The sequence below is a fragment of the Cervus elaphus genome, chromosome 32 (genome assembly GCF_910594005.1).
Source record: "Cervus elaphus chromosome 32, mCerEla1.1, whole genome shotgun sequence".
NCBI lineage: Eukaryota > Metazoa > Chordata > Mammalia > Artiodactyla > Cervidae > Cervus > Cervus elaphus.
This window is the reverse complement of record NC_057846.1, coordinates 9,814,663-9,885,914: the sequence shown is the minus strand read 5'-3', so window position 1 is coordinate 9,885,914 and position 71,252 is coordinate 9,814,663. Positions and strand designations below refer to the sequence as shown.

The window sequence follows — 71,252 nt, the reverse complement described above, 5'->3', positions numbered from 1 at the left end:
TTAGCTCCCGGAAGCCCCCTGCTCATCCCCAGCCCTGGACCGCACATGGTGGAGGGCGGCCAGCTGAGGGTCCCCCAACCCCTCATCTGGCCCCGCGCCCACCTGAAGCCCAGGCACGGGGGACACTGCCCTGCCTCTCCATGCGTCCTGCACGGCCCACCGCAGACAAGGTCCTTCCAAAGGTGAGCCAAGTGCAGGGGGCACCCCACCCCATGGCTGGCTCAACGGCAGGCTCACGGGGTCTCACCTCTGCCTCTGGCTACACAGCTGGGCAGCGAGAGGGACAGTTCTGTCCATGCTGAGCGCACAAGTGTCACAAGAGAAGACTGAGAAGGGAGCCGTGCCAGTGACGTCCAAGGGGACGGTGCCCACGCTCAAGTCTTCGTCCACCTCCCTCTTCACCTCCTGTCACTCTTCCTCCCCCACAGCCTCCTCCTCCCCTCCCCCTCCCCATCCTCCCCTCCTCCTCCTCCCTTCCCCTCCACTTTCTCCCCTCCCCCTCCCCTTTCTCCCCTCCTCCCTTCCCCCTCCACTTCCTCCCCTCCCCCTCCTCCCCTCCTCCTCCTCCCTTCCCCCTCCACTTCCTCCCTTCCCCCTCCACTTCCTCCCCTCCCCCTCCCCTTTCTCCCCTCCTCCCCTCCCCCTCCACTTCCTCCTCCTTCTCCCCTCCCCCGCCTCACCTCCTCCTCCTCCCCCTCCCCATCCTCCACGGAGACATGAAACCCTCTATGCAAACACCAGGTTCCCGAGAGCCCCATACCACACATATGAAGGAACAACCTTCTCCTGGGCTACCAGAAGGCTATTTCTTAAAAAAAGGAAAAAAGTTATTAAACCCGAAAAAATATCAGACGAAGCAGGAATTTAACACTTAGTATAAGAATGAAGAAAGGGAAAGGAATTCCAGAAAAAGCCTTGTTTTTGAACCTTATGATTCATCTTTTTTTAATGTCTTCAGAAGGGCAAAGAGCGAGGAGCAGTAAGGAGCAGGAGGTGCGGGAGAGGAAGGGGAAGGGTGACCCTCCTCCTGGCTCATGAGGGCTGGGTCAGAAGCAGCACAGCGCCTGAGACGATCACGCCCCTGCGCAGCAGGCCAGCACACAAAGAACATGCACCTGCTCGGTGAGGACTCGTGGCTGGGGACACCTGTCTGCAGGTGGGACACAGGCAGAAATGTCCACCTTTCCGAGCCCAGCAGTCTGGGCCTGGGGACAGATGTTTTGGAATAGAGCTATTTTCGGTCTGGACATTTTTCAGACACTAAATTTAGCCAGCTTCAATTCTTTTAAAAAATGCTAGCCCCTTAAACCTTTGAAATAGGAAATCTACATTCATTATAAAGGTGGAGCACAGGGTTCTGTGGTCAGCAAGCCCAGGAGGAACTGGGCACCTGAGAACAAAACTGGAAGAGTGACGGACTCAAATCAGAGGATGCCTTCAAGCCCAAGGGTGAAAATGTGTGGTCGTTAGCATGTTTAAAATAACAACCCATTTGATAAGTTTTTTACAAGTGATGTTTTAACTTATCTTTTTGTTACCATTCATTACTGGTTCTCATTCTCAAATACTTATGGATCCCCTCATCAATTTCCAGTTTATTTCCCTGTCCATTTCTATGCGGGCATGAAAAACTCTACACATAGAGTATATTAGTCCATTTTTTCAGGCTGCAAAGGACAGTGCCCCAGGCTCAGCTCAGAGCTTACCAGGTGGGCACAGACTCCCACAAGCTCTGTTCGAACCTGCTGACCCTTCCTCTGCTGCTCACACAAAGCCTTTCCTGTGCCACACTCACGGCCACACTCACAGGCCTTCTCTGGTACTTGATGAGGGAGCAGTAAGGTGAGCATCGAGGTCAGTGCCAGTGGGAGGCTCTGGTCTAAAAAGCCGCCCACCAGCAATTTCAAAGTTCGTGGGATGTTGGTTCCCTTTGAACTTGGGTATCCCCACTGTTTAATGCAAAAGAAAAAGAAATGCAAAAAGGCAAAATGGCTGTCTGAGGAGGCCTTACAAATAGCTGTGAAAAGAAGAGAAGTGAAAAGCAAAGGAGAAAAGGAAAGATATACCCATTGGAATGCAGAATTCCAAAGAATAGCAAGGAGAGATAAGAAAGCCTTCCTCAGTAATCAGTGCAAAGAAATAGAGGAAAACAATAGAATGGGAAAGACTAGAGATCTCTTCAAGAAAATTGGAGATATCAAGGGAACTTTTCATGCAAAGATGGGCTCAATAAAGGACGGAAATGGTATGGCCCTAACAGAAGCAGAAGATACTAAGAAGAGGTGGCAAGAATACACAGAACTGTACAAAAAAGATCTTCACAACCCAGATAATCACGATGGTGTGATCACTCACCTAGAGCCAGACATCCTGGAATGTGAAGTCAAGTGGGCCTTAGAAAGCATCACTACAAACAAAGCTAGCGGAGGTGATAGAATTCCATTCGAGTTATTTCAAAGCCTAAAAGATGATGCTGTGAAAGTGCTGCACTCAATATGCCAGCAAATTTGGAAAACTCAGCAGTGGCCACAGGACTGCAAAAAGTCAGTTTTCATTCCAGTCCCAAAGAAAGGCAATGCCAAAGAATGCTCAAACTACCGCACAATTGCACTTCTCTCACACGCTAGTAAAGTAATGTTCAAAATTCTCCAAGCCAGGCTTCAGCAATACGTGAACTGTGAACTTCCAGATGTTCAAGCTGGTTTTAGAAAAGGCAGAGGAACCAGAGATCAAATTGCCAACATCCGCTGGATCATTGAAAAAGCCAGAGAGTTCCAGAAAGACATCTATTTCTGCTTTATTGACTATGCCAAAGCCTTTGACTGTGTGGATCTCAATAAACTGTGGAAAATTCTTCAAGAGATGGGAATACCAGATGACCTGACCTACCTCTTGAGAAACCTGTATGCAGGTCAGGAAGCAACAGTTAGAACTGGACATGGAACAACAGACTGGTTGCAAATAGGAAAAGGAGTACGTCAAGGCTGTATATTGTCACCCTGCTTATTTAACTTATACGCAGAGTACATCATGAGAAATGCTGGGCTGGATAAGGCAGAGGCTGGAATCAAGACTGACAGGAGAAATATCAATAACGTCAGATATGCAGATGATACCACCCTTATGGCAGAAAGTGAAGAAGAACTAAAGAGCCTTTTGATGGAAGTGAAAGAGGAGAGGGGAAAAGTTGGCTTAAAGCTCAACATTCAGAAATCTAAGATCATGGCATCTGGTCCCATCACTTCATGGCAAATAGATGGGGAAACAGTGTCACACTTTATTTTTCTGGGCTCCAAAATCACTGCAGATGGTGACTGCAGCCATGAAATTAAAAGACGCTTGGAAGGAAAGTTATGACCAACCTAGACAGCATATTAAAAAGCAGAGACATTACTTTGCCAACAAAGGTCCGTCTAGTCAAAGCTGTGGTTTTTCCAGTGGTCATGTATGGATGTGAGAGTTGGACTATAAAGAAAGCTGAGCACCGAAGAATTGGTGCTTTTGAACTGTGGCGTTGGAGAAGATTCTTGAGAGTCCCTTGGACTGCAAGGAGATCCAACCAGTCCATCCTAAAGGAGATCAGTCCTGGGTGTTCATTGAAAGGACTGATGCTGAAGCTGAAACTCCAATACTTTGGCCACCTGATGCGGAGAGCTGACTCACTGGAAAAGACCCTGATACTGGGAAAGATTGAGGGCAGGAAGAGAAGTGGATGACAGAGGATGAGATGGCTGGATGGCATCACCAACTCAACAGACATGAGTTTGGGTGAACCCTAGGAGTTGGTGATAGACAGGGAGGCCTGGTGTGTTGTGACTCACAGGGTCACAAAGAGTCGGACACGACTGAGCGACTTAACTGAACTGACCCTCACTGTATGTGAGTGTCCCCATGCATCCCTGAAATCTCTAAGTGTGACCTTATTTGGAAAAGAGGTCTTTACAGATGTGTTTAAATTAAGAGCATTGACAGGAGGAGGAAGTCCCGGATTATGAGTGGGTCCTAGATCCAATGACAAGTGTTCACCAAAGAGAGGTTTGAGGTAGAAGAAAGGGAGACACAGACAGAGAGGAGATGGGCCGTGGAGACAGGCAGAGGCGGCTGCAGCCTCAGGAGCTTCGTCAGGCACCAGAGGCTGGCAGAGGCAGGAAGGACCCTTTCCTGAACCCTCAAGAGGGAGCACAGCTCTGGGATCCTTGATTTGGAGCTTCTCTTGTTTTCTGTTGTTTTAAGCCCTGAGTTTGTGGTAACTTTTTACAGCAACCCTATTGCATGAGATATAGCCATTAGCCCAATAATTCTGTTTCTAGGAATTTACTAGAGAAAAATTATATAGACCTTCAGAAAACACTAAAAAAGATACTAATCACAGATGATCAGAAATCTCTGTAAGCAACTTAAACATTGAGCAATAGGGGGGTGGCTGAATAACACTGCATACCAGAATATTATATTAAAACTTCAATTGAAGTCAAATTGTCTAAGGGCTTCCCTGCTGATCCAATGGTTAAGAATCTACCCTGGTGGTTCAATGGTTAAGAATTCACTTTGCAATTCATCCCTGTCAAGGAGACATGAGTTCAATCTCTGGTCTGGGAAGGTCCCACATGCCTCGGAGCTACAAAGCCGGTGCACGGCAGCTACGGAAGCCTGCATGCCTTAGAGCCTGCGCTCTGCAACAAGAGAAGCCACCGCGTGAGAAGCCCAAGCACTGCACCTGGAAAGTAGCCCCTGCTCTCTGCAAGTAGAGAAAGCTCTAGCACAGCGACAAAGACTCAGCGCACCCAAAGATAAAATAAATAGATAAAAATTTAAGAAAAATCAAGCTGTCAAAGAATATTTTGGAAATTTGGACAAATTCTCAGAGAAGAATATAAAGTGAAAAAAAAAAAAGGCTAGTTCCCAATTTTGGTTTAAAAAATGCGATGGGGAAGAAGCAAGACACAAACTGTAATTATTTCTAAGTCATGGAGTTGTGACCTCCAAGTCATTAATTTGTACAAATCTGTAATTTCTAAATATTTAGCAGACTAGATGACCATTAAAAAAAAAGGAAATGTGTGAAAGCAGCCCAAGCAACCTGCAATTCACCACCAGCTATGAGAGAACAAAAAATATCACAGGAAAGATGAGTCTCCAAAAGTGGAATAAATATAACAAAGAGAGGATCTGTTAGCCAAGGAAATGTGTTATGAGTCTGACAACAATGTGCTGACCTCAGGTTTTGCCTATTCTTGCTTACCAGGAGAACCCTGAATACTTTCCAAAGCACATCCTAAGCCTAGAACAGAGAAAGCTGTGAAGGGTGCACCAGGAGCCCAGAGGCAGGGCCTACTCACGCTTTGTAACCGGAGTCATCTCTGGGGACCCTGCTGGACATCCAACAGTGCAAACCTTGGTTTCTCCCAATACCCCTACGTGGGTAAAAATAGAAGCATGCTGGAGGATGGCACGAGATACTCCATCTCTCGTCTGCACCTGCCCCACCCACCCTGCTAGACTCCAGTGCTCTGCTGGGAAAGGCCAGGTCGGGCCCCACCTTGGGCCACAGGTAGCATGGATATGTCCCATGGTCCACCAACACCCCCACCCGCACAGCTCAGCAGGAGCAGTCCCAGGACGCCAGGCCTCGCACAGCGAGTCACGGACAGAGCCCGCGGGTGCTGGAGAGGCTCCCTCAGCCTGCCACAGGGCTCATCTCTCCCCAGCGTCTTCACCATCGTCTGGGCCGAGAGCAAGTCCAGGTCCTGCCAGCAGGCTCTGCCATGCTGAAGTGAGCCACGCTTGTTTCTGGCGCTTGAGAAACTGACACTTGAATTGCATCAGATGATGCCGAGGTGGATGACTGATCAAAGGTGGACTAGGTCCAGAGTCCAGTAGGTCCCGTTCACTTTATAACAGTTCTGCAACTTTTCACTGCACAGATGCACCAAAATTCCTTTAAGACATTATTAAATTACAGTATTATGTGTCCCAGGCAGTTTAAAAATCAGACAAGCCCGGTGACAGACACTCCTGGTGATGCCCAGACAGCCATTCTCTCTGATTTTTGAGGATAATCAGCTGTTCCCCAGCTTTTCCCATGGTGCCCCCTTGTCTGCATGGCCTCGGGGACACCAGACACGGTCTGAGGAGCGGCTGAAGATGAACCTAAACCCAAACAAGGTCCATCCTTCTTGCTGGAACTGATCAGGGCTGATGGGATAGGAGGCAAAGATTCTGGAGAAGTTCCAGAAAAGAAACGAGGAACGTTTCACAGAAAGAGTCAGCTGACCGCAAAGCTTTTCCTCTTCTTTCCCACCTCCCTTGAGGTGCACGTGGCATGTGACAGAGGCCACAGGGTCAGGACCACACTGCGTGGTCCCCCAACATCTCCCCATCCTGGCTGGTGAGGATGACGGAGGCAGAGCCACCAGACAGAGCCTGGCTATGGAAGGACCATCTGGGGACCAAGAAAATCTGTTCCGGTTCAACACACCCAGAAGCCAGCTCGTACCACGAGTGCTTCCGAGGGCCTCTGATAAAGCAGAGGGACCCAGAAAGCGGACCCCAGCAGAGCGCACATCTTTGACAGACGCTGATGTGTGGATCACAATAAACTGTGGAAAATTCTTCAAGAGATGGGCATACCAGACCACCTGACCTGCCTCTTAAGAAACCTATATGCAGGTCAGGAAGCAACAGTTAGAACTGGACAAGGAACAACAGACTGGTTGCAAATAGGAAAAGGAGTACGTCAAGGCTGTATATTGTCACCCTGCTTATTTAACTTATATGCAGAGTACATCATGAGAAATGCTGGGCTGGAAGAAGCACAAGCTGGAATCAAGATTGCCTGGAGAAATATCAATAACCTCAGATATGCAGATGACACCACCCTTATGGCAGAAAGTGAAGAAGAATTAAAGAGCCTCTTGATGAAAGTGAAAGAGGAGAGGGAAAAAGTTGGCTTAAAGCTCAACATTCAGAAAACTAAGATCATGGCATCCAGTCCCATCACTTCATGGCAAATAGATGGGGAAACAGTGTCAGACTTTATTTTTCTGGGCTCCAAAATCACTGCAGATGGTGACTGCAGCCATGAAATTAAAAGATGCTTACTCCTTGAAAGGAAAGTTATGACCAACCTAGACAGCATATTAAAAAGCAGAGACATTACTTTGCCAACAAAGGTCCGTCTAGTCAAGGCTATGGTTTTTCCAGTGGTCATGTATGGATGTGAGAGTTGGACTATAAAGAAAGCTGAGCACTGAAGAATTGGTGCTTTTGAACTGTGGCGTTGGAGAAGACTCTTGAGAGTCCCTTGGACTGCAAGGAGATCCAACCAGTCCATCCTAAAGGAGATCAGTCCTGGGTGTTCATTGGAAGGACTGATGCTGAAGCTGAAACTCCAATACTTTGGCTACCTCATGCGAAGAACTGATTCATTGGAAAAGACCCAGATGCTGGGAAAGATTGAGGGCAGGAGGAGAAGGGGACGACAGAGGATGAGATGGTTGGATGGCATCATCGACTCGAAGGAGATGGGTTTGGGTGGACTCTGGGAGTTAGTGATAGACAGGGAGGACTGGCGTGCTGCGGTTCATGGGGTCTCAAAGAGTCGGACACGACTGAGCGACTGAACTGAACTGAGCACACACAAGGGCTGTGCAAAGGCCCCAACACCGACACTGGGCCTCCCAAGCCAACAGCTCAGAGAACAGCTTGGAGGGAGCAGCAAGGCTGAGCTGAGAGAGAGGACGCCGCCACATGGTGGCGCTGAGCGGTGCAGATGCCTCTGGCACGAGGTCTGCACCCCAAGCAAGGTGCCGATGCAACTGGGTGGCCCCCTCCCCAGCAGCTGCTGGGTCCTGCCAGACGCCCCACGGTGCTGCCTGCACGACAGCCGCAGGGAAGCAGAGGGACTAGGACAGCTCACGTGCTGTTTGGTCACCTGCGTCCTTCAGGTTACAGGAGGCGGACACCCTGCTGCGTCATTCAGTCATTCAGTCGTGTCCGACTCTTTGCGACCCTGTGGACTGCAGCACACCAGGCTTCCCTGTCCTTCACCATCTCCCAGAGTTTGCTCAAATTCAAATATTTAAGTTTCACCTTTTTAATGGATGTGTATTTTGTTACAATGTGCTGCATCATAATGAATTTATCTAACCTCAGGTTATTGCTAGTTTCCAATATTTTACTATAAAACAAACCTGAACTGAACCTCTGTTTAGCTAATTTCCTGTAAATTCATGATTATTTCCTTAGGACATAATCCTAAGTGTATTTCACTTCCCAGACGTGAAACTGTAGAGACTAGTTATATGCAAAAGATTTTTTTTTTAATTGAATGCCTGCCGTGACTTTTAATACAATAATACTAGAGAAACAAGCAAGTAGATGAATTGAGGACTAAGAAATACTATTCGGTTGCTTTAAAGAGCTGCAGAACCAACCTTTCACAACTTGTAGCCATACTTTATTATGTACTGCTTATAACCATGGCTTCCCTGATAGCTCAGCTGGTAAAAAATCCACGTGCAATGCAGGAGAACATGGTTTGATTCCTGATTGGAAAGATCCCCTGAAGAAGGGATAGGCTACCCATTCCAGTATTCTTGCCTGGAGAGTCCCATAGAGAGGAGCCTGGTGGACTACAGTCTGTGGAGTCCAGAGTCAGAGAGGACTGAGTGACGTTCACTTTCATTTTCACTTATAACCATAGTAATAATCTAGACAGTTATGCAGTAGACACAGGAATGTTCTACAACGGCCACAGCAGAAGCTTGAAGGACAACATTCACCTGTTTATGGAAACTTCTAAAGTATCTATAATACAGATCCTGTACTAAGTTTCTCATAGAATTGGAAAACAGATATTCAGAAATCTCTTTAGAAACTGTTAAAGTATTACAAAGAATGTCAGAAAATGGAAATTATTTGGGTTAGGTGCGAGGGCATGCCTCGTGGCTTACGAGATCTTAGCTTCCTGACTAGGGATTAAATGCGGGCCCTTGGTAGCGCAGAGTCCTAACCACTGTACCACCAGGGAATTCTCTCCCAGAAATTATTTTTAAAGAGCCAAAGATTTCATAAGACAGGCAAATCTGCTGCCGTGCTTGTAAGGTTTACCTGTCTCGGTGAGATTCGAAAAAGTCAGAGAAGCCCTAGGCAACTGAGGAACCTCTTTGGGGGCTGTGAAGGGGTCAGCCGGCGGTGCATTCTCGCGTCCAGCTGAAAGTTCACTGAGCGATGCAATCCATGGGGGGACCTGTGCATTCCCCGCTTCTCCTGACAGACGCGTCCTGACATTGAGGGTCTGGGGACAAGCAGCTCGAGGCGTGAGACGATAACCACGAGGAAAATCGGAGCTGGTGAGGGAGTGTTCCCACCAAGCCGGGGCCATGGTGACGGCAGAGGACGGCACCTCGGCACGGCGAGCAGAGTGCCCTCCGTCCTCTCACAGGCAGGCGTGGAGCTGGGCTGGCAGGCTGTCCTTCTACAAGGACAGGGGACCCCTCAAGGGGTGTGGGGCCCCCCCATCGCAGACACACGGGGAAGGCAGCGGGAGGGCCGCTGAAGCAGCTCCCTCGCCCCTGGGGGCTGGAGCTCCCCTCCCCGGGGCGGGCGAGTGGGCCTTGGGCCGGGCACACTGGGAGCAGGCAGCACGGAGGAAGAAGCGGCAAGGACGCCTCCGCCGGGAGGAGTCACACCCACGACCCGGGCTGCTACCTGAAAGCACTGTGCACATAAGACAAGGCCACCCAAGAAATCCACATCGTCCCTAAGACGCACAGCTTGAACTCAATATAAACGGTTCACAAAACAGACCAGGGGAAGGTCTGGGGCCCAGAGTACGACTCCCAAGCCCGCAGTTTCCCATCTGGTCATGGAGGGAATGTGGAAATACAAGGAAAAGGTCACTGACCCTCTTGTGGGTTGTCGGTGTGTGTTTTCTTTTGGTTTCCTTCAAATTCTGTTGTAATCGTGAAAAACACTTCTGTGTTGGTATAACTGATGTACATGCTATATCCCAACTCCTGTACACAAAGTCTTCCAAGAGAGCATCTTTTAAGATTCAGCACTCAAGAAAATATTTTCTTCACTGAAAACGAGTCTGCAGTGCCCACTCAATAAGGGAATGGAGTGAGGGCTGTGTCTTCTGCTTTTGTCAAGTTGGCTTCCAGGATGCCAAAGCTGAAGCACCAATACTTTGATCACCTGATGACTCATTAGAAAAGACCCTGATGCTGGGAAAGACTGAGGGCAGGAGGAGAAAGGGGGCAACAGAGGATGAGATGGTTGGATGGCATCACCAACTCAATGGGCAAACTCCAGGAGACAGTGAAGGACAGGGGAGCCTGGCGTGCTGCAGTCCATGGGGTTGCAAGGAGTTGAACACAACTTAGCAACTGAACAACATCCCAGGAACTCAGACTGAAAGGACCGTGTTAACCCTGTGGTTACCATACTTGTTGGCTCTGACTGTCTATTTCATTTCTTCAACCTCATCCTTTCGTTGGTGAGTCAAAACACTTTTTGGAAAGAGGTGGCAAAACAGATATATAAGAAAGTAAAAGAAGACTAGAAACAGTAATATCTAAGTTTTATGGGAAACTGGAGAGTGGCTTGATTACATCCAGTGCAGGATGGCTCAACCTGGGCCCCAGTCTCACTTCTTCACGATCAAAACAGTGGGCATGTATTGGGCATTTACTATGCACACTTTTAATTGCCTCACGCGCATCAATTCATTTAATCCTCCTGACAACACCACCACATTAATACTGTATCCTTCATGTAGTGATGAGAGATGAAAACATAATGAGGGCAAATAAGCTGCCAGTGCCACTCAGCCACCCAGGGTTCTGACTCCAGAACCCTCGTTCCTAGCTGCTACCTATAGCCAATATAAAAAGCTGTTGGTCGGCATTGTACAAAACTGGTAGGGCAAATTTCCGTTTTGCTCAAAGCCTAATTTTATGCTTCCTGGCTTAAAATGTGTACTCTATGGGCCCCGGGAGACCATGTCAGTGCTTTTTTCATTCATGCAGAGTATGGCCCATGTTTTAAAAAGATAACGGCACTTAGATTTACAAGTACCATTGGCTTCCCTGGTGACTCAGACAGTAAAGAATCTGCCTGCAATGAGGGGCACCAGGATTCCATCCCTGGGTTGGGAAGATCCCCCTGAGAAGGGAGTGGCAACCAACTCCAGTATTCTAACCTGGAGAATTCCATGGACAGAGGAGCCTGGTGAGCTACAGTCCATGGGGTCTCAAAGAGTTGGACACAACTATGAGACTAACACATACATATGTACATAGCTTTACAAAGGTTTATTTAGATTTCGTTCCTGGCGGCTCAGAGGTTAAAGTGTCTGCCTACAATGTGGGAGACCTGGGTTCGATCCCTGGGTCAGGAAGATCCCCTGGAGAAGGAAATGGCAACCCACTCCAGTGCTCTTGCCTGGGAAATCCCGTGGACGGGGGAGCAAAGAGTCGGACACAACTGAGCGACTTCACTTTCTTTCTTTCTTATTTACATAGATTTACTTTTTAACCAATGTTGATATGATTTTATGCATGTGTATAAGATTTTATGCAGGGCTGGTTGCAAACATTTATTCCTTTCTAGCAAAAATTACTTTTATTGTTTTTTTTTTCCCCTGAGTATACACACAAAAAGGGATACCAGAGAACGGTGTCAGTGGGTGAAGGACAAGGTGAGCGCATTGAAGAGAAAACTGGAAGGGAAACTCTACATCCCACTGGGTGGTCGGGACAGACATCCACTTCAAAAGGGGATTCTTGGTTGACAAAACTGAAAATGAAGCAGGAACGATGGTTTCAGGCCCTCCCTGACTCTGGACACCAGTGACGTCCTAGGACTAAGTGCATCCATCCACCGTGGCCCGGCCGTCCTGGGCTCTGACTTCCCTTCCAGACAGGCTACCTCCGCCCCCACCCCGTCACCCCAGGCTGCGTGGTGTTGGACCTACATCCTTTCAGATTTACCTCCCAAAGCTTTCCTCTCCTCAAACCGTTCTCAGCTGAGAAGAAATGCCATCCTCTTCCCAGAGACCGTCTGCCTGGGAGACGGGTGGAGGCCTGACTTCCTTATCAACTAGGAGCCTGCTCTGAGCAGAGGGCGGGCCCCACAGCCTAACCGTAAAAGCAGCGAGGCCGGCTCCGAGGAAGTCAGCGCGCAGTTATCCCAGAGAACAGGAGACACGGACCACAGAGACTGGACTCGGCCTGGCAAGTCGAACTCCTCAGAGACTCAGCAAGAAAGCCAGATCCCAACCAGGGTCCTGGAAAAGCCCCTGCGGATGATTAAAGAGGGGTGTGTACGCTGAAGAGTAACCCCAGCTGCCGCTCCTGTGGGAATGTGGGCGGAAGCGGGCGGTGCTGGAAGCGGGCGGTGCTGACGGCAGGGGACCCTCCAGGGCCCCGGAGCTGCTGCCTGACAGGCTCTTCACGGCAGGTGTGGCCGGCGCACAGGCCCCTGCAGAAAGGAAGGGCTGGCCTCAGCCGTGGATGCCCACTGTCTTTGCTCAGGAGATGAGCACTGACGCCAAACTGTAGTTTGTAGTTAAGTCCTGGGCGCTGTGAAGGGGAAGGCTCTCCCAGCCACAGATGCAGGATTTAGGGGGCTCTGCACCCCCAGCCCTTCCCAGCAACACCAAGGCCCATGTGATTATTAGCTCCCAGAAAACGAGAGTGTCTGCCATGAATAAACAGGACACTATCAGGCTCAGTCTTCATGACACACATGTCCAGAAGACCACAACACCTACTGTTAAAAGCTGGTGATCGGCTGGGAATATGGTTACAAGATAAAAGTAGCTTGTATGTAAAGCTGTGGTTGATCAGAACGATTTTTAACTGCAGAGAACGCTTTGCCCGCTAACTTCCTGCTGGGTGGCCTGTAATTCTAACAAACATGCTGCCAGTGCTTTAAATATGACTCCCATCTGGACAAAATGATGAATCACTGTTACTTTTATTGTATCTAGTGAATGACCATGGCGTATCCGTTCCAAGGGTCAATAAAGAATACATTTAATTAATTTCCCTTTAAAATCTATGATCAAAATGTGTATCACTCAACTCCTTAAGGAACTGAGAAATCATGAAGTTTTTCCTCAAATATAAAAGAATGCCAGCATTTCTTCAACTTCATCATGTAGGGACATGATGGAAGACACTCTGTTAAACACACAGATAGCAAGTCCTCTCACAGTCTTTACAACATTAGAATTTAGTTTCAGGAATGGTTGGATTCTGGGTATCTGGAATCCGATGTGACTCAAGCTTTGCAGTGTCTTTTCACTTTTAGTGCATAATGTGAAATTTCCACCAATTTCAAAAATGAAATAGGCAAAAATGAGAGAAGCATTAGACTGCCAAAGGGGGACACATTCTGTCACTGGGGAGAAATGATGCAAAAGCATATGAATTCTCTAAAAATAAGATACATTGCTATTAAGTCATCTACAACACAAGAAACCTAAGGCACTAACACACTGGTGAATAAATACATGTTTATTTCTGTCTCTAGCAGCATCACTTTGTATAAAGTTGCATAGAATACGTATTTCAGAAAAGATCTTTGTGCTGCTAGTTACTTCATCACCGTGGGTTATTTACACAGAATTCACTTTGCTCTTTAACTTGAAATGTAATATGCAGATACAACATGATTGGTCGCTAGGACAAGTCATCCTGGGCTTATTTCTTAACCAAGAGCAGAGGAGACTGAGGATGGAAAGCACAGGAGGACAGGAGAAGCTTGCACACATAGCAAGCCCCGCTGATGGAACATTGACCCGAGCGAGCCGGGCGGGGACGTGGTGGTGAGGATGGGCCTCGGCCTCCAGGACAGCACTGTTGCTTCTCACGGTGTTGATCCACTGGGACCTGAACTCTCCCAGCCCAGACGTGCTGGGGCAGAAAGTGTCCCCCACAGCCCGTTGGTCCTGCTGCCAGATGTGGGGCATAAAATGTTCTAATTTGTTCCCTTCCAAGCAATGAGAAAGTCACACCATCTAAAAGGAAATGGTACACACACTCTACAATTACTATCAGAGCCAAATCTGTGAGTCACCCAGCCGCCTGCACAAGACAATTTGGCTACTGGAAAATCCTGATTAATGACATTTTTTTAAACACCAGAGTAACAACTTGACCTGCCAAAAATTACCATTTTTTCATCATTTCACCATTTTTTGCCTTGGTTACCTATTATCTTTTGCGGAGAATATAAAGGAAGTTAAAATGAAAACGATGTTGCACGTTAACTCAAACCCAAACGCTCCTTCCAAGGTGTGGGGGAGGGGAGAGGGCTCTGTGGTGTCGGATTCGAAGAAGAGAAAGGGTCCTTTTGGACGAGGCTGGGGTCCCTCAGGCCACACTGAGACGCTGGGGGATTTTCTAATAACTAATAAAAATCGATTTACATCTTCAAGTAAGAGTCTTCCTTAAGTCATAATTACCAGGCCCGCGAGTTCCAATCAGACACAGTGGCCAACAGGACGCGAGAGTTGGTGGCCATGGGCACAGGCCCAAGACCCCCCCGAGGCTGAGGCCCCTCGGGAGAGCCCGAGTCAGAAATCCTCTTCGGATGCCAGAAACAGCAGGTGCGCTTTACATTTCCGGCTCCAAAACCACCCACAGCCCATGCTGGCAGAATTAATCACAGGAAGGACTCGCTGCCGATCGCTTTATTTTTGATCGATAGGAGCCAGCCAGCCGCACGGACAAGTCCTGAGTTCCGAATCCCGAGCCCGGCCGAGTCGCCATCCACCGGGGAAACGACACGCAGGAGACCTGACCACGTTCTCGAGAGGCGCGAGCGCCGGAGAAGCGAGTCCTGAGTTTCCGACGCAGGTCGCCCCCCGAGCTCATTCTCACCGCCCTCCCCCTTGCACACCTGCGGGGCCGGGGGCTCTGCGCCCCGCCGCCCCCTCGCCGCCCCTGACTCTCCGCCCAGCCCCCGCCGCGTCCCGTCCACTCTGCTCCGCGTCTCTCGGCGCCGCACGCTGGAGAGGGGTGCCGGGCGCCTGGCACCCAGCTGGCCCTCCAGGTGGCCCCCGTGCCCGCCGCCCCCACCCCTCGCCGCCCAGGCTGTAATAATGACATCTTCCTTATTTCTCCTGCTACCGTTAGCGAGCGAGCCCAGAACGGCAACAGCCGCTGCCGGGGGAGGCTTGGTTACAGAATCCAGCGCCGGGTAGCGCCTCGCTTAGCAACCGCCCCGAAAAAGCCCCCGCGCTCCGCTCCCACTTGGAGAGCCGGCGGCCACCCTCCCGGCACGCTCCACCAGCCCCCCAGGCGCCTCGGGCGCCGCGCCCCGGCTCGAGCAAACCCTCCGGCCTCCCTGCTGCGCGCCCCCCGCGCCCCCCGCGCGCCGCCCGGGCTCCCGGCACCTTCCTCGCCTTCCCAGGGGCGGTCGGCGTCCCCCGCCTGCGCCGGGCGGGGGAGGGGGCGCCGTTTGCTGCCTGCCGCCCCCATCCCCTCGCGGTGCCCAGCCGGAGCCCGGCGTGCAGCTCCCTCCCGGGTCTCCGCGGGTCCCCCAGGTTGCCTGGCCGAGCTGAGAATGTCACCCCTCAGCTAAGCCCCGCTCTGCGCCCGTTCCCACACACCCGGCAGCCCAGGGTGAGGGGACCCGTCGCACAGGCTGCCTCGGGCTCCTCGTCCCCCACCCGACCGCCCTCTCGGGGTCCCAGCTGTCCGTCCCGCCGGGCCTCCCCCGCCCCCCCCCCCCCCTCCGCAACCCCCGACGGCTCTAGCGCCCCGAGCCCCGTCCCAGCGCGGTTCCGGCCCCGGCGGCTCGCACCTTCCTCAGCGCAGACATCCTCGGGCACTCCAGTTCAGCAGATGCGGGGCGACATGGCCCGTCCACCCGTCAGTCCGCCAGTCCCCGGGTCCCCGCCGCTACCGCCGCTCCGACCCGCTGGAGCCCGGCGCACGGTCGCTCCTCACGGCCGGCGCCTGCGCACTGGGCGCCCGGGGAGGCACTGGCGCACGGGGGGGGCGGCCGGCGTGCGGCAGCATCTGGAGAGGGGCCGGGCCCGCGCCTGGGGGAGCGCCAGGCTCCCGCGCTGCGACCCCTGCCCGCGCCTGCCGCCCTGCCGCCCGGCGCGCCTGGCGCGCACGGCCCGGGGAGCGCGCGCACCGCCTGGCCCGCCAACTGTTGCGCTGGGAGCGGTGGGTCACGCGGGGACGACAGGGGACCTGAGGCTTCTGAGCGGTCTCCGGGGGCAACGGCCTCCCGGCTGCGCGCGGAGCAGGTGTTCCGGGCGCTGGAAATTCAGGGAGCGGGTCCGACGCGCACCCCGACACCCGGCACAGCGCGGCCGGCTCGGGAGAAGGAAGAATGGCACGCGGGCGCATGGTGCGAGGGATTCGTGGACGGGGTGAAGTCTCCACACCCAGGATGCTCGTGCGGCGCAGAGGACGCGGAGACGTGTGTATCCTACGTGCTGGCCCGAGTGTCGCTGGGCTGCCCCTCCTGCTATCGCGGGCACCTAAACCGGCCCCCACCTTTCCACTCGCGCTGTTTCCCGGAGAGGAACGTGCCGCCTGCCTTCGCAGGGAGGAAGGGCCCCCTTGGCGTCCCCAGGCCCAGGAGCAGTCCCTTTGTCGGTAAACCTGGAGCGAGGGGGTCTGGCCGCCTTCGCGCGTCCGCTACCAGCTATGCACACACCGCACCAGCCCAGGGATGAGGAAGGAGAATGGTTCAGTGGAACCTGCAGCGAACTGGAAAATTTAGCGATGTTGTCCATATTTGGATAGCCAGGGGGAAGGAAAGTTACCACGGCCTAGAGCAAAGCCGCTGCACCGGTAACCGGAGACCACCTGGCTTCCTTCCCGCTTATGCCAGCGTGTTACCTGACCTTGGGCAAGTCCCGGAGCCCCGGTTTTCATAAGCCTGCAAAAACGAAGTTTATCACGTCTCTAACTGGGCTGTTGTGAAGTTTAAATGAGATTAAAAAAAAAAAAAACAAAACACAAGTGAAAGCTGCTAGAATAAGAGAAAACACCGAGAAGAAAGTTCATAGGAAAATGGACAGGCATTAGAATAGGAATCAGGAGTCCCTTCCCCCTGGAGAAGGGAATGGCAACCCACTCCATTATTCTTGCCTGGAGAATTCCATGGACAGAGGAACCTGGAGAACTACAGTCCATGGGGTTGCAAAGAGTCAGACACGACTGAGTGACAAACACAAACAGAATAGGAATAGAGAATCAGGTGACCAAAATTATTTGGGATGAGACTAACCAATCTTTTCTGAAATGTTCAAGGTCTTTAAATAAGAGCACTGTCTCCATAATATTTCCTCATATAATTGATCACTTCCCTTAATCAACTGCAGCTTATCTTCACAGCAGAGTTCCAAATGCTGAGGGAGTGGATACAAGAAGAACTAAGAAAACCTGCCCACAGTCACATTTCTCCTTAGTTTTTATCTTCCAACTTCTCTCCTCTGTCAAAACCAATGAATTGTGTGTTTCAAACCTCAACCACAAATCTAAATTCTAGATCATTTTTACTTTAGACTATACTTTCCCTTTAGTTCCCTCCTCTCCATATTTGTCCTCACCCTTTCATCTTTTTTAAATGAATTAATTTTATATTGGGGTATAGTTGGTTCACAATGTTATGTTTCAAGTGTACAGCAAAGTGATTTAGTTATATATATACATGTATTTATTCTTTTTCATATAGGTTATCACAGAATATTGAATTCCCTCTCTATACAGTAGGTCCTTCATCCTTTTATCTTTAAAAAATTCGTTTATTCATTCATGCAAGAGCAAAACCAAAAATAAGAAAAGTGTGCTGAGTGCCCAACATGTCCATCCATATGTGAGCACAACAGAGAAGCCTTCTCTGGCCCCTGGAGCTTCCAATCACTTTTTTAAAATAACACAGTAACATGCAATCACAAATTATAATTACTTTTCTAAAGGAAAGTAGAGGGTGCTATTCAATGTTTAAATGGCAACCACGAAGCTCTGAGATGAGAGAAGAACCTTTTGGGGAAATCTTCATTAAGACTTTATCTTCCTCTGAGTTCTCCCACAAGCAGGTCCTGGGATGTGGCTTTGGGTGCAGGTAGTTCATTTGGGAGGGTGATGCGGGAAATGAGAAAGGAAGCAGGAAGAATGAGACAAAGAGCAAAGGAATGCTAATAGGATGTGTTATCAAGCTGGCCACCCCTGTGGAGAGTGGGATCTCAATCTGGCTGGGGATCCCCAAAGGCACCACATGGAATGCCCCTCAGAACTGCCTGCCTTCAGTTGAGGCTGGGCATTTTTCCATCTGATTTCCATCTGCCAATAATTGTCTATTGCTCCCCCCCACCCTAGGTTCCTTGACTAAGTCTCACAGCTTCAGAGAAAGACCTGTAGGATTTAAAGTGCCCACAGGTGAGTGCAAGGGTCTCTGCAGAAGAACCAGCATGCAGTCAGATAAGCCACTTCTACCAGAGCCCTGGAGAAGGAATGGGATTCAGGTAAGAAGAGAGCGGGGCAGGGAAATGCTTTCAGATAGGAGGAAGAGCTGGTGTGACGACCTAGGGGAAGAACAGTCAGAGGGAGCAAGAGAGAAAATATGAGTGCATCTGGAGAACAAGTCAGGGGTGTTCAAAGGACACTTTAAGGACTCTGAGTTGTATCTTATATACAGTGAAATTTGATGTAGGATCTTTAGCAAGGAAATAAGATGTTCTGCATACAGAATCATGTCATCTGTGGACAAAGACAGTTGTATTTCTCCCTTATCAATTTATATACCTTTTCTTTCCCTTTCATGTCTTATTGCATTACCTAGGACCTCCAGTACAATGTTGAAAAGGGGTGAGAAGGGTATCCTTGCCTTGTCCCTGATGGTGGCAGGGTGGCATCTAGTTTTTCACCATTAAGAATGATGTTGTTGTTTTTCAGTTGCTGAGTCATCTCTGACTCTTTGTGAACCCATGGACTGCAGCATGCCAGGCTGCTCTGTCGTCCACTATCTCCCAGAGTTTGCTCAGATTCATGACCTTTGAGTTGGTGATGCTCTCTAACCATCTCATCCTCTGCTGCCCTCTTCTCCTTTTGCTGTCAATCTTTCCCAGCGTTAGTGTCTTTTCCAATGGTTGGGCTCTTCACATCAGGTGACCAAAGTCTTAGAGCTTTAACTCCAACATCAGTCCTTCTAATGAATATTCAGGGTTGATTTTCTTTAGGATTGTCTGGTCTGATTTCCTTGCAGTCCAACGGATTCTCAAGAGTTTGGAGAAGACCATACCAGTATGATGTTAGCTATAGGTTTTCTGCAGTGGTTCTTTATCAGGTTGAAGAACTCCCCTTCTCTTCCTAGTTTGGTGACAGTTTTATCATGAATTTTGGATTTTTACTGGATTTTGTCAAATGCTTTTTCTGCATCTATTAATATGATCACGTGATTTTTCTTTAGTTTGTCAATGTGATGGATTACATCCACTGACTTTTGAAGGGCAATGAGATTTTTTAAAGGGTATTTTGACTGCTGTGAGGAGAAGACATGGAAGTGGGGTGGGAGTGAGGAAACAAAAGTGGGATTTTGGAGATCAATTTAAAAATGCCTGGATAAACCACAGTGAGAGATGATGAAGACATGAACCAAGCAATGTAAGTAAGAAATGATGTAGGAAGGACACACTTGCTGTGATTTCTTCAATGGGTCATGGGGGAGAGACAAGGAGGAGAGGATGCCAGTGAATCCCAGGTCTCTGCAGCTGGGTCGGTGGTGCTTCTGGGAGACCACCAAATGGTACGTGGACACTGCCAAGTGTGGGCTAGCTCCAGAATGTGAGGTCCTATGACTTGAGCAAGAGCAGCTACAGTGGCGGGGGATGGAGATACAGCTGGGCAGCAGAGTCAACTGAAGGTGACAAAAGTAGAGACTGACTTTGTGGTCAACTCTTTCAAGAAGTTTGGGTGTAAAAGAGATGAAAGGAAAAGGGCTGGAGGAAAAGAGATGGTTTCTGGGAAGATCTTGTTGTATGGTTAGAAAGACCAGAGCTGCTTGACACTGCTGGGAAGCTGAGGTAGAGAACGAGGTCACGATGTGACCTAATCAAGGACAGCATTCTGGACATTCCCTCTCTCATACACCATCTATTGTTAAATAGACTTAATTTTTTTAGAGGAGTTTTAGGTTCACAGGAAGATTGAGGGAAAGGTACAGAGATTTCCTATATGCCCTCTTCTGCTACATATGCACATCCTCCCCTGCTATCAACATCCCCACTACATGGTCCATTTATTACAACTAATGAACCTATGTTGACATATCACTATCACCCAGAGTCCTAGTTTACATTGGGCTTCATTCTTGGGGTTGTATATTCTATGGGTTTAGACAAATGAATAATAACGTTTCCACCATTACAATATCAGACAGAGTAGTTTCACTGCCCTGAAAGTCCTGTGTCTTCCCTCCCAACCCAATCCCTTGCAACCACTGATCCTTTTACTCTCTCCATAGTTTAGTTTTTTCCAAAACGTCATAGAGTTAGAATCATATACAATCCGTAGCCTTCTCAGATTGGCTTCTTTCACTTAGTGATATGCATTTAAGTTTCCTCCATGTCTTTTCACGTCTTTTGATAGCTCATTTCTTTCTAGCTGAATAATATACCATTGTCTGGATGCACCTCAGTTTATTTATCCATTCACCTACTGAAGGACACCTCCATTGCTTCCAAGTTTTGGCAGTTATAGATAAAGCTGCTATAAATATCTGTGTGCAGGGTTTTCTGTGCACATAAGTTGCCATCTCATCTGGGAAAATACCAGGGAATGGGATTGATGGATCATAAGAGTATGTTTCATTTTGTAAGAAACCACCAAACTGTCTTCCAAAGTGGCTGAACCACCAACAATGATGAGAGTTCCTGCTGCTCCACTCCCTTTATGTTGTGTCTGGATTTGAGCATTCTTGTGGATGTGTAGTGGTGTCTCATTGTTTTAAATTGCAACCCGTGATGACATATATAATGTGGAGCAATACTTTGGCCACCTGAGTTGGCGAAGAGCCAACTCTGGGAAAGACCTTGATGCTGGGAAAGACTGAAGGCAAAAAAAGGGGGCAGCAGAGGATGAGATGGTTAGATAGCATCACTGTCTCACTGGACATGAGTTTGAGTAAACTTCGGAAGATAAGGAAGGACAGGGAAGCCTGGCGTGCTGCAGTCTGTGGAGTCGCAAAGAGTCGGACACAACCTAGGGACTGAACAACAGCAACCTTCAATATGCTTACTTACCATCTGTCTGTCTTTGATGAGATGTCTGTGAAGGTCTTTGGCCCATTTTTTTTTTATTGTGTCATTTGTGTTCCATTATTCATTTTCAGTCTCAACTTAATCAGACCTTTCAGCACATAAATTTGGTGTGTACGGCGAGTGTATTTTCTAAACAACTCTCTTTCAATTATATGTGTGTATGTGTGTTCTGTCTTTAGGGACCCTCCAGCTGCTACCCCATCCGGGGTCCAATAGAGAGGTCTGCATCCAGTATCTTGCATTTCTCTCCTGCAGTTAATTCTCTCTACTGAATTCCCAGCAAGCTTCTGCCTCTATCATTTCAACAAAATGACTGTAATCAAGGTCACTGAGAACTTTCACTAGATGAGTACCATTGTCTGTGATGGGTCCTCAATATCATTTCTGACCAGTGATGACATAACTTGGCTTCAGGATAGTTCAATGTCCTCCCCTCCCCCCCCCCCCCCCCCCCCCCCGCCCACTCCCTCATCTCCCCACCTTGCAGGAGTTAGAACCCCTCAGAGCTGTACTTGAACCACTTCTCTGTCTACACTCCCCCTTAAGGCTTTAAATGCACCTGCAGCCGACTAGCCCAGCTGCGTATCCCAACCAGGTCCTTTCTGTTTCGTCAAAAATCACTCAACTGCCTGATCCACGCCCACATTCACACGTCCGAGGAGCACCCCAAACTGCACGCCACCCAACAGTGACTGCCCCCACCCCCAGGAGGTTTCTCAACTCCTCGGAACCACTCCAGCCTCCCAGTTTCTAGACCAAAACCTGGAGCCAGGCCACACCTCTCCTGCCACAGCCACTCAGTCTGAAAAACCTCTGCTGCCCTGTCTTCACACGTATCCAGATCCAACCACCTCTTCCCACAGCCACCACCCTGCCGTTAGCCACCGATGTCCTTCTCACTGCCATGGACTCGAACTGCCCCTGCTTTCCCCACAGTGTGCTGTCAGCTCAGTGGCTCAGGCAACTTCTTCAAAGTGGGTGTCAGATAGTTTCACTCCTCTGCTGCAAACCAGCGTATCCTCCCCCTAATCCTTGCACCTACACGACCTTGCCCAGCACTGCCTGCTTCCTGTCTAACTGTCACCGTCCCTCCTCCCTGGGCTGCTGTCGCTCTGGGCCTGCTGCTCCAGGCCTGGGCTTCTGCTGAGTGCCCTTTGCCTTGACATCGTGAGTTTTGCTCACAAATTACATTCGAGGAGGCCTTCCTGACCCCCCCTCTCCCCAGTCTGAAATCCCTTCCCTGCTCTTAGGGAGAAACCCTAGCTTACACGGCAGGGCTCCGCACAGACAGGCTCTCAGGAAATATGTTCTCCAAGAAACGGACTCAAGGAAGAGGAGTTAACTTAAACCAAGGTCCCGGAGTAGGTGAGACGGTTGGACGGGAGCACAAAGCAGAAATCTTAACAGTGGGCAGAAGGGATCAGCGCCACAAGGGTCCGGGGTCACTGGGCGGCCCCCGGGTTCCCTTCTTCCCGGTTTCCTTTCTGCTTTTAGTCCCAGTTTCTTTCGCACCTCAGGGCCCTGGCCCAGTGGGCGCTCAGCGGACCCTTCCTACTGCCCGCATCCCTGTGCAGCGTTGGGACCCAGAGTGACTGCGGGCGGTCACCCAGGAGCACAATCCCGCCCCTCGCTGACCTCCTCCCAATGACCCAGTCCCTGACTCCCCTCCGGTTGACGTACCCACCCCCTTCCAGTGACGCTCTTCTGATGAGCCCCTAACGCCTCATCCCCTCCCGCAGATTCCCCCGCGCTCCCGGTCGGCTTTCCGGGGTTCACGCCCTTCCCTCCGCGCATGCTCGGAGTACTAACGCCGGCGGGCCGTGCCATGGAGCGCGTAAGAGCCAATCCGCAGCCGGTGCGCGACTGATTGGCGTCCAGCGGCAGAGGCTCCGGATCCTGATTGGACAAGCCTGCTGTGTTGGGCGGGCCTACAAAGGCGGAGGCCGGAAGTGCAGCAGAGTTGCTCCGGCCTGGGCTGGGGTCCCTAGGGTTGTGAGGCTGGCATGGCCGCACTGCGAAGGCACGGTAGGCGGGGACCGGGGGTGTCGGGGGACCGGTGGCTTTGGAGGAAGGGGACCCGGGGCTGTGGGGAGTGGGGAGTCTGAGGCCTCGGGACTGTGGGGACGGGTACTGTGAGGGACGAGGGAGCTGTGAGGACAGGGTCTGCGGGGACCCAGGACTGTGAAGGATGGGGGCTGTGAGGGACCTGAAGCTTTGAGGGACAATGTCCGTGAGGACTGGGGCTCTCAGGGACCCGGGACTGTGAGGGATGGGGGCTTTGGCGCGGGTGTGGGGGTTGCTGTGGGGGCCGGGACCCGGGACTGTGAGGATGGGAGCTATGAGGGACACAAAGCTTTGAGGGGCTGGGAGGGGGTCTGTGAGGGATTGGGACTGTGAGGATCCGGGGCTATGGGGACGGGGGCTCTGGGCACCCGGGACTGTGAGGAACTCGGAGTCTGAGGCCTCGGGACTGCGGGGACGCGAACTGTGAGGATACGGGACTGTGAGGGACGGGAGCTGGGACTATGGGGGACGGGTGTGAAGACCTGCCCAAACCCCGCATTCAGACTCTCAAACCATTTAAGTGCAGGGACCCTGAATTTCTGGGGACATAACTAGTGTTTATTAAGTGATGGCAGTATTTTTAACCAGCACCAAAGGCAGAATGGTACTTCCCTAGTGGCTCAGACTGTAAAGAATCCACCTGCAATGCAGGAGACGGCGGTTTGATATCTATGTCAGGAAGATTCTCTGGAGAAGGGAATGGCAACCCACTCCAGTATTCTTGTCTAGAGAATTCTATGGACAGAGGACCTTGATGGGCTACAGTCCTTGGGGTCCCAAAGAGTCAGACAGGACAGAGCAGCCAACACTCAAAAGGCAGAGTGGATACATTTACTTGGCTAACGGACACATGCTTTAGAATGAATGCCAGAGATCCAGGGAACTTCAGACACCTCGTGGAAAGCCCAGCAAACTTCTCATTACCCTATAATCAACATTAAAATGAAAAAAAAGGGAAGATTATGTTTTCCTCAGTTTTATTCAGATATGATCAATACACAGCACTGAATGGGTTTTAGGTATACAGCATAGTGACATGACAGGCTATATATTACAAAGCCATCACCCAGTAAGCTAACATCCATCACCTCATATAGTTACAAAATCCCTTGTGATAAGTACTTTTAGGACCTACTTTCTGTCTTAGCAAATATGCCACATTGCAGTGTTAGCAGTAATCACCATGCTGTACAACTACATCCCAGGACTTACTTACTTATGACTGGAAGCTTGTACCTTTTGACCATCTTTACCAATTTGTCCCATCCCTCAATCACCTCTGGACCTCTGGTGACCATCAGTCTGTTCTCTGCATCTGTGAGCTCCTTTTTTTTTTTTTTTTTTTTTTTTAAAGATTCAACAAATAGTGAGATCTTACAGTATTTGTCTTTCTTTGACTTATTCCACTTAGCATAATGCCATCTGTGTTATTGGCAATGGCACTTTCCTTCTTTAGGGCCGAATAGTATTCCACATCTTATTCATCCATCCATCCATCCATGGACACTTAGGTTGTTTCCATATCTTGACTATTGTGAATAATGCTTCAGTGAACACTGAGGTACATGTATCTGAATTTTCAAGTTAGTGTTTTCATTTTGTTTGGATAAATACCCATATCCAAAAGTGGAATTGCAGATCATATCATAGTTTAATTTTTAATTTTGTGAGGATCCTTCAGACTCTTTTCCATAGTGGCTGCACCAATTTTCATTCCCACAAGCAGTGCACAAGGGTTTCCTTTCCTTCACATCCTCACCAACATTTGTTAATTCCTGTCTTCTTTGATGATGGCCATTCTGACAGGTGTGAGGTGATATCTCATTGTGTTTTGATTTCAATTTCCCTGATGATTAGTGATCTTGAGCATCTTTTCTGTGTACCTGTTGACCTTTGTCTTCTTTGGAGAAATGTCTGCTCAGTTTCTCTGCCCACTTTTTACTCAGATTATTTGGGGCCTTTTTGCTACTGAATTGTATGGTTCTTTATATATTTTAGATATTATCCCCTACCAGATTTACAGTGTGCAAACATTTTCTCCCCTTCAGTAGGTTGCCTTTTCATTTGTTGGTGGTTTTGTTTTGCAGAAGCTTTTTAGTTTCTTTTGTTTGTTTTTACTGTTGTTGTCTTTGCTTTTGGTGTCAAATAAAAAAATAAAAAAATCTTCACTAAGACTCCTGTTGTCAAAGAAGTTTCTCCCTGTGTTTTCTTCTAGGAGTTGTGTGGTTTCAAGTAAAGGTGAAGGTTTTGGATATGTTTCTCATTTTACTTGGATTAGTTCAGGCCATGATTATGTTCTTTCCTTCTCTCCATTAAAACAGATGTTGTTTAAAAAAAACACCAAAAAACAGATGTTGTGTTTTTGCCCTTTGAAAGGAAAAGCCCAGTGGCAACTATAGTTAATATTTGCATGAAATAAGGAAACTAATTTCTCTGTAAGGCAGAATATGGAGAAAAGTAGATAGCATTCCCAGTCTGTTTCCTCTGTAGGAGAACACTGCACCTCAGTAACAGTACTGGAGTAGAAGGAACGGGTTCTCCCTTATCTTCCAACTGGGATGAGGCAGCTTTCTGAGTTGCCTTCAAGTGTCCCCTCAGCCTGCCCTGCCAGATGCCTTGCATCGTGTCTTGGTGACAAAACAAAAGCAATGTCTGTTCTCTGCACAAAATGATCACAGCCTTACATCCGCTTAAAATGTTTTAGAATGGCTAATGGCATAGTAATTGCTGCTAAAAAAAACTGTGAGGAAAAATTTTGGACAGAGTTTGAAATATTTTTAAGTGTCAAAGTTTTGTGAGAAACAGTGTGTAGTGTATGTCTAGTTCTTAGATGGGGAGGCCACCTCAGATTGGTCATGGCGTGGGATTCCAGTTATGTTCCATTTGAATACTATTTGTAGTCTTATTTTGAGAACTAGTTTCCTCATAATTAATATTTCAGAAAGCCTGGCAACTCTTGCTTAATCTTAGCTAATTGTTTTTCCATTTATAATTCTATGATGAAACTCATTAAGAAACTATCATTCATTGAATTTGCATATATATTGACCTTCTCTTTCTTGTGAATTGATGCAATGCTATTGTCAATGTACTCCTTTATTCCTAGGCAGCCTTTTCGTATTACAGGACAAAAAAACCCATATTGAATATCATGGTGGAAAAAGCTATAGAGAGGTTGGCAGGTAAACATACTCTTTACTGAAAATAGGAAATTGAAAATACTGTTTCAGATTCCAAGAAATACTTTAAACTTAAGGAAATTTAAAGTGTCTCTTAAGCTATACAGATATCAGGTGGGAAAGGGAATCATCTGAGTCACTGTTTACTGAGGTTGGGGAACTCTTCCTTTTCTTTATGATTTTCTTGGTGTGTGTTTGTTTTGGAAGATTTTCTCTACCAAGCCAGGCTATAGTTGGGAGGCTGTCATCAAACTGGCCACTGGGAAAGTTTCAATGAAATTCCATTACTGATCTTATTTTCAGAAGTAGTTTTTCATTTATATATGATTTTTAAAAGCCTGACAACCCTCATTTTAAGTTCTAGATAATCACTTTTATTTTTTTATTTATTTAAAAAAATTTTTTTTTTAAATTGTAGTGATTTTTGCCATACATTGACATGAATCAGCCATGGATTTACATCTGTTCCCCATCCCGATCCTCCCTCCCGCCTCCCTCTCCATCCCATCCCCTCTGGGTCTTCGCAGTGCACCAGCCCTGAGCACTTGTCCCATGCATCCAACTTGGGCTGGTGATCTGTTTCATCCTTGATAGTATACTTGTTTCAATGCTGTTCTCTCTGAACATCCCACCCTCGCCTTCTCCCACAGAGTCTAAAAGTCTGTTCTATACATCTGTGTCTCTTTTTCTGTTTTGCATATAGGGTTATCATTACCATCTTTTTAAATTCCATATATATGCGTTAGTATACTGTATTGGTCTTTATCTTTCTGGCTTACTTCACTCTGTATAACGGGCTCCAGTTTCATCCATCTCATTAGAACTGATTCAAGTGAATTCTTTTTAATGGCTGAGTAATATTTCATAGTGTATATGTACCACAGCTTCCTTATCCATTCATCTGCTGATGGGCATCTAGGTTGCTTCCATGTCCTGGCTATTATAAACAGTGCTGCGATGAACATTGGGGTACATGTGTCTCTTTCAGATCTGGTTTCCTCGGTGTGTATGCCCAGGAGTGGGATTGCTGGGTCATATGGCAGTTCTATTTCCAGTTTTTTAAGGAATTTCCACACTGTTCTCCATAGCGGCTGTACTAGTTTGCATTCCCACCAACAGTGTAAGAGGGTTCCCTTTTCTCCACACCCTCTCCAGCATTTATTGCTTGTAGACTTTTGGATAGCAGCCATTCTGACTGGCATGTAATGGTACCTCATTGAGGTTTTGATTTGCATTTCTCTGATAATGAGTGATGTTGAACATCTTTTCATGTGTTTGTGAGCCATCTGTATGTCTTCTTTGGAGAAATGTCTGTTTAGTTCTTTGGCCCATTTTTTGATTGGGTCATTTATTTTTCTGGAATTGAGCTGCAGGAGTTGCTTGTATATTTTTGAGATTAATCCTTTGTCTGTTGCTTCGTTTGCTATTATTTTCTCCCAATCTGAGGGCTGTCTTTTCACCTTGCTTATAGTTTCCTTTGTTGTGCAAAAGCTTTTAAGTTTCATTAGGTCCCATTTGTTTATTTTTGCTTTTATTTCCAATATTCTGGGAGGTGGGTCATAGAGGATCCTGCTGTGATTTATGTCGGAGAGTGTTTTGCCTATCTTCTCTAGGAGTTTTATAGTTTCTGGTCTTACATTTAGATCTTTAATCCATTTTGAGTTTATTTTTGTGTATGGTGTTACAAAGTGTTCTAGTTTTAGATAATCACTTTTAAAAGGTATGTCATAAACCTGTTTGTTCTGGTAGCTTTCTTTCATAATGAAATATCTAGAAGTCACATTTTTAAAGTTATTTGTTAATACTTAGGGTCTTCTTTATTTTTGTGTAATTTCTATAAATAGGTGACCCCATCAGTTTTACTGCTTTCCGTTTAACATCCACCCTTGAAAATACAGTTTTTTGGCTAATTTTTTTCCTCATGTCTCCAGATTAGCTCTACACATGTTTTTTTGTCCTCTGAGAATTGTGCTTTTCTGAGAGACAGTGGTTCATAGGGATGATATGGCAAGAGAATCACAAATGCATCAATATCATTTCCATTACCAGAAAGCTCTCCAGTATAAATGTAGTAAAAAGAAATGTGTAGTTTTACACTGATGTTAAATAAAGTATGAACGTAGATGTGAACATAGATGTTGAGGGAAATGTGTGTTACTTTGCCACCAAAGTGAACGTTTTTAAGGAAAAGGAAAATATTTTTGATGTTAATGGGGTGACTTACTGACCTCAAAGTTCAAGAGGGTTTTTTTTTTTTTTTTAAATGCATAGTTGTCATTTTCCTTTGCTTTTTTTCAGAGTGGAACATTATGGAAGAAAAAGTTCTATTTCCGTTGTTTTTGTTTTTGTTTTCATGAGAGCCTTTTCTAATAGAAAATATATTCACCCAGATCCCCTGATGAGGAGGCTTTCCCCTCTGGGAGGTGTGTTGGGAACCAAGTCCCTCAGACAGGGGCCTGTTAGACCCTCCTTCCTAAGACCACCGTGAAGGAGGCCTAATAACTTGAAATACTGCCACTAACACCTCTGTTAAACGTGGAACAAACCCCTGCCTTTTTTTACCCCCAGCTATTAGATTCTAAACATGCAGCTATGTGGAAGAAGAGGTCAGATTGAATAGTTTACCACCAGCAATCAAGCCATCTATTTCCTTTTGAGGTACATGTATTCACAGTTCTTCTCAGGTATCTAATTTCCAAAGAACACTTGACTGAAGATTTATTTTTCTTTGTCTTATGTCTTTAGCCTGGAACAGCAAGTGTGGATGACAGTCCTCTCTGAAAATCATATCAAAATGGCTTGATTCCCCTGTGACACAGAGACTTGATCTCTCTGTTTGGTATTCCATCGTATTAACTTCAGACGAGATGGTTTTCTCCACGGTGACCTTTTGCTGTGTCTCTTGTGTCCCAGCTCCAGGGGCCTGTCTGCGTGGTGATTGTACTCATCTCCTGCGGGCATCCATGTCCGTTCTCCTGCTTTTTTATGTTCTACTGATTACTTTTTGACAGACACCGGAGTTTCAAGTTAGAACCTGCTTCTGCTGCTGGGAGCGGGGTAGGGGCACTGCAGGAGGACGAGGTGTGAGGAAGGGAGGAGCAGGCAGGTCCCTGGGTCCCTGTGGTGACACAGAGCTGCCTTCCTGAACCTGAGCACCCAGCTCTTTTTTGTTTGTTTTTGAGCACAGTGGAAATTAAGCAGAAAAGAGATTTTTAACCTCTAAATTGATTTTTAGGGCTACATTTGCAGTAGTCAACACACACAAACACCCATACACACAGTCACAAGGTGCACTTCAACAAACCAAAGGTGACAGATGCTTTTTAAAAATGATGCTTTACTGCTTGCCAGTACCCTGAAAAATGTAACCTTTCATTTCTGTTCTGCTTTTGACTTGAATCCCTACGTAGCTGTGGCCAGAAGTCCCTATCTGTAGTAAACTGGTAGGCAGTTCACATGCACCCAATCTCCTTCATAGCCCTGGAGGCTCCAAGAAGTTAGAGTCCAGTGGCTGTACATTTCTTTTGGTATAAAATATTAATAGCTAGTGATTTCTATTTAAGTAAGCTATGAGCTTCTTCTGTGACTGCACTGGAGCAACCCCATCCTCCATTTGAAAAGCAGATGAGCCGATGGGAGAGTGGGGGTGGGGACAGGTCCTCGCTGACAGCTTGTTTTCTTTAGAGGACAAGGTTTATGCATTGAGTGGTCTTATTCTCTGTGTTGTGAAAGAACACAGAGTGAGGACTAAGAAGTGAAATTCACTGAGGAATCCTCCAGCAGTATTAGCTGGTAGAAAGTATTACTTTAGTTTTGTTTGTTACACATGGCTCTTTTAAAGTTGATTTTGGAAAATTAAAATCATATTATTTTTTAAAAGACTGTGCTTTAAATAGTGGCAACTGAAAGTATTAGACATGTGTTGTTGTTGTTTTGTCACTAAGTCATGTCTGACTGTTTGCAACCCCATGGACTGTAGCCCACCAGGCTCCTCTGTCTATGGGATTTCCCAGGCAGGGGAAATTGGAGCAGGGTGCCATTTCCTCCTCCAGGGGATCTTCCTAACCAAGCGACTGAACCCTTGTCTCCTGCTTTGGCAAGTAGGTTCTTTGCCTCTGAGTCACCTGTGAAGCCCATATGAGACATGTATGTTTATCAGCTTCCAGAGCCAGGCGTGAGGCAAGCCTGCAGCCCCCAGACCCCACCCAAGTCAGAGACCCAGAGCCTGGCCCCGGGACCTTAGCCCTGGAGCTCTCAGCCTGGGCTCTGGGTTAAGTCTTGTCCCTGAGGAAGGACCACATATCCTGAACCTCCTGCAGGACTGGAGACCACACACCAGGGTCATGCAGTGACACCGAAAGACAGTGAGTGGAGACCAGAGGGCCTCGAGACCCACTTTGCAGACAGGCCGCCAGTTAGGCCATAGATACAGTGTGTGCAGGTGACACGCTGAATTCAGGGACAGTGCCGCAGCCACACAGCCTGTGTCTCCGCCCATGGCTGGCCTGCTATGTGCCGCGCCCTCGCCACTGTGTCAGGGCACCAGTGGAAGCAAAATTGTCAGGTGACTGGTTCATCTCAGTGTTTCCTGGTGACCATGCCGGTTTCTCCCTGGGATTGCTGTGTATTTTGACTCCTTCAGGCTGTGGGGTCACTCTGCAGTGGATGCACACTCTGCTTGGTGATGACCCATGTCTGGTTTTCCTGTAGTGTGGTCATGTGTTCACACACACGTGTGTGTGGAGCTCAGCCGTGACCGCAGCGGGATGCACACATCAGCTGCTGCCAGCCCAGGTGGCTCTCGGGCTCCAAACATCCCCAAGTTCATTTTAGAGCAGGGTGACTGGTTAGGGTTTTGTCAACTGCTTTTGGTTCCCCCAGAAATTGCACCCGGTTTTCTGTAGAAGCTTTTCCCTCTGCTGTTTAAGGAAATGCTTTAAGTGACCATTCATTCAGTTTCTATTGGAAACTTGGAACCTGCCCTTTGGACAGGTCTTGGAGTGCTGGTCTAATGGAACAGGCTGCCTCCCTGTGACCCAAGTGCTGCCCCGGCTGTCTGTGGTGGCCTGGGGAACATGCTTGCAGGCCTGTGCTGCCGAACCTGGCAGAGCTGGGAGGCGGGGCCTCCGCTGGCTGGGGAAATGAGGGCATCACCGCCAGGACTGGCTTCCGCCTGCCAGGGCTCCCGGGGGTGGGCAGGCAGGTAACACCAAGACCCTATCCTCCCCCCAGGCACCTGGCCGAGCACCACCTGGGCTTGAGTAGCTTTCTCAGGAGGTCTGTTGTGTTTTTAGACCCAAATTGTGTGTTTTCCAACTAGCACCAATTGGAGGGGCTTATTTCTGCAGCAAGGGCCATCTGTGCACAGGATGAAAGGAGGAGCGGTCTGTGCCATTAGGCTTGTGCTCCCTCTGTGGGACAGGAGTCTGCCCTCCATGACCCACAGGCCGCTCAACAGCCCCGTCACACTTCCCCTTTCACTTCCCCTCTCATATCACCGTCTCCTCAGTGGCCCTAATGTCTGTCCCCCACTTTGTCGTCTGAATACCTCGAGCCTGTCTCCAGAGTCCTGCTCTTGGTTTCTGCCCCATGGTGCTTGGTCACTAGAGCAGTTCTCTCTCTCTTGATTTGTTTCTAAATTTAATGAGGTTAAAACAGATTACCTGGTGGCTCAGACAGTAAAGAATCCGTCTGCGATGCAGGAGACTTGGATTTGATCCAGATCCCCTGGAAAAGGGAATGGCCACCCACTCCAGTATTCTTGCCTGGAGAATTCCTTGGACTGAAGAGCCTGGCGGGCTATAGTCCGTGGAGTCACAAAGAGTCTACCACGACTGAGCAAATTTCGCTTCACTTCACTTCAAAACAGATTCACTGGATTAACCTTTCCCCTCATCTTTCTTGGCTGCTCTTTTGAGATTGTCCCTGCTCGTTGTTCACACTTAAATCAGGACAGAAATGTTTATTCACTGTGGCAACGCTTCCCCTCTAGTCAGAGCACAGAGTGCCCTGAGATAAGCCAAGTGAAGAATCTGCATCCTTGTGGGTGCTTTGCCAACTATGCTGTCCCTGTGGGGGCCCCAGATGGGGCCTCGGGGCTGCCCAGCCTGTCTGCTATGAACTGGCGTGGATCCAGCCTCTCCAGTGCTGCTCTGCAGCCCCGGACCACAAACCAGAGTCTGAAAACTGCTCATAGTCTGTGCATAAATTCATCCAGCGACGAGGTGGAGGAAGAACAGAACTGTGAGCCCACGTGCCCGACCAGTTCCCAGCCTCACCCTCCCCATCTGTGCTCACACCTGTGAGGGTACCTAGGGCAAGGACAGTGCTGGGGCCTCTGATGGACAGTGCTATGGGGCTCCTGTGATGTGGACACTTCTGGGGGTCCCCTGATGCCTATAGTGCTGGGGGTCCTGTGATTGGGTCAGAAGTGGGAGTACTGTGATGGACAGTGCTGGGGCTGACCCTCATGGGGACAGTGCTGGGGGTCTTGTAGGCACCCCTCTGTTGTGTCCTGTGGAGGGGCAGTCACTTAGTCCTGAGATGGTGATGTCATGATATGTCTTGTTTTATATAAAATTCATTTGCAATTTAAATAAAACTTCAATCAGTAATACTTTTCTTTCTTTTGCAAATTGATTGCCTCTGTAGTGTTTGTTGGAAAAGTACTGAAGAAACTTTATCCTGAGGTTTCCCACGGCCAAGAAAAGAGGGCCCCTGTGACTCCAGCCTCCAGAAACCCACCTGAGAAAGTGCCTCCTGAGAGAGTGAAGGGTCAGAGCGACCCTCCTGAGACAGGTGAGCGCTGTTTCCCTGGAGAGCGAATGCTGACCTCAGGCCACTGTGGCACCACCACGGGGGCAGCGGGGTCATTCTGCTCAGACTTTTCGGGGATGGTTACTTCACTTGTGAGGGAAGAAGTGCCCCCAGCTGGGGATAGGGTCAGGTTCATCACTGGTGTTGGGTTCAACTCCATGCTGTTCCTGGGTGCAGTGACTGGGCCCTGCTGCCCCAGGACCACTGCCCACAGTGTTCCTGCTGCTCTTCTGTTGGAGAGCCAGAGGTATAGGAGGGACGCTCAGCCTCTTAGCCCTGGAGTCACACTCAAGAATAGTGGCTGCTGTCTACTGTGCTTTTCCCTTTCAAAGATGGTCCTGTCCTGGGCTGAACTGTACCCTCTACAATTTATGTGTTGATGTCCTGACCCCAGAACCTCAGGATGTTGACCATGTTTGGAGATGGAGCCTTCAAAGAGGAGATGGAGTGAAATGAGACCTTTAGGGTGGGTCTAATCTAGGGCAACTGGTGAGATAGGAAGAGATCAGGACCCAGACACCTACAGCAAGACGACCGTATGAAGGTGTGGGAGAAGACAGCCATCCACATGCCAAGGCAGGAGGCCTCAGGAACCAGTCTTGTGACACCTCCATCTCGGACAGCCAGCCCCCGGGAGAACTGGGAGAGAATGAACAAGGCCCTCCTGTGGTGCCACCCAGAAAACTACCCTGACACCTGCTCCACCTGCAAGACGCATGCTTGGTTTTGTGTGAATACAACGTAGCTTAGAAAGGCAGGCGCCCTGGGGAGATGTGCTATGCAAGCGGAGTGGGCGTCCCTCTGCATTCCTGGTTATCTGTCCAAATGTAACTGAGCTGATGTTCTTAGTCTTTTTTTTTTCTTTAATTTGTATTTAGGGTTTATTTGAGTTTTCTTTCCTCTTCTAACCTGATGTGATTATTCACTAATGAGCTTCCCAGGTGGTTCAGTGATAAAGAACCCATCTGCCAACGCAGGAGATGCAGGTTCAGTCTCTGGGTTGGGAAGATTCCCTCGAGGAGGAAATAGCAACCCACTCCAGTATTCTTGCCTGGAGAAACCCATGGACAGAGGAGCCTGGCTGGCTGCAGTCCACGGGGTCACAGAGTCAGACACGACTGAGGACACAGACACACACTTTCATTAGTGCCGTAATTTGGGCAGTGTCTTTCCTCAGAAGCTCCAGGTTGGATCACATCGTTTCAGCAGGCAGTTGTCCCGTGTGAAGGCCCACGCTATGATGGCTGGTGCCAGCAGCTGTGTGGTGCCGTTGGAGGCTAGGACAGGGTGGACACCAGGATCCTGAGAGAGGTTGCATGGCCAGCGCGGCACCAAGGCTGGGAGAGATGCGAGGGTGCTGCAGGTGGGATTCGGCCGTGTTCTTAGTGTCTGTCCACCTGTGTGCTTCTCAGACCGCAGACCCTGTGAGTGGTGCTTGCTATCTGAGTCATGGCCTCTGTGTACCCCGTGCAGGGTACACTGGTCACCTGCCATAGTCTAAACTTGGGTGAGAGGGGGCGGGGGAGTGGTGAGAAGGATGCGGTGTGGCTAGGATGGTCTCATCAGGTCCTGGGGGGGCATCTGGTCCGTCTGTTTCTGCACACCCTGCACTTTCCTCCCCTTGCAGAGTGCCCTCTTGGCCACGAGGATCCTTGGACTGGGGGTTGAAGGCAGAGTCTGATGGGTAGGATCCTCCACCCTTCCTCACGGCCTCAGGCAATGAGTAGAGGAGGCACTTCTGGGAGTTTTCATTTTTTTCACAGATGCAAATGAGCCTAACTTATTTGCCTTCCTGAAAACTCCATGCAGTGTACAGCAGCAATGTATTTTTTTAAAGATAAAATTCATTTAATCTAAAGTTTACCATAACCATTTCAAAATGTACAATTCAGTGATTTTTAGTATACTCACTATGTTATGTAAGATTACCACTAACTCCAGAACATTCTTATCACCCCAAAAGAAACCCATATCCATTACAGTTATCCCCATTCGTGCGTCCCTACATTTTTGTTTCTTTAATTTATTTTATAATTGGAGGATAATTGCTTTACAATGTTGAGTTGATTTTTGCTGTACAACAGTGAGAATCAGCCTTAATTATACATACATCCCCCCCTCAGTGGCTTGGAGAATTCCACGGGCTGTATAGTCCATGGTGTCACAAAGACTCGGACACAACTGAGCGACTTTCACTTTCACGTTTCACTTTCGCCTCCCTCATGAGCCTCCTTCCCCTCCACCCATCCCAGGCTGGGCTCCCTGTGTTGTATAGTAAGTTTTCACCAGCTATCTTTTTTATACATGATAGTGTATATAATGCTGATGCTACATTCTCCATTTGTCCCACTCTCTCCTTCCCCCAAAAGCCATAGTTCTAAAGGACACATGTACCCCATTGTTCATTGCAGCATGATTTACAGTAGCCAGGATATGGAAGCAACTTAGATATCCATCTACAGATGAAGGGGTAAAGTTGTGGTACATAAGTATAATGGAATATTACTCAGCCATACAAAAAAAACGAATTTTAGTCAGTTCTGTTGTGGTGAATAAACACAGCCTGTTATATAGAGTGAAGAAAGGAAGAGAAAAACAAGTATCATATATTAACACACATATATGGAATTTAGAAAAATGGTATTGATGAACCTATTTGCAGAGCAGGAATGGAGTCGCAGATATATAGAAGAGACCTCCCTACTTTCTGTCTCTTCAGATTTGTGTATTCTGGACATTTTGTGAGTGGAATTGCATAATAGGTGACCTTTTGTGTCTGACTTCTGTCAGTTCAGTTCAGTATCTCAGTCATGTCCGACTCTTTGTGACCCCATGGACTACAGCACACCAGGCCTCCCTGTTCATCACCAACTCCCAGAGTTTACTCAATCTCATGTCCATTGAGTCAGTGATGCCATCTAACCATCTCATCCTCTGTCTTTCCCTTCTCCTCCCACCTTCAATCTTTCCCAGCATCAGGGTCTTTACAAATGAGTCATTACTTCACATCAGGTGGTCAAAGTATTGGAGTTTCAGCTTCAACATCAGTCCTTCCAATGAACACCCAGGACTGTTTTACTTTAGGATGAACTGGTTGGATCTCCTTGCAGTCCAAGGGACTTTCAAGAGTCTTCTCCAACACCACGGTTCAAAAGCATCAATTCTTTGGCACTCAGCTTTCTTTATACTCCAACTCTCACATCCATTCATGACTACTGGGAAAATCATAGACTTAACTAGATGGACCTTTATTGGCAAAGTAACGTCTCTGCTTTTTAATATGCTGTCTAGGTTGGTCATAACCTTTCCTTCCAAGCGTCTTTTAATTTCATGGCTGCGGTCACCATCTGCAGTGATTTTGGAGCCCCCCAAAATAAAGTCAGCCACTGTTTCCACTGTTTCCCCATCTATTTGCCATGAAGTGATGGGACTGGATGCCATGATCTTAGATTTCTGAATGTTGAGCTTTAAGCCAACTTTTTCACTCTCCTCTTTGACTTTCATCAAGAAGCTCTTTACTGCTTCTTCACTTTCTGCCTTAAGGGTGGTATCATCTGCATATCTGACGTTATGGATATTTCTCCCGGCAATCTTGATTCCAGCCTCTGCCTTATCCAGCCCAGCATTTCTCATGATGTACTCTGCGTATAAGTTAAATAAGCCGGGTGACAAGCCTTGACATACTCCTTTTCCTATTTGCAACCAGTCTGTTGTTCCATATCCAGTTCTAACTGTTGCTTCCTGACCTGCATACAGGTTTCTCAAGAGGCAGGTCAGGTCGTCTGGTATGCCCATCTCTTTCAGAATTTTCCACAGTTTCTTGTGATCCACACAGTCAAAGGCTTTGGCATAGTCAATAAAGCAGAAATAGATGTTTTTCTGGAACTCTCCTGCTTTTTCGATGATCCAGTGGAAGTTGGCAATTTGATCTCTGGTTCCTCTGCCTTTTCTAAAACCAGCTTGAACATCTGGAAGTTCACAGTTCACGTATTGCTGAAGCCTGGCTTGGAGAATTTTGAGCATTACTTTCCTAGCGTGTGAGATGAGTGCAATTGTGTGGTAGTTTGAGCATTCTTTGGCATTGCCTTTCTTTGGGACTGGAATGAAAACTGACCTTTTGCAGTCCTGTGGCCACTGCTGAGTTTTCCAAATTTGCTGGCATATTGAGTTCAGCACTTTCACAGCATCATCTTTTAGGATTTGAAATAGCTCAAATGGAGTTACATCACCTCCACTAGCCTTGTTCATCGTGATGCTTCCTAAGGCCCACTTGACTTCGCATTCCAGGATGTCTGGCTGTAGGTGAGTGATCACCATGGTGATTATCTGGGTCATAAAGATCTTTCTTGTATAGTTCTTCTGTGTATTCTTGCCACCTCTTAATATCTTCTGCTTCTGTTAGATCCATACCATTTCTGTCCTTTATTGAGCCCATCTTGGCATGAAATGTTCTCTTGGTATCTCCAATTTTCTTGAAGAGATCTCTAGTCTTTCCCATTCTATTGTTTCCCTCTATTTCTTTGCTTTGATCACTGAACAAGGCTTTCTTATCTCTCCTTGCTGTTCTTTGAAACTCTGCCTTCAAATGGGTATATCTTTCCTTTTCTCCTTTGCTTTTTACTTCTCTTCTTTTCACAGCTATTTGTAAGGCCTCCTCAGACAACCATTTTGCCTTTTTCCATTTCTTTTCCTTGGGGATGGTCTTGCTCCCCGTCTCCTGTACAATGTCACAAACCTCCATCCATAGTTCATCAGGTACTCTATCAGATCTAGTCCCTTAAATCTATTTCTCACTTCCACTGTGTAATTGTTAGGGATTTGATTTAGGTTATACCTGAATGGTCTGGTGGTTTTCCCTACTTTCTTCAATTTAAGTCTGAATTTGGCAATAAGGAGTTCATGATCTGAGCCACAGTCAGCTCCCAGTCTTGTTTTTGCTGACTGTATAGAACTTCTCCATCTTTGGCTGCAAATAATATAATCAGTCTGATTTCGGTGTCGACCATCTGATGATGTCCGTGTGTAGAGTCTTCTGTTGTGTTGTTGGAAGAGGGTGTTTGCTATGACCAGTGCGTTCTCTTGGCAGAACTCTATTGGCCTTTGCCCTGCTTCATTCTGTACTCCAAGGCCAAATTTGCCTGTTACTCCAGGTTTTTCTTGACTTCCTAGTTTTGCATTCCAGTCCCCTATAATGAAAAGGACATCTTTTTTGGGTGTTAGTTCTAGAAGGTCTTGTAGGTCTTCATAGAACTGTTCAACATCAGCTTCTTAAGTGTTATTGGTTGGGGCATAGACTTGGATTACTGTGGTATTGAATAGTTTGCCTTGGAAACAGATCATTCTGTCATTTTTGAGATTGCATCCAAGTACTGCATTTCAGGCTCTTTTGTTGACTATGATGGCTACTCCATTTCTTCTAAGGGATTCCTTGACCACAGTAGTAGATATAATGGTCATCTGAGCTAAAACTCACCCATTCCAGTCCATCTTAGTTCGCTGATTCCTGGAATGTCGACGTTCACTCTTGTCATCGCCTGTTTGACCACTTCCAATTTGCCTTGATTCATGGACCTAACATTCCAGGTTCCTATACAATATTGCTCTATGCAGCATCGAACCTTGCTTCTATCACCAGTCCCATCCAACATAGGTGAGCAGTTTTATATGCTCATCTATGTTGTTAGGAGTATGACTGCTTCGTTTCTTTTTCTTGCTGAGTAATATTCCATTCTGTGGATATATAACATTTTGTTTATCTGTTCATCAATTGATAGATGTTTGAATTTTTTCTACTTTTAGGCTTTTATCAATAAACAATGAACATCTCTGCCAAGTATTTGTGTGGACGTGTGTTTTCAGTTCTCTTGGATGTAAACCTAGGAGTGGAATTGCTGGGTCACATGGTAATCCTGTGTTTACCATTTTGAGGAACTGGCAAGCTATTTTCCACAGCAGCTGTGTCATTCTTCACCCCATCTGCCGTGTAGGAGGGTTCCAACTTCTCCACATCGTTGCCAACACTTGCTGTTTTCTGTTTTCTTGATAACCATAGTAGGTGAGGTTGCACCTCATTGATTCCCATTTCCCTGATGATGTGTGTTGGACATTTATGTATCTTTTGTAGAGAAATGTGTATATAAATCCTAGGCCCATTTTTCAGTTGGAATGTTTTTCTTTTTATTGCTGAGTTGTACAAGTTAGTTATAATGTGGACAGTGGAACTTTATCAGTAACATGACTTAGAAATATTTTCTCCCGCTCCATGGATTAGCTTCTTACTTACTTCCTTGATGGTGTCTTTTGAAGTATAAAATATTGTAGTCTTGATTAAGTCCATCATACCTATTTTCTTCTGTTGCCTGTGGTTTTGGTGTCATATTTAAGAAACCAAATCCAAGGTCACAAGTTTTACATCTAAGTTTTCTTCTATGAGTTTTATGGTTTTTGCTTTTACAGTCAAGTCCTTTATCTATTTTGAGTTAATGTATGTATATGGTGTGAGGTAGGGGTCCAGATTCATTCCCTTGTCTGCAGATGTCCAGTCATACCAACACCACTTGTTGGAGATACTGTCTTTTTCCCACTTGGCACTCTTGTCAAAAATCAGTTAGCCAAAGACCCTGTGCTCAATGCAGTAGGTCTGGGTTCAATCCCTGATCAGGGAACTAGATCCCACATGCCACACCTAAGAGTTTGAATGCCCCAACGAAGATCCCCTGGACTTCAACTAAGACCCCATTAGGCCAAATTAAAAGAAGAAAAAAAATCAGTTAGCCATAGCTGTTTGGGTTTGTTTTTGGGCTCTCAGTTCTGTTCCACTGGTCTCTATGTCTGTCCTTGTGCCAGTACGACACTGTTTTAATTACTGTAGATTTGTCATAAGTTTTGAAATTGGAGTAAGAGTCTTCTGACTTCATTATTTTTCAAGATTGTTTTAGCTATTCAGTGTCCCTCACAGTTATGTATGAATTTTAGGATCAGCTTGTCCATTTCTGGGGGAAAAAAGCAGTTGGAATTTTGATACAATTTTGTGTTGAATTTGCAGATGATTCTGGGGATTAATGCTCTTTTACCAATATTAAATTGTTCAGATCCTGAATTTAGTCTAGCTTCCCATTTCTGTCATCTTAAAATTCTTTAAACAATGCTCTGTAGTTTTCATTATAAGACAGGTACATCCATGCTTGGTATGTCCATGCATTCTCTGTTGTGTCCAACTCTTTGTGACCTTAAAAAAAGTTTGTCCCAAAGTATTTTATTCTTCTTGATATTGTTATAAATGGAATTGTTTTCTTTTTGGATTAGCTAGTGTATGTAAATACTAATAAACCCTTTGACCTTGGATTAGGCAATGGTTTCCTAAATATGGAAACACAGATTTTTGTATATTGACCTTATTAGCCAAACTTACTAGCACTAGCAATTTGTGTGTGTGTGTGTGTGTGTAGTTTTCAGGGTTTTCTATATATAAGATCTTATCCTCTGTGAGCAGGGATATCTCACTTTTCCCTATTCAGGTTGGACGCCTTTTATTTTCTTTCTTGACTATTGCCTTGTTTGGAACTTTGAGTATAATATTGAAGCAAAGTGGCATGAGTGTGAATTCTCATCTTTCCTGGTCTTAGGGTGAGCATTCAGGCCTTCTCAGTGGAGTGTGACGTCAGCCATGTGCTTTTCGTGCTTTCTCTTTGTCATGTTGAAGTTCTCTCTATACTAATTTCTAGAGTGTTTTTTAGTCATGAAAGAACAGTGTATTTTTTTGAAGCACTATATCTTGGGAATTCTGAAGGAAAAACACTATTTGCAGCTAGAAAAAGAGAAATCTTGACTAAAGACAAAACAACAAAATCACAATCAAATAGGCAAAAATTGTGTGGAGGTCAAATGAAAGGTCATTTGAGAATTTCCTTGAAGACTTGATGCCTATGGAGGCGGCAGCTTGCTGATAATCAGAGTTGTAGATGTGCCCAGATCTCTTCAGTGTTGGAAGAATCAGCCTAATGAGGAAAGGGCCTTTGTCAGTCAGCCCTTGGGTGAGATTGAGAAAATGTTCCCTGTACTGTTAAAAGACACAGCATGGTGATTCTGATAATTATTTGTTCACTTTCAGTTCAGTTCAGTTCAGTTCAGTCGCTGAGTCGTATCCAACTCTTTGCGACCCCATGGAGTGCAGCACACGAAGCCTCCCTGTCCATCACCAACTCTCGGGGTTTACCCAAACTCATGCCCATTAAGTCGGTGATGCCATCCAACCATCTTATCCTCTGTCATCCCCTTCTCCTCCCGCCTTCAGTCTTTCCCAGCACCAGGGTCTTTTCAAATGAGTCAGTTCTTCACATCAGGTGGCCAAAGGATTGGAGCTTCAGCTTCAACATCTGTGCTTCCAATGAACACTCAGGACTGATCTCTTTTAGGATGCACAGGTTTGATCTCCTTGCAGTCCAAGGGACTCTCAAGAATCTTCAACACCACAGTTCAAAAGCATCAATTCTTCTGCGCTCAGCTTTCTTTATAGTTCAGCTCTCATATCCTTACATGACTACTGGAAAAACCATAGCCTTAACTAGATGGACCTTTGTTGGCAAAGTAATGTCTCTGCTTTTTAATATGCAGTCTAGCTTGGTCATAACTTTTCCTACAAGAAGTAAGTGTCTTTTAATTCATGGCTGCAATCACCATCTGTAGGAACCCAAAGAAATAAAGTCTGCTACTGTTTCCACTGTTTCTCCTATTTGCCATGAAGTGATAGGACTGGATGCCATGATCTTAGTTTTCTGAATGTTGAGCTTTAAGCCAACTTTTTCACTCTCGTCTTTGACTTTCATCAAGAGGCTCTTTACTTCTTCACTTTCTGCCATAAGGGTGGTGTCATCTGCATATCTGAGGTTATTGATATTTCTCCAGGCAATCTTGATTCCAGCTTGTGCTTCACCCAGCCCAGCATTTCTTATGATGTACTCTGTGTATAAAGTTAAATAAGCAGGGTGACAATATACAGCCTTAACGTACTCTTTTTCCTATTTGCAACCAGTCTGTTGTTCCATGTCCAGTTCTAACTGTCGCTTCCTGACCTGCTTACAGGTTTCTCAAGAGACAAATCAGATGGTCTGGTATTCCCATCTCTTGGAGAATTTTCCACAGTTTCTTGTGATCCACACAGTCAAAGGCTTTGGCATAGTCACTTTACAGAAGTGCATTTATTTATTTTAGAAGAGCATTGGTAATTCCATTTGTTCTTAAAGAAAAAAGACATGATCTGTAAATGGCCATAACCACCTGTGTGTGGTTTTTGGTGAAATCTGTCACTCAAGAGTGTATATTGGACTCTATTTTTTTGTTATTGCTTTTATTATTGTTTTTAACTTGCCAGTTATATCTGCGTATATTTTAAAGAGCCAAATAATCCCACAAGAGTTATAAAAAACAGTGTCATTTTGCCCTGAGCCCTGTAACACAAGCACACCAATTCTGAAGGCATCAGCCAAGCCAAGGGCAGTCTGTTGGCAGTGCCCTGGCAGAGGGCACATGTGTGCTGGTGGTAGAGGGGGGCTGTGTGGATAAGCACAGTGCAGAGGGGAGTCAGAGGTTAGAAATGAAAGCAAACTCGAGTGGGTATTCTGCACATCAGACCAGAGCCTGAGCTGGTAAGAATGGTGAACCGTGATCAGCAAAGCCAGTCAGCCACGGAGAGGAGAGTCTTTGAAGTCGCCTCTTCTGAAACCTTGTGGCCACGCCAGTGTTTCTGGGAAGGCACTGGCCTCTGTCAGCAGCAATGGGGTGCTGACCTGCCCCTCCAGATCTCTGAGCCTCACCCTGCATCCTGGTGTGGGGGCGAGGGGATGCCCTGGCCCTGCTGTCCCCTGAGCACTCAGTGGCGAACATGACCCTGACCGCCGTCCTGACAGTGAGCATCTGCTAGGTGAGAGAAGAGGTGAGAGAAGCCAGGCCTTGATGTAGTGCTCTGCCTTGGGCCACCCTGACTTACACACGAACAGATTCCCATCCACCGCCCACAGGCGTGGCCTCAGGGCAGCGCATGGTCAGCACAGGACCCTCGCAAAGAGCTCTGCCCTTAGTGTCCAGCATCCGTATCCTTCATCCCAGAAGTCACCTCCTGCCTCCCTTCCTTGGCATCGCCCATATTTATTCTGATTATTTGGTGAACAATAAAGTTTCCAAGTTCTGTTTGATTTTCTTATTGAGAAAAATTTAGCCAATTAAAAGCTTCCAAACATACTCTATGAAAAATGATCAAGCATTAATGTTGCCCGGCAGGGGACAGTGTGCCTGGTTGCACGTCTCTTTTCTGCCCTTGATCCCGGCGGAAATGACTCAGTCATTAATCAACCAGGCGGATAAGCCTAACGTAAGAACTACGGTTCTTGCACCTTAGCTTCACAAAAGTGAAATACCCTGATGGCAGAAGCATTTGACAATGTTTCAAGGCTTTTACAATTTAAATGTCTTGAAACCACACATTCTGTTATATGTGCAGTAGTGATTTCTCTCAGTCCTTGTCATTGTCATTTATAAAATATTCATTTTTCTTTGAAAGAGTAGTTGGGATATCCCCTTGTGTTAGGTAAAGGTTACTTTGCCATATTTTGAGTGAAGTTGTGGAGGTGGAAGTGCTGATCCTACCCCATGCTGAGAGGGTGTGGGGAGCAGCACTGCTGCTGCTCTGGACCGTGCAGACCAGCAGCCCACTTCCAGGAGTTTATTTACTGGAACCACGAGGTCAACTGTGCAAAGTTTTATATACCTGGATGGTCATGGCAGCCACTTCTGATAGTGAAAATTTAGAGTCAATTTCTATATGCAAAATTTAAGACAGTGGTTAAATTACAGTTAAATTTGCCAATAACATGGAACATCATGTAGCCATTAAGAGCAAATAGATTTAAATGTATCTTAATATTTTATCATGTTCACTTTTGAAAGATATTATACATATAATATATACATGTACAATGATAAAATATGTGTTCAGTTCAGTCGCTCAGTCATGTCCGACTCTTTGCGACCCCATGAATCACAGCACGCCAGGCCTCTCTGTCCATCACCAACTCCCGGAGTTTACCCAAACTCATGTCCATCGAGTCATGTGATCCTATTAAGTGTGTGTCTGTGTGGGTGTATGTGCAGACACACAGTACGTACCTGTTAGTATTTACAGAGAAAAAGTTCCAAAAGGTTAGGCACCTCAATGTTGAGATTGATATTATGATAATGAGGGGTGTCTTATGTGGAGTCTTTTTGTTTTCTGCTTCTTATTCATGAATTAATTATGTTTTTATATCATATCATAAAAACTCAGAAGTTTATATAATAAAGTAACTTAAAGTAAATTTAAATAATCATAGCTCGTTCCTTTTTCCTGACTGGTTATATAGCTGAGTGGCTGTTCTGGCAAAATGCTTGGCTTACTAAAGTCGGCAGTTATGGCTGCGGCTTCCCGTCTTCAGTGACTGGAGAAGCTGCTCGGCACGTGGACGTCTGACGGCATCTGTCTATGCCTCTTCCTGCAGGTGGTGACACTCGGGTCCAGCCCACGCGGCGACTCTATACCGTGGGCCTGCCTCCGGAGGGGTGGGTCCCCCCTCCACCGGAGCCCCCGAGCTGCTCAAGTTCAGAGAGCTCTTCCAGCAGCGAGGACACAGGAGGTAAGACGGCCAGCAGCCCTCAGGGACTTCCAGGGTCGTAACTTCACGTGAACCTTAATGAAGGTGCGTGTCACATGGCCATGTGGTCTGCAATCATTAGAGACACTTGTGAAGATGCATAACAGGGAACTCAGGTTGGGGTGTGATCTCAGCCCCATTGTTAACACATTACATATCAGGAGAAGTCTGGCATTAATATGTCCAAGCTTGAAAGTGCTTCTCTTGTTAAGTGAACTTTTTTCTTTACTTTCCAATTTTTTTCAGAATTTCCAAGATTGTTATCAGTTTTGTAATCATGGAAATAACTTAGGTTGCATGTCTGGTAGAAAATTGAACAATGCTGTCAGATGTTTTATGAGTGAAGGAGGTGCGCTGGGGGTGGTGCGGAGGCTGCATGTCACATTCATGCCTTAAAACTCCCCCCTTAATTTATCATTTTAAAGCTTCCTTAAGAGGAACTTGCAATTTTCAGATAAAATTTTCCCCAGATGGTTTTTAACAAGTAATAAACTAAGAAACTCTATACCATACGCCTTAATTAGTTTGCATATTAAGAAAATATGATTTTCTACTAGATTGATCTTTCTGACTTCCTAAGAATCAGAAACCATAAAATCAAAAATGAGATAGTTAGGGATTGATATATTTATCTTTTTAAGCCCTGTTGAAAATCTTTCGAATATAATTATTGGAAAAATAGATTGTTTCATTAGAAAATTAAGCTATGTCCTTATAAAGATAAATCGCTTTTGGTGACATACTCAGTGTGTACCTCGGGTGTTTAATAACAAAGTGCGGACTCACCCTGGAGCTGCTGCCGCAGCGAGTTCCACCCCCAAGCCTCCCAGGCGGGCCTGTGCACGGCGCCCCAGCTGAGACCCTTCCGGGTGCACTGCTAAGCTAGAGGGGTGTCCTTCCGGGAGACCAAAAGCTCCACAGTCTTGTTGCTGGCAATTTAAGCAGAGAGTGTGAGGACTGGAGTCAGAAAAGAGGAAAAGTCCCATGGGACAGTGTCCACCATTTTTGTCTGTTTGAATGCACAGCACTGTTAAGTCAGTTCAGAAGTTACTTCTAAAGAAGTTGAGGAGGAAGCGTCAGTGCAGGTCGTTGCCCCATCTGTGCCCACGGCGTCCTGCCTCCCCTGGCTCAGCCTGGGTACAGGTGGCAGGCCTGCTGGTGACCCCCAAGGCCGGCCCCCTCCTTGCCTCGGGCCTTGTCCAGACCCCTGGTTTGTCAGACCCCGTGCAGCCAGAGGCACGTCCCTCCCCTGTAGGCATTCATGTCCTGCCGTCGTAACAGTGCCTCAGCAGCTTTGCAAAGATCCTTTATTCATCCTGCAAAGGAGGAGTCCCTGCCTGCCACTGCCAGCAGGTGAAGTTCTGGGACCTCTACAGAGAGACGTTACATTCATATGTTCTACACAGAAATAGAAACCTCAACTTTCTTATGAACTGAAAAACAGGCCAGCCTCTAGGAAAGGGCCTTTTCTTCTCTGTTACACCAATCCTTTTTTTTTTTAAAGAAAAGTATTTTGTTTTTCTGGACTACAGAAACACTTACTATAGAAAAGTCAAGCATTATAGAAAACACACAGGAAGTAAAACATTACCTAAGACCACCAGGGCAAGATCTCAGTAAACATTTTTTGAAAATTCTCCCTGTACATGTTATATGTGCACATGCAGCTTTTATAAAAGTACATATTATATGTCCTGCATTGTAAACAACTTTCCACACTTGGTGTGTTATGGAGATTTTTTTTTCCATTTCATTGCATATAAATGTACTTATATCATTTTTTTAAAGTAGCTGAAATCTGTGTTATGTAAGCAACTTGTTTATAACTAGGCTCCCCTTTCCCACGTTGAAAGCTATCTAGAATTTTCCCTGGTGCTCGGTAAGCCCTTGGCATATGAACGCTGTTGTCACTGTGACAGTTATGCTCCCTGCTGGGAGCCAGCACCCTGGTATCTGTTTTCAGGTCTGTGGTTTCAGTGATTGTGAGGTGCCCCCAGGTGTCTTTTCTATACTCTCCCGCCGCCTGCTGTCCAGGCTGTTTCCCGGTCCCTCCTTGCTAGGCTTTTGTTTTGGATCTTCCTCTGTAGATGTCTTCCTTTTCCAGATTTCCTACGAAATCTCCCTTGCTTTGGTTTTAATTCCTCCGCTGACATCTGTGGTGTGGTTTCTTCCGCTCAGGGTTCTCACGCCCCCTTCTCTCACTTTCAACAACTCCCGCTGTGTTGTTTGTGACAGGAGTGGCCCCCTGGCCATGCGGCTCTCAGTAGAGGGCCAGCGGGCTCTGGCAGACACGGAGCCCCTCATGGGGCTCCTGTGGGCTCCTCCCATGACCTCCGCCCTGCCTGCAGAAACAGCCCCTGGGTTCCTGCGCCCTGGGCTCCTGTCTGCTCCTGCCAGTCCTGTTCTTGCTGGTCAGTCCTGCTGGGGCCCAGCTGTGCAGTGGTTGGTGTCTCATTCGCTGACCTCACACACATCCTGTGTCCATCTGAGACGTGCCACGACTGCTGTCACCCTGTTCTGATCTGCCCCTCATGCAGCCAGCGGGCAGTGTCAGGTCAGGGGAGGTTCCAGCTTCCTGCGGCCCTCTGCTGGTCACCCCAGCGTGGGTGCCTCTCCTTCGCAACGTCCTTCCCCACTTCCTCTCTTGGCCTTCTTGACCCCACACCCACTTCAGAAATGCAGGTTGCCCCCCCCCCTTGCCTTCCATCCAGTACCTGATTATTTCTACAACTCTCTTGCTCTCGCAGCCTCACCTCCAACTCTTGGGGGCTGGAGCCCCAACTTGCCAGGTGGCTGGGGGTGCGGGAAGGGCCGGGGGTCTGCGACCCCACTGCTGAATGTACGTGTGGCCTTCTTTGCTTCTCCAACCTGTTTCCTTGGCTACCTGATGGTAATAATCCTGCACTGGCAAACCCCACGCTCGCCGTGCCAATCAGATTGGGTTTGTTGCAAAGCTTGTACAAATGTGAGAACTGCCAGCTCTTAATTCCCTAAGGCACTGGCGCCTGCTGGAGTTAAGTCTTCAGTCAATATTTGATGACCAAGTTGAATATTTATAAAAACAGCCGGTAAGGAAGCACCAGTCCTTTCTCCTCGTTCATAATTACAAGTGGTTTGACTGTATTGACATGGTTTTTGTGTTCAGATCAAGCTGCAAAATCATTAAAATCAAGTCGTTTTTATGGGAGGCTATTATGATTATTATTCTAATAGCAAGCTCCAGTTGAAATAGTTATTAACTTTGTGGCTTTTGGAAGCATGAGCTCAGTGCACAATTCTAATGTGGATTCACTGTGAGTTAAACAACCATCCTTTCAATGTGTTTTGACAGATTTAGGCCGCAGTTCTGAGGCAGATCAGATTTCAGATCTTATTGACTCTGTCTGGGCTGAAGAAATCTTGATGTGTGCTTTCTAGAGCTTCCCAGGTGCGGAGCAGAATGGGCACTCTGTTTGACTGAGAAGGTGCGCCTTTCACCAGATGTACCCAAAGTTGAGACAGAGACCTAGGTGGGCTCTCAGTGGAGACTCTCTCTGGTCCAGGGCCGCAGTCCACACACACCGCAGTCACTCGTGGACCCAGCAGTCACACTCAGAGTTATTAGCAGGTTTCATTCTTGTCTGGAGCCCTCATGGAGAGGGGCAGCGAGGTGCCCTGCTGCTCTGGGGCTGCAGTTCTTGTCCCGGTGGGTGCGCCGCACTTGGTGCTCTGGGTGTCGTCTTGCCACCCTGGTTGCTGGGCAGGTTGTCCCGCCTGTGTCTGCAGGCTCCCCCGCAGCCGGTCTGTAGGGCCTGGGGCCTTCTGGGCTCACGGAGGTGCGTGGAGGTGCCGTCAGGCTGGCGTCCCAGGAGCTCCTCCTCCCACTTCTGACACTCCTCCTGCTCCCCTCTTGCCCTGCCCGGGCCTTCTTCAGAGCTGGCAGGGGGAGGGCTTTTCTCATCCTCAGGCACGTTTCGCATTTCCCCTCCATTTCTGGTTTGCAGCCTTTCCCTGATGTAGTGATGCTACTGCTGATTGAGTACTTCATGCCGCTGCAGTCAATCAGTTGATACTTTGTTTAGAAGTCCTGTTTTTCTAGTGTTGACGTTTATGGGAGGGCTGGCCTGCAGGCTTCCCTTCCTGTGGAGCCCTCCTCTGGTTTTGAAATGAACACTGTGCTGTCCTCACAAAGCACTGTCACAGTCGCTGTCACTGTTACTATTCTCTGGAAATGTTTTGTGTGTTTGGCATTTGTTTCTTTGTTAAAGGTTTCCCAGAAGTCAAGTGACTCCACCTAGGTTTGTAGCTGGCTGTGGGATTGCTCGCTGATGTATCTGCATTGAGCTGTTCACAGGGTCATCTTCCTGGTCGTTTAGAGTCCACAGGCAGGGTGTTAACACACGCCTTCACCGAAACTCTGTTTACATCTCCTCTGCCCGTCCCGTCCTGTCTGGTGCTGTTTGTCTTCACAGTGTCAGTGCTGGCTACTGCTTCTCTGTTGGATTTTCCTTTCCTCTTCCTTTCTTTTCTTTGCCTCATATTGTTATTTCTTCTACTTTCATCAGGTTTAAGTTGTGTTTTTCCAGCTTCTTGCTTATATCATTGATTTTTAGCCTTTCTTCTTTCCTGACATATTTAAGATTATAAATTTGCCTTTAAGTAGAGTTTAGTGGCATCCCGTATGTTTTCAGTTGTTATAATTTCGCTAAGTTTAAAATGGTCAATTTTCCTTATTGTGAAAGCCGTATCTGCTCAGTGTCTTACCGTTGGAAATCAGAACAGTACAGTGAAGGAAACAGCCTACAGTCACAGCGCCCAGAGACCACAGCTAACCCCCAGCCTCTGAACTTTCACTGTCTCAGTATCGTGTTGTTTTCCTCTTAAGAAGTGCACACCCACAGTTATATTAAAAAGTATGATGCGCTCACATTTTACAGCATTTTTTGCCACATCCTCCTCCTCGGATCCCTGTTTTATAGTCAGAGTAGTAGGCTGACGGCTCACCATCTTCACAGGGCAGCATTCATGCTGCGCTGTAACTGCTTGGGGAGAGAAATGACTGGAGGATGACGTCGGTGACTGGCTCGGCTAGACGGGCCTGGAGAATGCAGATGCTGGGGAGAAATGAGAGCAGGTCCCTGGGTACCACTCTTGGTAGACAGTGAGGATGCCCCCAAATGACTGCACACTGGTCCCCAGACGGCTTTACCGTGACATGATGGAGCATCCTATAGGTGACTTTTTTCCAAATCAATAAAGGCAAAAATGGATCCTAATGAAGAGAAATTTGATGTTTCCTTTTTTTAACTGAACCTGGAAAATTTAAAAATTTTCATAAGCTGCTGTCATTTTTCAAACATTAATGTTTTACAAGACCAACTCAAGGGCCAGCCATTTGGAGGTGCTCATGAATCAGCTGTGACCTGTCTGTTACACTAAGCAGGTCCCTAATGTCAGTTAATATCACCTTTCAAATGAAATAGGAAGGTGCTGTGCTTAGTCATCCACTGTGATTGAGGAGAGAGAGAAAATACAGCTTGTGTGGGACTACATACATGACTGTCATGTCATGACTTTATGAACAGTGATTTGGGCTTCACGCGAAGTTCCAGGCAGCAACAGGTTTTCAGCTGTCATGTGCATCAAGAGAAAATCAAGGACCAGAGGTCAGGGAGGACTCTTTGCCTGTCTCTAGCAGCAGTGCCTGATGTGGTGACCGCTCCTGGCTGCAGGGCGGGGCCTCCATGTCACAGGGAGTGGCAGGGAGGCATGTGGGTGCCTAGATGGATGCGGAGCCCAGAACAAGGGCGGCCACAGCCTCGGGGACTGCAAGGGTGAGCCGTGGGCTCTGAGTCTTGAGCCCCTCATCACGAGAACTGCAGCGCAAGGACCCCATGGCACCTTCTGTCTGACATCAGTGGCAGATCAAGGCTCCAGAGTGGGGCTTTCAGGGAGAGGGCTTTCCGTTCCATGGGGTGACACAGTGTTTCAGAAGTCTCACCACGACCTGTGGGGGGCCTGGGGATCACCCGTAAGAGCCTCTGAGTGTGGGTGGCAGCACCGCTGCCCTTGGTCTGCTGGAGCAGAGTGGCTGTGTGCTGAGTGTGCACGGGGCACGCACTGCCACCAGGGTGCCAAGATGGGATGGCCAGGGCAGCACTGACGGGGGTGACTCCTCTCAGGCCCCACGTCCTCCCGCAGGCCTTGCCGCCACATGTCTACTCCAGACCTTCAACTTCTCCGAGAGCCCAGATCTCCCCTTCATTCAGGTGTGCCCCATTGCTGGCTGGGATGGTTCAGTCATCACTTTTCTTCTCATCCCACACACAAGTAACTCTTTAGAAGGTACTAAAGCACACTTAGAAAGCATAAGAATTCATGGTTTTTCCCCCAAAACTAGGAGTGAAAGTTTACTCTGGATAAAATTGCAACAGCTCTTTCATCCTTAAAATCACACCATATGTCATGATTGCAATAATGAATAAATACAGACATACACACACACCTTTTTTGGAAGAACAAGTAGGTTGTTAATTTACTTTATGGTAAATCCCAGGATCCTTGATAGTGTACTTGGTTTGAATAAAATTAATAATCACTGAAGTAAATGTCTTAAGTTCCTTTTCTACTAAATTTATAAAATCCTAATGGAAAATTTATTTAGCCTAGTGAGTTTGTTATGATTCCCTTTACAGAAAATTGTTGTGTTTGAATTTTTGTTTTTATAGATCAGGATCTTCACGATCTGCCAAAGAGAAGAAGAATTAGAAAGCATAAATCAAAGAAAAAATTTAAAAATCCCAATAACATCCATGTAGAACCAGCAGAATCAGAGAAACAGCAGAGTCTTCTGCAAGAAAAATTGCAGCCACGGCACACAGATGGCCCCACAATAAGCAAAAATAAAAAAAGGAAACTCAAAAAGAAGCAGCAAATGCAAAGGAAGAAAGCAGCTGGCTCACTAACAGGAGCCTCTGGCATGCACTTCATGTACCAGCCTGAGGAGACCAGCAGTGAGCAGGAGGATGTGCCAGTGACTGATGGAGAGTGTGCTGGAGGGGCCACGGGGGGCGGGGCTGCGGGCGCTGTGGAGGAGAGGATCCTGCCCCTTGAGGAGGGCAGAGTCCTGGACGCTGAGGAGGAAGAGGTGAAAAGTACCAATGAAAAGGCAGATGGTATCCTGAACTTTTTGAAGTCAACACAAGAAATTTATTTTTATGATGGTATGTTTTTTCCTGTTATTCTGTTGAATAATGGCATCCACTCAATTGGAAAAAATGAGCAAATGTAAAATGTCTAAAAGTTTAAAATATAAAATACATTAAAATATTCAGTATTCAAAATAAGTTGTTAGTTTTGAGGCAAAAATGCAAATATTTAAATTCATCCCACCAAAGATCTGGGCTCACCCCCTGTTTGAGGCTTACCAGGGTTAACAGCCAGCTGTGTGGGTCTAGATGAGTGTGGTCTCCTCATCCTCATTTCTCTGAATATGTTGGTATTCTCAGCTGTATGTCTACAGAGAATATAAATCCAGGTTGGACTGATGAACTTTTGGTCGTTTTCATCAGCTGGTAGAGTCGTGAAGGAAGTATACACATTGATTTGCTCCCCAATGTGTGACTCAGTGATTTGAAATTTTCCTGTGTTCAGAATACTTGAGCACTATTTGTACTGATGTAGGACATGAAATTTATTCTAGAGTTGTTCTGATGGGTGCTGATTACTTACCTTTGTGTGGACTCTGACAGCAGCCCTGAGGATCAGGAGCCAAGAGCAGAGTGCTGAGGTGCCTTCCACCTCCCCTGGTTCTGGTCTGTCCCTGGTGGATTCTGGCAGTGTGGTGGTTTAGTGCGTCCAGACTGTAGCACACGCGAGATGAGAAATGTTGACTATATAATAAAGGGGAGGGGTAAAATGGAGGGGTAAAGAATGGACTTAAACAGTGATGCAAAAATACCGTGCTTAGAGGATCCATTTTAACCAAGAAGATTAACCCTTTCTCTCTTTGTCTGTTTACCCACACTTTGTATTGATAATAAGTTGAAAACATCCTTAGCAAATATCCACGTGACACTAATAGGAGGACGAGGCAGATACACTGCAGAACAGAACTGGGATTTAGAGAGATTTCAGTAGATGATCTCTCTGCCTGAGAGAGTGGTTTCTGGCAGACAACCCTCCTGCCAAGGAGCCTGATGTGTAAGGTGAACTTGGGGTTTCAGGAGCTGCTGAGGAGACCAAGGGCAGGTACCAGAGGAGGCGCAGCACAGGCCATGGGAGCCAGACGCCTGCTTTCCTCCTCTCTCCAGGTGCTTGCCCTCCGCCCATCGGGTGTTTGTGCTCTGCCCCTCAGGTGTTTGCCCGTCCAGACTGGCTCGAGTGAGGGTTCAGGGGAAGGGGCAGCGCAGCCCTGGGGAGGAGGCCAACTAGCAGAGCCCTGGGGCTGCCCGGGTCTGGGAAGGAAGGTGGAGGGCCCAGAGTTGGCAGCTCTGACAAAGGAAGGTTGCAGATCAGAAGCAGAGCCGCACTGGTCCCCTTTGAAGCTGTGGCCCAGCCCTGAGCTGTGGGATGGGGGGAGGGCCGCCTCTGGCGTCTCGGGGACTGAGCAGACGGCTAAACTGACCCTCCCATGCAGCACACTGGCCACGCGCTTAGGTGCAGCTGGACCTCTGCCGGCCATACATGCAACCCCCGCTGTCGGCTCTGTCGATGGCCTGCCCCTTCTCTGTCTGCCAAGCAGAGGCAGGAGAATGCCGTGAGCCGAGCTCCTGAGAGTTTCTCGTGTATTCGATGGAGTGTGTCAGGTGCAGCAAGAGGCAGGGTGGCATGACCTAAACCATGAGGAACAGCTTAGTAGAAAGGGGCCACGGGGTAGAGACGCTGCTGTTACCAGACGGCAGATCTAAAATAGCTGTGACTGAGATGTCCAAGAAGTGGGGAGAAGGTGGACAAGGATACAAATCAGAGACTTTGACCAGAAATTTTGAACCTATTAGGATAACCAAACGGAGCTTCTAGGCGTAGCAGCCACATAAGTCAGAAAGAGGCTCGCCCATGGGACTGGGCAGTGGGATGGGAAGAGGTGGCAGCCGGGAGATTTTCAGAGCTGGCAACGACCACAGGCTCTGGACATTCTATGAGCGCCAACTGGGGCTAGTGCAGAAATGGCCTCAGCCCGAAACAATGGGGAGGGCGCTGTGGCTTGTGGGCAACAGGAGAGCCATGGTCACCTCCTGGGCTTCCCTGAAGCATAGCAGGCACCCAGCAGGTTTGTTCTCTGCAGTCCCTGATGCTGTCAGAGGGCTTGGTGTGGCGTCTGTTCCCTGTGCTCTGTGTGTGACTTCTAGGACATGGGACACCCAGCTGCTTTACGAGTCGGTGCCTTAACAGACACCACGTTTCCACTGTGCTTCAATAATTGTATTTTGTTGTTTACTTTTCAGAGTTCTGCGCTGATTGTCCCTCATGGCAACTTTTTGTATCCCAAACACATCATTCTTAAGTAGAAATATAAGTTTGAGGCTTTCTTTAAGAGGTGAAAGCTTATCTTCAGCTTACAAGAGTAAAAACGCAATCCTCAGTGACCCTGTCTTTGTTTAGATGTCTCCAAGGATTCCAATTCTGGTGTCTTTATGGAAAGTACCAACGAGCTATTTAAACAACTAGAAACTCACAGTGTGTCCCCCTCAGACGTGTTCATTCTGGATCACATGAAAACGCTGCTACTTTTGCACGACACCAAGAGATTGAAGAGTGCCCTGGACGTGTTCCCGGAACACTGCAGGATGCCACCTGGTATGTGCTCTGTTCATTATGCCTTTGGTTCATTGTGCTGCTTTAGAAACTTGTCTCGGGTTCACCTCTGAAAAACTTTCTCCACCAAAACAGTCCTGTATCAGAAAACAGTCCTGTATCAGAAAATGTAAGGTTGCACATATGCTTGAGGAGTAGGTTCCCACAGAGGGTTATGCTCCTTGCATCTCTCTTGCTGTAAAAATATCTCCTGATATATGCAGACATTCATGTGCAGTCTACTTTTCCAGACTTATGAGCTCCACTCTTAGGACTGAATTTTTACGGGTTTAAATGGAAGTGGAAGAGTTCATTTCTTTTCCCTTTTCTTTTTCCTCTGCTAGATGTGAAGATGGTCCATTTTCTGTCCCCCGGGTATGTTGGTCTGCCTTCCTGAACCCCTGAAGTTAAAAGGGGGAGTTGAACCATTAGACGATTTCTCTTTTGTTTGCTTCCTCAACCTTTGCTGGATACCTGTTCCATGCAAACTGTCAGGCACTGGGGCTGACCGTGCTTGTCTGTTCACAGCACCGTGGGGTGGGGCCTTCACATTGGTGGCTTGAAATGGGCCTCAGTGGGAATGTTCAGGCCACTGAAGTCTGCAGACACTGAGGATCAGAGGATCAGGACTGTTTGGGAGCAGCGTGGGGCAGGGCCCCTGTCAGACCCAGACAGGCATAAGACAGCCAGCCAGCTGTGTGGGCGGAAGCTCCTGCAGGTCACCTTAGGGCAGTGGTCTCCAGGTGAGTGCAGTGCACGGCTTTCCTCCTCGGAAGCCTCAGAGTACAGCTGAGGAGTCAGGCCGATGTGTTGAAAAAGCTACGTGCCACGTTTCGTCACATGAAATAACAATAAAGCTGATAGTAAAGCCGACAGTAAAGCAGTGTGGCACTGATACAGTTAGCAGGTGGACGGGGGATTGACAAGCCCCTGTGAGTCAGGGTCCTCAGGAGGACCTGCCTCCACTTTGATCCAGAGCTGATCCGTGAGGGGCCTTATCTGCCCCCGCTGTGACACTGGTCCCGCCGCAGACCCTCAGTGGAGAGAGCAGAGGAGCTCCCTGCCCTTCAGGGTCATGTTCTCGTGGGGACGGGGACATCAGTGAGGTGTGCTTTGTACAGCTGCACCCCTGGAGGAGACACGGGGTGAGCAGGAGAGGGTGGGAGAGGAGCCAAGGCCTGGTCGCATCGGGCCTTGGGGGGCCTGCTGAGTGTGTTGGCCTTCGTCCTGGGAGACGGGGCCACTGGGAGGCCTGTGGCATGTGGCTGCGCTGAGCAGGGCCTCTTGGGCCATCGCGCTCAGTACAGAGAAGAGGTTGGGGGCAGCGGGTCTTTGGTCATGCTCCCGGCAAGGGGGCCATCCCCAGGCGTGGTCAGATTTGGGCCAGGTGTGAAGGTGGACTTGGGTTTCCCTGCTGCCCGAGCGAGGGCCCTCTTTGGCCTGAGCTCATCATGAGCAGGAGAGGCAGTTAGAGGGTCCGGGACTATCTGGAGGTTCCTGTCTGTGTCCAGGGTGGGGCTCATGCCCCGGCAAGCTGCTGCCAGTCCCCTTCATGGAGCAGTGTGGGGCCTAGGGGACAGGGGCTTTGTCTTGGTGGGATCTGGAGTGTGAAGTGGGGAGCTGGGGGGTGAAGATGGCGCCTTCGAGGGTGTGTGCGCCAAGGAAGGGAGTGGGTGCGCTTCTTACGGGAGCAGCTCCAAAAGGAGGTCCTGAGGTGTGGGCTGAGTGCTCGAGAGGGGGGACCCAGGGCCCTGGCCTCTCAGGACCCCAATTCCATGACTGCATGTCTGCATTCTTCCTTCCTGCTGGTTGTCGGGCCCATTGTATTCAGTATTTTAGCATTTTTACTTCCATAAGGAAGTTTTTGCAAAAAGCCAGTTTTATTAAGTTAAACTAATACAGTATTTTTATAAGATTTGAAAACAAATGATTTACAGCCCAGCTGAGTTCCTCACACTGAAGGTGCTCCCTGCACATGGCTGAGATGCGTCAGGGGAACAGGGGCAGCGCTGGGGGCTTTAGTGAAAATCATTGGACAAGTTTTGCCTGGAAGCATTTATTTAACCAGTTGATGGAACTAAAATTTAGGTTTGAAGCACTTCTCTGAAAATAAATTCCTTTTTAGTGTGTCTGTGTAGGATATGCGTTAGAAGTGTTTCCATGTCATGCTACTTTATAAAATGAAATCTTACAAATGGTGAAGCTTTATTTTCAAATATTGGTTCCATTTAATTCAGTCGGCTTTAGAATTCTGAGCTTGTTTTCATTTTCATACAACTAACTTATGAAGCTTAGTCAGTAGCTACGTCTCTGCTGTCGATGGGATCAGCCTAGAAATAGTAACATTTCAATAGCAGACGCCAGGCCCTTTCTGTCTCCGCTGCCTCAGCAGTTAGTTTTCCTAGTCTGTGGGTGTTTCATCAACTGGGTGTGGCAGCGTATCCCACAGCCAGTGCATGTATTTCTACAGTTGGTCTGGCATACCACATTCTGTCATCTGCATGCACATACAGTCACCATCTGTGGGGCTTGTATCGTGCTCTGCACACCATGAAGCCCTGCGGGCACCCCCGCCCTGAACCTCCTGAGTCCTCTGTGTCCACTTTAGGCATCATCATTGCATGAGGCTGGGGGGCCAGGGGGCTGGCCTGGGGCAGGACAGACCATGCATTTGGAGGCAGCTTGGCACACTTCTGTATGGAGCACGAGATGGACCCCGGCCTACAGTCCCAGCCTCTTCTCAGAAATGCATCTCAGCCTCAGCAGCAGTCAGCTGCCCCATGGGCACCGAGGTCCAACTCTTGGGGTTGGAGCCTTGGACCTGGCATTCCCTGCCGTGAGCGTCTTTATAAAGAGCAAGGCCTGAAACTAGGGGCCGTGCCCTCAGCTCAGGCACTTTGCTGGGCCGCTCCTGGGACAGTTCCTGAAACCTGAGTGCCATTCATCGCAGCTAATCTCACTTAGAGTTATGCTTCTAACTTCCTGCTGCTTTGTCCACCTTTGATGTAAACTTATGTTTCTCTTTCACTTCGTATGCAGTTTTTTCAAGCTCAGGTGTTAAGCATGTAGTATTGTGTGTGACGCTGTAAAGTGAAATACAAACATTCCAGACTGACCTATACTTCTGTGGGATTCACAAGTGTGCTAATAAGTGTCATTTCAACTCCTAAGTTGTGTTTCATTTGATTAATTTAGGATTTACCTTTGGCCTAAGAACTAATAGTTGCAAAATAATAATTTATAATTTTTCTTTTTATTTTATTTTTTGTTCTGTTTTCCTTTTACTTTTCAGAATATGCCCGAGTAATCTCAGCTTTCTTTAATTACTGGATCACGCATATTCTTCCTGAGAAAAATGATGAATGAAATCAGTGCATCTACTTAAAAAGAGCTAATATTTGACAAGAAAATAGAAAAGACAGGTATGAAATGGTCTGAGACTTACTTCCTATACACAGAGGAGATGAAATTCTCTTCTAAGTTTTCTTTATAACCCAGACCCTGGGAACTCTGAGGACATTTCTGCCATATTATTTATTTATATGTTTGTACATAGTAGGTAAAGGTAGTCTGAGACTTCAAGTGATAAATTGGGATAAAATTGAAAATTTCTTTGAAATTTTGTATGTCTTAAATTTTAAAATGGACATTCTGTTAAACTGAATAAACTGTATAGTTTGAAGCTATATGTATATATTTTTATAAAGTTTTAAATTACATGTGTCTGAAAGTTTAAGAATGTTGTATGGGTATTAAAATGTTCATTTTAAGTAGTTTGATTCTACAGTAATTGAATTTATTTATTGTTTTCTTCTGTTTTTCTTCTTCTCTACTTTGGGAATAATATCAAGAACATATTTTTCCTGTTTCCTCTTGTTGTGGAAGCCATCACCAGTTTTCAGTGAGATTGAGTTTTAAAAGCACCAGTCAATGCAGTGTTATAGGACAACATTGTCTCTACCTATAAAAATATACATTTTTTATTGTGGTAAAATATATGTAACATAAATATGCCATCTTGAAGTGTATGATTCAGTAGCATTAAGTACATTCACAGCATCACGAGGTCATCATGACTATCCTCCCTTGTTTTAGGCTGAACGATGTTCCACACTGTTTATCTACCATCTGTCCTCGGACACTGGGTTGTTGCCCCTGTTTCCTCTTATGAATAATGCTGCTGTGAACATTACGTACAAAATTGTGTGTGGACATTTTCTTCACTTCTCTTGGGAGTGAAATAGCTGGGTCAGATGGTAATTCTACATTAACCTTTTGAGGAGCTTCCAGGCTGTGGTCCACAGCAGCTGTGCTGTCTTCATCCCCACCAGCCAAACAGAAGTACTGAGTTCTCTGCGTCCCCACCAGTACTTGTTGTTTTCCACTTTTCTGATAACAGCCATCCTTGTGGTTGTGTAAAAAGGCATTGCATGGTAGTTTCAGTTTACATTCCATGTACTCATTAGCTGTTCTCCTCTTTGGAGACATACTTGAAGTTATTACCCATTTGTGAATTAGATTATTAGCTTCTTGTCATTGAATTATGAGTTCTTTATACTGGGTAATATGGCAACTCCAGTTTCTTGAGGAACCTCCGTACAGTTTTCCATAGTGGCTATACCAGCTTACATTCCAGCCAGCAATGTAGGAGGGTTCCCTTTTTTTTTCCATTCCCTTTCCAGTAGTTATTATTTGTAGACTTTTTAATCAGGGCCATTCTGAGCAGTGTAAGGTGGTACCTTATTGTAGTTTTGATTTGCATTGCTCTAATAATTGGTGATGTTGAACATCTTTTCATATGCCTGTTGGCCATTTGTATGTCTTCTTTGGAGAAATGTCTACTTAGGTCTTCTGTCCATATTTTGATTGGGTTGTTTGATATTGAGTTGTAAGAGCTGTTTGTATAATATATTTTGGAAATTAAGCCCTTGTCAGTCACGTCATTTGCAGATATCTTCTCCCAGTCCATAGGCTATCTTTTTGTTCTATTGGTTTCTTTGCAGTACAAAAGCTTATAAGTTTGATTGGGTCCCATTTGTTTATTTTTGCTTTTATTTCTATTGCCTTGGGAGACTGAATGGTACAAGTCATATCACAGAATGTTTGTCCATGGAATTTTATGGTGTCATGTCTTAACATTTTGAGTGTATTTTTGTGTGAGGGTGTGTCCTTAACGTCACTGATTTACGTGTGGTTGTCCAGCCTTCCCAACACTGAAGAGACTGTCTTTTCTCCGTTACATGTTCTCGCCTCCTTTGCTGAAGACTGACTGTAGGCATGTGGACTTTATTTCTGCGCTCTCTATTCTATTCCATTGATCCGTATATCTGTTTTGTTCTGGTACCATGCTGTTTTACTCTAGCTTTGTAGTATTGTCTGAAGTCCAGGAGGGTTATACCTCCAGCTCTATTGTTTTTCCTCAGAATTGCTTTGGTAATTCTGGGTCTTTTATGGTTCCATATAAGATTTAGGATTATCTGTTCTAGTTCTGTGAAAAATGTCATAGGTAATTTGATGGTGATCACATTCAATCTGTAGATTGCTTCAGGTAGTATGGCCGTTTTAGCAATATTAATTCTTCTAATCCAAGAATATGGGTTATCTTTCCATTCCTTTGAATCATCTTCAATTTCCTTTATTAATGTTTTATAGTTCTCAGCATATAAGTCTTTCACCTCCTTGGTCAGGTTTATTCCAAAGTTTTTTTTTTTTTATTAATTAAATTTTTTTTTAATTGAAGGATAATTGCTTTACAGAATTTTGTTGTTTTCTGTCAAGTATTTTTTTAATGCAATTTTAAAAGGAATTGTTTGTCTTACTTGCCCCTTCTGACATTTCATTGTAAGTCTAAAGAAATGCAACCAATTTCTATATGTTAATCTTGCATCCTGTTGTTTTGCTGAAATTATCAGTTCTAGTAGTTTCTGTGTGGAGTCTTTAGGGTTTTCTGTATATAGTGTCATGCCACCTGCATATCATGATAATTTTACCTCTTCCATTCCAGTTTGTATACTTTTCCTTTTTCTTGTCTGATTGCTATGGTGAGACCTTCAACACTCTGTTGAATAGAAGTGGTAAGAGTGGGCATCCTTGTCTTGTTCCAGATTTTAGTGACAGGGCTTTCAACTTTTCACCATTGAATGTTATGTTGGCTGTGAGTTTGTTATAAACAGCTTTTATTATATTGAGATATCGTCCCATAAATGGAATTGTTTTTATTTTCTCTTCAGATTGTTCATTGCCAGTATACAGAAATGCAACTGATTTTTTTGAAATGCAGCTGATTTTTCATATTGATTTTGTGTCCCACTAGTTTGTTGAATTCACGTATTAGCTCTTAACAGTTGTGTGTGTGTGTGTGTGTGTGTAATCGTTAGAGTTTTCTACATATACGGTCATATCATCTGTGGTGAAGATAATTTTATTTCTTTCCTTCCACCATGGATGCACCATTCTCCAGGGCTCGTCTTCCCCCTCACCTCACCGTGTTCTTAAGAGGTGTCTATCCCACTAAGTGGAACCTCCTGGAGGCAGGTGAATCAGCAAGGATGCCCTACTGGTTCTGGAGATCTGTCATCTTAAGACTGGTTTCTGTGAAGCTCCCCAGGCTTAATAAAAGCTGGTAAGTGGAGCCGCAAACCAGGCCTGGACAAGGAGAGGCCCAGCCAGGAGAAGTGACCGGCCAGGTCAGGTCCACCGACCAGGATGGGTCACTAGCCAGGACAAGTCCACCGACAGGGACAAATCCACCAGCCAGGACAGGCCACCAACCAGGAGAGGTCCACCATCCAGGATGGGCCCCCAAGCACGATGGGCCTACTGTACCCCAGGGGCTGCCTCCTTGAGAATGGATGCTGATCCATTTTCCCCATGGAGATGGAAAAAGAACACAGCCACACCCCGAAGTAGGAGCTGTGGCAGCTTCCTGTCTACACCTACAACGGCCTTCACTTACCCCTCAATGGAGACATACTCAGCCGCCGCCACTGCCTCTTCCTCCTGCCCTGAGACGTCACATTGGTGAGGTCAGAGCCTGGGGAATCATGTCCCCTTCACCACAGGGTTGAGGGGTCACTGGCAAGCAGGTGATGTCAGCCTGCTGCCTCCTCTCCGGAACATCCCACTGCCTTGGGCAGGACACCTGACTTTCTGATTCGCCAGGTTGTAATTCTTCCATTAAGATGCCTCCTAATTAACGACGCATTTGCCAGTATAAAAATAAAGTATTGGCTGATTCATAATTTTCTGTTATTTCTCCACCTCTGATTTGCATCTTTTAGTTATACACAATTTACATCTTTTCCATGCCCAGCAGGTGGATACACTGTTGATGGATTCCAGGGAAAACTTCTTATTTGCAGATAGGACTTGACCTTTTACTTGATTCTTTCTGGTCTCAGCACAGAATCCCTGTAAACCCTTCTATCAGCTCACTGGGAGACCAGGACAGGTCACCAACCAGGATGAGCCACCAACCAGGACAAGTCTCTCTGACCACACCCTGAAGGTACAGAGGAACAAGGGTGTAACTGAACAGGTAGGGTAGTTGGGGTTAATCAGTTTTGTGGATCATCCTAATTTCAAAAGAAAAATGCCTTGTCTAGAAGACAAAAACAAATAAATCATGTCTCTGTGTCAGCATAAATACAATAATCTGATTTTCTCAGCGTGATTGCAGTTGGATGATAATTAGATCAACTTATCTTTTACAATCGTGCAGGATGCTTATTCAGTCGTGTCACTTGTTTTCTGTAAATCATACCAATTAATGCAGACAAAGGAAGCTCTCAAGAATATGAGGAGTGCTCATCAGCTTGCTGACAGTGAGGTGGATGTGCCAGGCAAACGCCTAGGCTTTCCTGAATCCTGAAGGCTCAGCGAGTGGAAGAGGTGGCCGAGTCTCACCGCTGTCCCCCAGACCTGGAGGCTCAGTGTTTTCAGAAGAAATTGTCCTGGGTTCATTCATCCCCACTTGGCCGGCTCTGGGTTTTCCTCTCTGTCCAGCACTGTCTGTGCCCAGTTTTTCTGTGGTACTTGTCTTCTAATTCAAAGAGTCTGGTGAAAACTTGGGTCCCCTCCAAAGTATGAAGGGTGCACAGAGCTAGCCCACCACACACAGAGACACTGCACAACTCAAGGGGTTGCAGGGTCCCCAAAACCCACTCCACATGATAGACTACCACAATTTTAGTGGCTAAAACAGCATCTTTCATTGCCTCCCAGTGACCATGGGTCAGGCTTAGGTCATAGGCCCAGGTCATAGGCCCTTAGGTCATAGGCCCAGGCTTAGCCAGCTGTGCCCTGGGTTCGGGGCCTAGGGGCTGTGCACAGAATTGTGTTCCTGTGGCTAGGGGACCAAGGTCCTAGTTTTCTTGTTGGTTGCCAATGGAGGCTACTCTCACCTCCCTGAGGCCCCCACAAGCCCCAGCTCCCCCTGAGCCTCTGCCCACCTGCCAGCAATTCCTCGGAGGCCAGTAGGAGACCTGGGAAAGACCAGGGTCTGGAAGGCTTCCCCTGGTAGAGTCAAGCTGCCAGGATGGTCTCCTTTCTGCTTCATTTAAAACTAACTGGTACATGCCTTCAAGTCCTTTGTCCTTGCATGCAGCCATTGGCAATGACCCTTCTGGTGCCATCCTGGCCCATAGCACCTGGCATAGATCTTGCACTGGTCACTTAACAGACCACTTAAGGTGATCACTCAGGTCTTCGTTCCAGAGGACCTGCTGTCAGTGTGGTTAGCTGCTGCCAGCCCTTCAGGTCCATGTCCTACATAGACCAGATGTCTTCAGTCACCAGGGTAGACCAGATGCCCTTGGTCACCTTCATCTTCTAGGCCCCATGGATGTTCAGATGGAATCATTCAGCTCCTTTCATTTTGCAAGAGAGAATTCTCTGGTGACCAGAGAATTTAGGGGACTTGCTCAGTATCACACAGAACTTTTAAAGATAGAAAGTAGAAAGTGAGATGAACAAGGTGTAGGTGAGAATGTATAGGTGATAGGTTATGAGAATTAGATGGAGAGAATTACCTTCGTGGAAGAATCAAGAGAGAAAGAGGGCTTCATGAGGGTGATACCTGAGCTAAAAGAGATAGGACGAGGATGTCTGGAAATACAGGAGGAAGGCAGAAATGCTGGGAGATGACAGCAGGTGAAAGAAAGAGGTGTTTCACCTTCTCAAGGCTCTTTTCTGTCTGCACCAACAAGGAGATATTTCAGTCAGCAGCTATGCTGTCGACTTGAAATGTTGACACATTTCTATTGGCAGTTATGCCCAAGAATATCTCCTCTTCAGATTTAGACACCACTACCCTTTCTAGGGCTTCCCTGGTAGCTCAGTGGTAAAAGAATCTGCCGGCCAATGCAGGAGACTCAAGAGACATGAGTTCCTGATCCCTGGGTCGGGAAGATCCCCTGGAGAAGGAAATGGCAACCCACTCTAGTAGTCTTCCCTGGGAAATCCCATGGACAGAACGGCCTGGTGGGATACAGTCCATGGGGTTGTAAAGAGTTGGACATGACTTAGCGACCAAACAATACCCTTGCTAGAAATGTCCTAAAATAATAAATGTTTTGTTAAGGGGTTGGAGCATTCCAACATGATTGTAGACAGTAACTGACAGCAACTGCCAGGAATCCGCTATCAAGGCAGTGATCACAGAACCAACATCAAGTAAATACATCTGCAGAAATCAGAGGGCAGCCTCATCAACTCATCCTTACAGATTCCACAGTATAATCCATTTTCTTCTGTCCGCAATATTCTCATTGCAGATTTAGGTGCTCATCCAGTTTTTTATTATATTCATAATGGAGAATGAAGAAGAGGGGAACTAACATTTATTGAGCACCTACTGTCTTCAAGGTATGTGATAAATCCATTACATCTCATATCTTTCTGTTCTCACAATCTATCAAGGTTTTAACAGTTATTATCATCCCCACTTTGTGGATGAAGAAATATTTGCTTGACCTTAATTGACCATGAAAAACAGACTGGTTCAAAACTGGGAAAGGAGTAAGTCAAGGCTGTACATTGGTCACCCTGCTTATTGAACTTATTTGCAGAGTACATCATGTGAAATGCCAGGCTGGGTGAATCACAAGCTGGAATCAAGATTGCCAGGAGAAATATCAACAACTTCAGATATGCATATGATACCACCCAATGGCAGAAAACCAAGAGGAACTCAAGAGCCTCTTGATGAGAGTGAAAGGGGGAGGAGGGTAAAAAGTTGGCTTAAACTCAACATTCAAAAAGTAAGATTATGGCATCCCATCACATCATGGTAAATAAAAGGGAAAAAGTGGAAGCAGTGACAGACTTTTATTTTCTTGAGCTCCAAAATCACTGCAGATGGTGACTATGACCATGAAATTGAAAGATGCTTGCTCCTTGGAAGGAAAGCTATGACAAACCTAGTGTATTAAAAAGCAGAGACATCACTTTGCTGACAAAGGCCTGTATAGTCAAGGCTATGGTTTTTCCAGTAGTCATGTATGGATGTGAGAGTTGGACTATAAAGAAAGCTGACTGCTAAAGAATTGATGCTTTCAAACTGTGGTGTTTGAGAAGACTCTTGAGAGTCCCTTGGACTGCAAGGAGATCCAACCAGTCCATCTTAAAGGAAATCATGAATGTTCTGAATGTTCATTGGAAGGACTGATGCTGAAACTGAAGTTCCAATACTTCAACCACCTGGTGTTCTCATGTTTCTAGCCAACTTACTGGAAAAGACCCTGATGCTGAGAATGAGGGCAAAAGGAGAAGGGGGTGACAGAGGATGAGATGGCTGGATGGCATCACCTAGTCAGTGGACATGAATTTGAGCAAACTCCGGGAGATAGTGGAGGATGACAGCCATGCTGATGGTTGGAAAGAATTTTATAGTAAAAGACTCAAAGGAAGATGGGCCTGTTAAAACTAATAGGAATTACATTTCCTTCTGCTTGATTCAATGAGTAAAAGGTTGTATATTCAAGAGAAAGACACTGAAACCATATTAAAGGAGGTGCTGAGCTTGGTAAAAACACTCCTTCTCCCAAAGAATATTAGTTCCTAAAGGTCCTTACAGTTATTCTCTCTGGGGGGGCCAAGCTCCCAAGAGGACCCTTATAACTTGGGGGACTCTGGACATCAGAGAAATCGGGTGGTCAGTCGGCATTAAAAGAGAGTGGGTAGACCAGCCCCCATGCTGGAAGGCCCTCCTGCAGTTTCCCCAGGTGCCACCTGGCCTGCAGGTGTTCCAGCAACAGGTATGCAGGTGAGAAAGCTGTTTACCCCATCTGAGCTCAGCACCACCTCTGTTTCACGTATGAACACAAGTCAGTTTTCACACAACTGCAGTATTCCCTGCAGGTTTCAGGATTGCCATGGTCTGTCATACACATGGGGCATGTAACTTTTGTACCAAGAACTCTTCACCTTCTCTGCAGATCAGTCCCCATGGCAACTCGTGTTGCTAAGTCACCATCAGGTCAGGAGGGAAAGATACCAGGAGAGCACAACTGAAGAAGGGAAGATGATTGTGCTGGATGCTACTGACAGACAGACTGGCCAGTGCACGCAGATGGCCCATCCTGTGTGGGCTGAGCTCCCCGGTGCTGGCCCATCGGGGCAGCCTTGGGGGTCCCACACCCTGTAGACCCTGAGGAAGAGCGTCTGTGCTGCCTTTTAGGGGAAACGTCTGCTTTTAGGCAGAAGATGTGTTTGTTTGGGTGGCAGTGTGTGGAGGGTCAGTACCACATGGGGCAACTCAGGTTATACAGACCCTGACCCTTGGACCAGGTCCAGAGCTAAAGGGTGGAGTCCAGGTTGCTTGTCAGGCCCATGTCTCCAGCACTGCAGCTGCCAATGAAATGCTGTGAGAAGCCCTCCTAAAACGCCACGATCCCCTTTCCTGATTATCTGTCCCCTGAAGGCTGAGTGTAAACCCCAGGAGGCTATTGGTAAACACCCCACTTCAGCTCCTGTTACCAGATGGGGGAGTTAAGCATCTCAGTCTGGCTGAAGACAGCCTCAGCAAACTGTCAGTAGGAAAGGGGGTTTCCTGCCTGCCTGGGTCATCAGTAGAACGTGGCTCACAGAGTGGTGGCTGATGAGGATGAGGTGGCATAGCCGGAGTGCAGGGCCGGGGGCCAGCGGGCAGCCCTCAGGACACCTCACCAAGAGCCGTGTATGCCTCCAGCCGCACGTTGTCAGGTGGACGCTGACCCCTCCATCCTGGAGGCTGGAGTCCCCAACCTAGGCCTGCTGGGTGCCGAGGGCCTCTGCCTGGCCTGCAGGCGCACCCTCTGGGTCTTCACCTGGCCTTTCCTCTGTGGGGAGAGAGGAACCCGACCCCGTCAGAGTAGGTCTGCCCTGTGACCTCCCCTGACCTTAATCTACCCCCAAAGGCCCAGCTCCTGAGAAGCCCACCAGGCGAGGCCTCCCCAGGTGTGTCCACCTGGGGTTTGTGGGGTGAACAGAGAAGAGAGAGGCAGAGAGGTGACGCTCAGGAGGTGAGGAGGGGGCTGTGGAAGAGAGTCTGGTCCTGGAGGTCGGAGAGGCTCGGAAGGGCCCTGGGTGCCTTACGCAGGTTGGGGAGGGGACACAGGTGCTCCTTGGTGCCGGCCCCCACACTTCCGGGGCCCACAGGTCAGGGCGAGCCAGGCTCGTTCTTCCCACCAGGGAGGCCTGTGCACCCTGGGCCTGAGGAAGCACGGCCCCTGGAGGTACTGTGAGTGCCCCTCTCCCTCCACGTCCATGGTGTTGTGACAGGGGTCAACCAAGGGCACAGGCTTGTCTGCCTTCAGCACATGGTCTGGGTTCGGGGTGTGGGGTCAGGGCCTGGGTGGGGTGTGGAGGGGCAGGGGTCCCGAGTGTCTGCTGTTAGGCCAGGTGCGGCGCTCCAGGCAGAAGACTGAGAAGTGAGGGGTAATTGTGCTCTTGGGAAGGAGGAAGGACCGGCTGGCAGAATTCCCTGCTTCCTCCAGTCCTGAGCAGGAGAGAGGTCGCAGGGGCAGCAGGAGAGACAAACCATGCACATGGACGTAGCTCCCCTGACTGCGTTCCAGTCCAGACACTCGTGTCAGGATGGACGGAGCCCCCAGGCTGGAGGGTCTCGGCGCTCTCAGGCCTCCCAGCGGGGCAGGGCACAGATGCTTCGAGAAGGCTTGTTGTCCTGTTCTCAAAGGTCTGAGTCTCTTTTAGCCCAACTGGGCAGCCTGTGTCGTCAATGCAGATGAGAAAGAAAATGATAAAAAACGAAATTGTGACAAGTTTTTGGTTGACTGGCTGTGGGAAGGGAAACACACACAGAACGAAGGTTTGGTTGAACTGTCCTCCCGAATCAGGTTACAAAAAAATTCAAACACTTCACAACAAACAAAACTTTGCCAGTGAGGCTGTGAGGGAAGAGAGGTGGCTGGTGGGAGACGTGGGCTGGGTCTTGAAATAACCCAGCAAGCCCTCCGCACCTGGAACCCAGCTGAAGTTTCCATCTGCAAAGGTTAAAGACATTATACAAATGCACGTATATATGTATATATATATATATATATACACACACACATGCATTGCATGTCTTTTGTGGTATTGTGTATCACATGCCATGTGTGCATTGTTATATGTTGTGTGATATATAATGCATACTGACAGTACTTGTAGCCTGTGACAAAAGTCAGATCTTTACCTGAAAGCTGGAATTTGACGTGATTTTCATATTCCAGTTACTGCCAGCCTTTAAGAAACTTCAACTTGTTGAGGTTGGCTATTGTATAAAAATTACCCATAATTATCAGGAAAGAATATTAACATACTCCTCTCTTTTCCCATTCTATAGTAAATTTGCTAAAAATTTTGTTTTTAAAATTATACTTTTTACTTAAGTGTGTTATTCCTGTTAACATACGAGGGGTTTATTACTGTTCTTTTAAAATTAAGTGTGTATTTTAAATTTTCTGTTTAATTCCTAGTGTGGTAAATGTTGATACACACAAGCACAGCTCACAGCGTCCTCAGCACCTTTCCAGTGTATCTGGGACCCTGAGAGGCGGAGTGTTGCCCCCACTTCTGCCTGGTTAACCAGGCTCCTTGGAGAAGCAGCCAGTTCCAGGCGTGGAGACAACTGCGAGGTGAGTGTAGAGTATCTTGTTCCGGAAGCAAGTAGATGCTCACAGCTGTGAAAGGACATATCGGAGTGATGGCAAAACAGCTTCAAGAGTCTCCCACTCAGCAGTTTGGGACCAATGTAAGTTTTCAGGAGAACAGTGATACCAACAGGTGAATAGTAGTACCAGTGGCACTAAGGACAGGATGCGGAGGGCGGGGGAGGAGCTCTTTCCTCTCCTCAGGGAGGTCAGGTTAGGGCTGAAAGGCCCAACCCTCTAGTCACAGGATGGTCCCATGGCCACCAGCCCAATCCTGCAGCCCTGGGGCCTCACCAAGAGTCACCTCCCTACACATAAAAAGTCGTGTGTCATGCTGGAGAATCCAGGGTTTCAGAGGCTGTGTCAGGAACCTGGAATGGAAACCAAGTTTAAATTACAACAATGTCACCACCCCAGCAGCCCTCACCTTCTTGGGCTCCAGGGGCAAGACAGACCCATGTGACCAAAGGTCAGTATCAGTTTCTGCCCTTCCCTCAATGTAGAGAGAACAGAGAGGGATCCTCCCCAGAGCCAGGCCTGCATGAGGGAGTGTCGCACGACGTCCCCCCACTCAGGGGGTCTATTCTCACAGGAGGGGCTGCTGAGGGGCCCGATTGGATGCCAGGTGTGAACATGACTGGGTTGTGATCAAGGTAGATGTGAGCATCTGGTGCAGTAGGTGGACCGGTCAGCTGTGTTCAGTACAGATGCAAGGCTGCCAGGAATGGGTGTCACAGAAGGAAGCTAGGAAGGAAACTTGGAAACAGTGTTCAGACAGCTTCCCCTCCCTTCTCTTCCCTCTCCTTCTGAATTCCCCCCCCAAAGCGCAGTGAAGAGGCTTTTTAAAGGCACAGATTCATGACCTACAATGATGGGGAAGGCAGAACTGGAAGCTGTAATTCTGGTCTGTTGGTATAAGAAACAGGAACCAACACGATTTACCTGGAAGAGCAGCCGGTTGTGGACTGAACGTTTGCCCTCCCCCCACCCAAATTCATCTATGCATCTCATTACTGTAACTTATTATGATCTATGACCCTCCAAAAATCCTAACCCCCAGGTGATGGTTTTAGGGGGGGCACCTTTGGGAGGTGGTGGGGCCATAAAGGTGGGGTCCCCATGCTTGGGATCATTGCCCTGATAACAGACCCTACAGAGCTCTCAGCCCCTCCTCCACATGAGGACACAGTGAGGAGACGCCATCTGTGAACCAGGAAGCTCTTAATCACTATACCTTTCCGACACTGATCTTGGAGGTCCAGCCTCCAGGACTGAGAAATAGATGTCTATGGTTTACACGCCCAGTCTGTGGTCCGCTGTTACATGGCCTGAGCAACTGACAGCCCATGCTGACTAAGCCCAGATGCTCAGGACTTGGCCACATCAGGTCCTGCAAAGAAGGTGGTCATGGTTGAGATGAGGGTGAGTTAAGAAGCTCTGAGCCCTGAGCCTCGCCCAGCATCTGTGCCTTTCCTGGGTCTCTGGAGAAGGTACCGCAGAGGTTCCCTGGATGGGGCCAGGTGCAGCTCGAGCAGGACTCCCCTCCCAACAGGTGTTGGGGGTGTCTTCCCTGTTCTCCGCTCACTGCTCATCCCTCAGGCCACTTCCTCCTCACACCCCTGGGCCCCCAGCTGTTCCCCAATTCTGCCAGCCCCTGAACTCATGCTTCTTGGCTCTCACTACGCTGTCTAGCCCCCTGCGTGTCTGTGTGACCTGTGACTGTGCCTGCCTGCGGGTGCCAGGACCCTCCAGGAGGCCTGGGAGTATGTCACCTGCTGTTGACATTGTGTCCTCAGCAGTGGGTCGGGGCTCAGTACACAGTGGGACTCAGTGAACGCTTCCTGAGTGGAAGAGTGGATGACGGCCAGGGACTCAGCGCAGGGTGTGAGCAGGGAGGGCAGGTCCGAGGCTGCTATGGACCAGAAGTGAGAGACGGGAGTGCCAAGAACAGGATGGGTGGTCGAGCCCAGGAGGACCCCCAGCTTCTGAAGCACAGGAAGAAAGCTGCACAGGGGCTCCTACGGTGCAAACGTAAACCCCCAGAGCTGAGCACACAGAACTTGTAAGTCTTGTGGGAAAACAAATGAAAGCACCCAGGAGAGTTTAGAAAGTGGGCTCTTACCAGGTGTTGGAGGAGGTTTGGGCAGGGCAGCCAGCTTGGAGAAGACCCAAGAACCACCTTAGTCAAGCACGGGCCTCACCTATGGCTCTGCAGCTCTGCTTTGGGCGCATTGCTCAGGGAAGTTCACACAGGTCCTTGAGCTCACCACAAAGGTCCTTGCATCAGCATCACTTGTGGTGGCTGCAAGCAGGA

General features: G+C 47.4%; 1 protein-coding gene across 2 annotated transcripts; it reads left to right on the top strand.

The window, feature by feature from the left end:
- The first annotated feature begins 23,199 nt into the window (after window positions 1-23,199).
- On the top strand, window positions 23,200-62,320 carry ERICH1 (glutamate rich 1). 2 transcript variants are annotated; one of them, XR_006339283.1, is made up of 7 exons: window positions 23,200-23,320; window positions 33,190-33,336; window positions 44,883-45,017; window positions 51,743-52,237; window positions 54,618-54,812; window positions 58,102-58,231; window positions 61,270-62,320. XR_006339283.1 is itself a non-coding variant. In XM_043893737.1 (6 exons), exons 1-6 carry the CDS (start codon window positions 23,299-23,301, stop codon window positions 58,173-58,175), a joined length of 1,068 nt encoding a protein of 355 aa, XP_043749672.1. In that variant the 5' UTR covers window positions 23,200-23,298; the 3' UTR covers window positions 58,176-60,461. The 2 variants fall into 2 exon arrangements, 1 of the variants encoding a protein (XP_043749672.1); XM_043893737.1 differs by lacking the exon at window positions 61,270-62,320 and having other exon boundaries at window positions 58,102-60,461.
- The last annotated feature ends 8,932 nt before the right edge of the window (window positions 62,321-71,252 follow it).

Bases quoted from the DNA above. Each gene is read 5' to 3' on its own strand.
- ERICH1 (XM_043893737.1), top strand. From the start codon at position 23,299: ATGGCCGCACTGCGAAGGCACG. The intron at 23,321-33,189 runs GTAGGCGGGGAC...TTGCCTCTGTAG, and splicing joins GGCCGCACTGCGAAGGCACG to TGTTTGTTGGAAAAGTACTG. The intron at 33,337-44,882 runs GTGAGCGCTGTT...CTCTTCCTGCAG, and splicing joins GAGCGACCCTCCTGAGACAG to GTGGTGACACTCGGGTCCAG.